We start from the raw sequence: 72089 nt of genomic DNA, 5'->3' as shown, positions 1-72089 counted from the left end.
GCGCCTCTGTTACTACCGTACTATTGTTATCCACTTGGTGGATGGGTGTGCACACCCCTCTTCTTCTTTTTTCCTACTACAGAGAGCGACTTCTTAACCTGAGTGGGGACAGGTCTAATATCCCCATATGTGCATATGGTGGTTGCCTTACCCCGGCAACCCGTGTTTGTGAGTATATCTCTTATTGCTTAATTACGTTTTCTATATCATCAATAATACACTATTGGGGGCTCCCGTTTTTCTACTTTTTTGTCTCCTTACACAGAGGGAACCCTGGCCAGCCCCTCCTGTATATAAGGTGGGCGCCATGATGAGAATCTCGTCCTTGCTTGTGACTGCTCACTGAGAGACATCTCCAGTGCTGTTTGGCTAAGCAAGTGCTGTATTCTGTGCTAAACCTAGCATTATTGCTCCTAAACACCTGTACTACACCAGTATTTTATTGTGTAGTTGGTTGTTAGAGAGAGTACTACTACTGTGTTAGCTTCATTTACTACAGATAGTTACTGCAGTGCTGCTGTTAGAGTCAGTCAGTGTGTGACAGATAGACAGTTAGTGTGTGCTCCTGTCACTCCGTCAGTTGAAGTTCTACTAGTACTACTACCGCTAGACTATTACTACCAGTAATATATAGTTAATTTGTATTGAGTTAGCTTACTTTAATTGCAGTGCTGTTACAGTGGGACAGATAGACAGACAGTTAGTGTGTCAGTGTGTGCTACTGTTCTACTACTGCTACAATCTAGTAGTACTACTGATTTGAATAAAGTACAAGTACCCCACTTCATTTGGACACATATAAAGTTGTACTATGTCTGATGGCACTGGCAGCCGGGGGAGGGGCAGCATGAAAAGCAAGGGCAAGAGGAGAGAGAGCAGCATTGCCGCCACCATCGGCAGTTCTGCCGCGTCAGTGTCCATTCTGCCGCTAGCCACTGGCCGTGGATGCACTGGGCCCCCAGCTGTTAGGGGGAGTCACACTGCAGAGGTGCAGCAGCGTGTAGCGGCCATTTTCCAGCAGGGTCATCGGCGCACATTGGAGGAGAAAGACGCCGAGCCTGTGATGGAGCGCGCACATTGGAGGAGAAAGACGCCGAGCCTGTGATGGAGCTGATGGTGGATCAGCAGGCCACCACCACCTCTACAACTGAGTTCTCTACCCACCGCCAGGGTCCACACAGAACAAATCTCCTGCTGACAGTCTGCCATCTGCTATTACACCACTACAATAGCTGTATTCTGTTGGGGAAAAAAAAAACTGTTTAATTTTTTTTTTTAGATGTCTGGGCTGAAAACTGTGATGTCCCAGTTGTGCATTGGACATAATGTGGGCTGCATGACCACTGTCTGGAATCTCCTGATGTTAATTTACAGCCATTTCTTTCTTTCTTTTTTTTTTTTTTTTGTATTATACCTCCCCACATAAACAATTCCTGTTTTTCTTTAAAAAAAAAATTATGATGCTTCATGCATCATTTACTGTAAAAGTCGTTTAGGTTTTCAATTTAAAGGCCACTTCTGGATTTCAATCTGGATTCTGGATATTAATCCGGATAATGGGTTCAGATATCTGGATAGACTCGGATTTCCAAACGGTTCAAATCCAGATATCTGGATTTATCCATATTTTTTGCTATCCGGAACAATCCAGATATCAAAAAGAGGTATCCGAGCACCATCTTTCTTGAATATTAATCCCAGTCACCAAGTAACCAACTGGGCAAAGTTTGAGAACCCTGCCATTAAGAGTGTAAAAATGGCTGCAGTTTATATTTTCCCTGTGAAATTTGGTTTTGCCCACTTTTTGTAACCTTGACACACAGTCACTCCATGACCAAGTGTGTGAGCTTTCAGGTTCCTGGCATCAAAAATGTGTGAATGGAAGCAGTTTATCCAGCAAAGAAATCTGATTGGCTTTTTTTGGCTCCGCCCCTTTAGTGAATTTGGACCCCAGTCACCCAATGACCGACTGTAGCAAGTTTGAAGCCGCTGCCATTATCAGTGTAAGAATGGCAGCAATTTAAATATTCCCCTTGAAAATCAATAGGTGAATTTTGAATCGCTGTTGTAGGCTCCACCCACTTTCCTGAATATTAATCTCATTCACCCAGTGACCAACTGTGCAAAGTTTGAGACCCCTGCAATTAATAGTCTAAGAATGGCTGCAGTTAACATTTTCCCATTGAAAATGAGTGGCTGAAATTTGATTGGCTCTTTTATGCTCCGCCCACTTTTCCTGGATTTGTAACCTCGATCACCTAGTGACCAACTGTGCCGAGTGTGGGGACTCTGGCTTGATTACTGTGAGAATGGCAGCCTTTTACATTTTTCCCATTGACTTGAATGGATGAAATCTGATTTGCTGTTTTTAGCTCCGCCCAGGTGTGCAGGGGGGTCACGAGACCCCCAGAACATATCATCCCAGGTAGTAAGGGATCTGTATACCAAGTTTCGCTCAAATTGGTCAAGCCGTTTTCTATTGATCGCGGCACATACATACACACACACAAACATACATACACACACACATACATACATCTGATTTTATATATATGTATATATACATACCCTTACCCTACAAGTGCAGTAAACAGGGACGTATATATATGTACCAAGGATCCAGAAGTGGTTAAATCCCTTCATGCTCCTACATAAAATCACCTTTGATGTAGGAGAGCAGGGGTTGCATCCTACCTGGAGCCAGCACCTATGGATGATCCAGAGACTTCTCCACTCTTCCTACAGCCACCCCCACCCCCCCAGTAGTGATATTTTATGTGTGGGGTAATCCCCTCCTGTGACTGAAGGTAAGTACACACATCAAATAATTTTTAAACGAACGATCGTTCTAAACGAGCAATCAAAGATAGACAACAATAAAGTAATGACCGTTCAACGACCAAACAGAATACAGACATAAACGATGTAAAGAACAATATTTTAAGGGAAGTGAGGTAATGTACATCGGAAATGACGTATGTATAACGACATAGACTGACCAATTAATGTACTGATATAAACGATCGTCGGTTAAGTGTTTGTGTGAACAGTGTATGAGTGTGAATGCATGAGAGCGTGTAGGTATGTGAGTGCGGGTAGGTAGTAATGACTGTGTGTTTATTTTAAAATAATAATCAAAAAAAAAAAATTATAAAAAAAAGAACGTTCGTTCATTCAACGCACGCGTACGGATGTGAAGTCCGTGGCTGTATAAGCGGCGCATGCGTTCTGTGTCGAATGATCGTTCTATATTGGTAAATTAGCTGTACACACTTTGGTCGTTCATCATTGGTCGTTACAAAAAATCCAACAGGACGGATCAAAAACGAGTAACGATATTGGTCGTGTACACGCGTCGTTGGAAATAGTTCATTATGTTTGTATGAACGATCGTCGGTCGTGCATGCAAAAATCGATCGTTTTCGTTCATGTACAAACGATTTTTATCTGACATGTGTACGAACCTTTAGGCCATGTTCACGGTGAAGCCTTGCAGTGCAGTGTAATAGACTCTTTGTAACATGATGTACCACACTGCAATGCAATGCCTATGAGATGTTCACAGTGCAGCAGGAGCGTTGAAGTATATACAGTGCTACAGAAGATGTTGGCGCTATATAAATAAAAAATAATAATAATAATAATAAAGGGTTGTGGCATGCGACACGCGGAATGCAGTGCATTACCGCTAAACATGCACATTAACAGTAACAGTGAAGCATACTTTTCCTTGACTGTATGTTTCATTGTACCTGATGCAGTTTGAGCATACGTGCAATTAGAGATGAGCCGAAATTTTCGAAATTTCGAACTGCTTTTATTACGCATGCGAAATTTAACATTACGACCCAAATTCGTAATTAATTTTCAAATCGTAATTTACAATTTCGTAATCGAAATTTCACTCCCGTAATGACGAATTTCGTGTCTCCAACCGAAATTTTACTTTTTCAGGTTTGTAAGGGTTTCTATCCCTCTAGATGCCTAAAATGAATAGCCCAACCAGCCTCCTCCTCCTCCTCTCTCTCTCATTTGTAGTATTTCAAAACCATACTCACATTCATGACATGTCCAGGGATCAAACCCAGGCCAACCACATGGAAGACAGCTATGCTCACCACCATACCACCAAACACACACTAAATAGACTGCTAACCTAAATCTTACTTGTAGACAGTCATATGAGACACATGCTGGGTGCAGGGCTTTGTGATTGGACCATGGACCATGCGATAGAGTGAGGTGCAAAAATGAAATCATGCCTAGCAGAGGATGGTTTCACAATGCTAAATGCTAGGCTGGCTGTGGTGCAATTGGTTAGTGCGTCTGGCTGGTAACAGCAAGGTTACAGGTTCGATTCCATCCATGCATGTCTTTTCCTTTTGCGTTCAACAGTTGTCCAAACAGAGCCAACAGAGCCCCAGATAGCCATGTAGAGTTAGGTCACAGCTAGCCTGGCTGTGGTGCAATCGGTTAGTGTGTCTGGCTGGTAACAGCAAGGTTACAGGTTCGATTCCATCCAGGCATGTCTTTTCCTTTTGAGTTCAACAGTTGTCCAAACACCGAGCACAACGTTTTGCATGCGTAAAGTTTTACGCACGCAAAATACCCCATGGGGTTCAATGGCGCAGCGCGCGCACGCAAAAGGAAAAGACATGCCTGGATGGAATCAAACCTGTAACCTTGCTGTTACCAGCCAGACACACTAACCAATTGCACCACAGCCAGGCTAGCTGTGACCTAACTCTACATGGCTATCTGGGGCTCTGTTGGCTCTGTTTGGACAACTGTTGAACGCAAAAGGAAAAGACATGCCTGGATGGAATCGAACCTGTAACCTTGCTGTTACCAGCCAGACACACTAACCAATTGCACCACAGCCAGGCTAGCTGTGACCTAACTCTACATGGCTATCTGGGGCTCTGTTGGCTCTGTTTGGACAACTGTTGAACGCAAAAGGAAAAGACATGCCTGGATGGAATTGAACCTGTAACCTTGCTGTTACCAGCCAGACACACTAACCAATTGCACCACAGCCAGCCTAGCATTTAGCACTGTGAAACCATCCTCTGCTAGGCATGATTTCATTTTTGCACCTCACTCTATCGCATGGTCCAATCACAAAGCCCTGCACCCAGCATGTGTCTCATATGACTGTCTACAAGTAAGATTTAGGTTAGCAGTCTATTTAGTGTGTGTTTGGTGGTATGGTGGTGAGCATAGCTGTCTTCCATGTGGTTGGCCTGGGTTTGATCCCTGGACATGTCATGAATGTGAGTATGGTTTTGAAATACTACAAATGAGAGAGAGAGAGAGGGAGAGAGAGAGGGAGAGAGGGAGAGAGAGAGGGAGAGAGAGAGGGAGGGGGAGGATTGATTGATTGATTGATTGATTGATTGATTGATTGATTGATTGATTGGTTGGTTATTCATTTTAGGCATCTAGAGGGATAGAAACCTTTGCAAACTTTAAAATACTAAATTTCGTAATCGTAATTACGAAAATTTGCGTAATTTGCGAAAATTACGAAATTTCGATTACTGCTAAAATCGTAATTGTAGTAATTTCGCGAAATTTCGGAAATTCGTAATTAGGTCATTACGCTCATCCCTACGTGCAATGCCGATTTCTCGATCTGTTGCATTCCTGCCGTCACAGGGACTGTGCACCTAGCCTAAGTTACTTACCTGAAACCAGTATGCAGATCAGGGGGCCTGTATCAGCATTACAGCCAGATAAATAAAATTATTATTACAGCAAGTAACAGCAACCGCCATATATCTGACATGACAGGTGCACTTTGAGGCAGATGGAGGGCAGCCGCTGCTGAGCCTCCTGTACAGGGATAGCAGCACAATGTCTATAAAAGATGCTATTTAGTGGCGTAGCAATAGGGGAAACAGAGGTTGCGACCGCATCAGGGCTCCTCCCATTCATTCACCAATAACTTTATTACTACTTATCACACTGAAACAATCTATATCTTGGGTTTTTTTGCCACCAATTAGGCTTTCTTTGGATGGTACATTTTGCTAAGAATTATTTTATTCTAAATACATTTTAATTGAAAAAATAAGATAAAAATGGAAAAAAAATCATTATTTCTCAGTTTTCAGCCATTATATTTTTTAGAATAATACATGCTACCATAATTAAAACCCACACATTTTATTTGCCCATTTTTCCCAGTTATTAAAAAGTTTTAAATAATTCCCTAGTACAATGCATGGCGCCAATATTTTATTTGGGAATCAATGTGCATTTTTTCACTTTTGCGTCCATCACTAGCTACAAGCCCAGAATTTGAGTGAATAAAATTAATATACCCTTTTGTCATTATTATTAACAAAGTTAATTCCCTAAGGTAACTATTTATGTATTTTTTTTTTACTTGTCATTTTTTTAAATTATATTCTTATAATTTATTTACGTAAGTATGGGAGAGGGTGGGATGGAAGGAGTTCATTTTTAATGTAAGTGTAGGTCTTATTTATTAAAATAAATGAATATAGGTGTAATGTTACTATTTGGCCTCAAGATGTCCTCGCGCATTATTTCCTATTAGCGTACTATTAGTACGCTGTAAGTATAAAGAAATACTATAAGTATGCAAAACAGGAAGTAATGCGTGGATGTGATACTTCAGAAGTTACAAATGATCACGGCATCTGATTGATACCAGCGATTATTCACTCGGGGACTTAGATTAATCCTCATCTCCCCTCTAACAGGTGGCAGCGACGGGAGAGACTCTGGGACTGGGAGCAAGTGGCTGCCATCCGCAGCCATTGATGATTATTTATGTTGCTGAGCAGGAACTGAAGTCCTGCGTGACGTAGATATACTGTATTAAACCATGGAAGTGGTTAAACTACTGCAGCGCTGCTTTCAATTCAGTTCAATTCACTTTATTGTCATTGTGTAACACAACGAAATTACTTTTCATGACAACCCCATGGTGCATATAGGGAACATAGTAATAGTAACAAGGGTAGGAAGAGAAGAAATCATACAAGTATGCCAGGTTTTACAGATATTTAAACAATTTGTACACCGTGTTAATTATTTCAGAGAGGATTCAGAGTTCATCAAGTTTATGGCGGATAGGAAAAAGCTATCTTTCAGTCTGTTTGTGTGTGTGCGGATTGATCTAACACGTTTACCTGATGGAAGGAGCTCAAACAAGGCATTTCCAGGGTGAGTGTTGTCCTTGATAATGTTTTTGGCCCTTCTCACGCTGTGAGTATTATACAAGAGTTCCAGTAATGGTAGTTCAGTGCAGATAATGGCTTCTGCTGTTTTAACAACTCGTTGCAGGGCTTCTCGAGTAGCCTTGGTGCAGCTGTTGTACCAGGCCGTCATGCAATTGGTCAGAACGCTTTCTATAGTGCATCTGTAGAAATTAACCAGCAGCTTCTGTGGTAGGTTAGCGCTCCTTAGTTTTCTCAAAAAGTAGAGGCGTTGTTGTGCTTTGCCAGTTAGAGCTAAAGCATTGTCAGCCCAGGACAGGTTTTCAGCAATGGTGTTCCCAAAAATTTGAAGCTGGAAACTTTCTCCACAGCCTCTGCATTGATCATTAGCGGTAGGTGAGTGGTCTTTTTGGTGGTCCTAAAGTCTAGAATAATTTCTTTGGTCTTCTTTGTATTTAATAACAGGTTGTTAATGTCACACCATGCAGTCAGGTTCCTAACTTCTTCTCTGTATGCAGCTTCCTCATTGTCTGATATAAGCCCAATGACAGTCGTGTCATCTGCAAACTTAACAGTTATGTTTGAGGTATAGATAGGCTGGCAGTCATGGGTGAAAAGTGCATAAAGGAGAGGGCTTAATACACAGCCCTGTGGCACGCCAGTGCTCAGGGTAAGGGTGGAGGATGTCTGTTTTCCTATTCTGACAGTTTGAGGGCGATTAGTAAGGAAGTCCAATAACCAAGTACATATGGAGGGAGCAAGACCTAGTGCATGGAATTTGTTGGTCAGCTGGCTAGGTACGATGGTGTTAAATGCTGAGCTGTAGTCAACAAAGAGCATCCTAACATAGGAGTTTGGCTTTTCTAGGTGTGAGAGGGCAGCATGGAGAACTACACAGATGGCGTCCTCAGTCGATCTATTTGTTCGGTAACTGGTGTTGATCTAAATTTGCTGGGATGGAGGCCTTGATGTGTGTGGCTACCAGTCGTTCAAAGCACTTGGCGATGACAGGGGTTAGAGCAACTGGTCGTTAATCATTAAGACAGGTTATCCTAGGATTTTTTTGGAACTGGCACAATGGTTGTGGATTTAAGGCATGATGGGACTACACCCAAGAACAGAGAGAGGTTGAATATTTGTGTAAAAACTTTCGCTAGTTGGCCAGCACAGGCCTGCAGCACACGTCCTTGCACACCATCAGGACCTGCAACTTTCCTGGTGTTGATATTTGTGAGTGCTTGTTGCACTTCATGTATGTGAAGGATTAAAGACTGTGAGTCTGTAGTGGGCCCAAAGTTGACTGGAGGCCGATTGTTGTCTTTTTCAAATCTAGCAAAGAAGTTGTTAAGTTCCTCTGCTAGGCTGGGGTTGTTATTGTCCAGTGTATATTGAGTGCCATTCTTATTTTTGTAATCTGTGAATAGTTGAATGCTTTGCCACATCCTCTTTGGGTTTGAGTCATTGCTTCCTGATAACTAAAAGGGTTTGGTGTAAATAAAATTTACATGAGCAGAATTACTTCTCCTTCCTCTCCTCACAGTTGCACCATCCCAAACAGCTATTTACCAGTTTCAGCTCCCTTCTCTGGCCTCCGCATTTTAGCAGAAGACTTGGGACCTTATTCAATTCATTATTTCTCCTAGTTAATATTTTCTCACCTTATCAATAAAATGCCTTACAATTCGCAACTTCACAACTTTAACGGTTTCGGTCATACAACTTAGCATCCAAATAAATTTTACCTCCTTTTCTTCTCACAAATAGAGCTTTCTTTTGGTGGTTACTGCTGCTGCGATTTGCAGGGTTTTTTTTTGTATAGTAACCTCCTGAGCAGTATGCTGTATGGTACCTGTAACAATGAAGGAACAGAGCCAAAAACAGTGCCCGTACCCTGAGGTACCCTGCAAAGACCCAGGGTCACCCTAGACTGATGGAATATTAAATGGGCCCATGCCTGAGGAGACTGGGTCAGCCCACCAAGTCAGTGGGAGGGCAGGGGGGGGCTTTGGCAGCAGAGAGTGGTCAGGGATCGACCTCTGCGTGGGGAATGAAGAAAGCAGCAAAGGTGAGCTGGCAGGGTAGGGTTAATGAAATGAGCAGGCACACCGTGAGGGATGGGGGAGTGTTCTACAACTGCTGGGGCCTGGAGACTGGCAAGGAGGTGGTTAAAAGAAAGTGCAGGTACATTGAGGAAGAAAGGAGAGAGCCCTGCATTAGCCACTGACTGGGGAGGTGGCAAAGAGAGGGTTAAGGGCTCGAGGAGGATCACTTTGTGGAGAGCCTGCTGCTGGGCAGAGAGGCCTGGAGCTGTCAGCATGGTAAGCCCCGCCCCCTGGTTCCCACTAACTGGACTCACCGCATAATCACCCAGGGCCGCTCCTGTTCCAGCGGCACACTGCACGCCGCTGCCTCTGCCTTGCTGTTGTAATGATGAAGGGGAGAACCTCGTTGTCACTCGTCTCACAAGTTGAGGCCTGCCCTGGACCGGAGGCGACGCAGTCCCAGGAGCTGGTAGGGAGAAGAGACCAGTTATGACCTCACACATCCAGGCTTCACCACTGCGGCCTCCTGAATCCACCGCCAAAGATCCGCTGCCTCCACCGAAGCCATCCTGAAAGTTAAGGTAGGACAGACTGACCTTTCTCTGCTGCCACTGCCCAAAGAGGTCCGTTACCTTGTCCCCCATACTTATAGGCTCCCCCCACTTCCTGGCTCCATATACCTGCTCCTCTCCCTTGCTATGAACTGCCCAATCCCTGCAAGCCTGAGGGCTCACTCCCAGTCATGCTGCCTGAGGATGAAGCCCTAGGCATACCTTTACGCTCTCTTTATGAGCTGCCCTGGTCTTTGTCTTTCTACACACCTTTACTTTTTATCTCTAGAGACCCACTACAGGTGACCATACAAAGTAGGGGACACACTGTGGGGAAATTAGAAATCTGAGACACATTTGGGGCACATTTTGGTGTCTCAAAAAAAGGAATACAAATTAAAACCCAAAGGTGTATTGCAGTATATACATTGCTGAGGAACTGTAGTAAACTGTATTGCAGATCTTTGCCTGCCTGTTATGACTTTTGCAGGAGATGCCCTCCAGAACTGAGCTCTGTCTGTTTTTGGGAATATTTATGATAAAAAGGCAAAATATCTGTAATGAGCGCAGCCGCGGCGGTCTGCATTGCCACCGCGGCTGCCTCTGGGCCCCTGTCCGTCCCTCCGGCGTCTAAGATGCCAGGGACGGAACTACCTTTTTCCTGCAAGGTCGCTGTCTCACGCGGGCGCGCGCATGGACAGGACCTTTATCCTAGGCGAGGGCTCGTCAGCTGACCGGCTGGTCAGCTGACAGCGGAGGAGACTCACGGCGCCCTGGATTGGCTGCAGCTGGGGGCGTGCCAGTTAGGTCTCCTCTGCTTCTTAAGCCTTCAGGCTTTAGTCTGGCGCTGTCTGTTGTCGTGAATACATAGCGTGTTAGCGCTCAGACCTTAGACTAGATCCCAGGTGTGATGCTAAGGATTTCACACCTAGACTAGGATATTGCTATATTGCTTCTGTTATCTGTTAGACTAGATCCCAGGTGTGATGCTAAGGATTTCACACCTAGACTAGGATATTGCTATATTGCTTCTGTTATCTGTTAGACTAGATCCCGGGTGTTGATGCCAAGGACTTCACACCTAGACTAGGATATTGTATTATATGGATTTCTGTGTATGACTCTTAGCTGACTACTCTGACTCTGATCCTGCTTTCTGATCTTGTACTTCCGCCTGTCTGTCTTCTAGTTGCTGAACCTCTGCTTGATTACCGATTACTCTCTTGTCTCACGATTCTGTACCAATACTTGCCTCCCTGTTGCTGAACCTTGCCTGTCAGACCACCCTACTCGCCAGTGGGCCCTCGCCACTGGTGAGGTGCTAACTTCACTAGCTCCTCTGGTGAAGTTATTCATTAATGCAGTACTGTTTGTATCCCCTGCTCCTAGGCTGCAGTACGGTCTAAACCGTCCGCTCCTTGGGAGATTTAATCTCAGTTTCAGTATCCCCAGCTTGCTGGGGTTTGTACTTTATTATACGGACGGCCTGTGTATCTTTAGTACCTCACCAGCATCTCTGGCGAGGTCTTGCCAAACTATACTGTTATCATATCTGTCGTATGTTCTCTGAGGGCCCGGAGGTCTGGTCGTATTAAGCAGGGCTGTGTAGCTGGTGCCAGCCAGCACCTCTGTAGAGGTCTAGCCTTTATTAGGTTCAGCTAGTGCCAGCCTGCTTCTCTGTAGGGGCCTAGTCTGCGTGGTCTGAGGCTCATCAGCTCCACTGATGAGCACCTGTTATGTATTTACTATCCTCACCTGCTCCACTGGTGAGGTATAGCACCCCTGGCAGAGACCAGCTATACTACCTCCGTATTCTCTGTCTGTATTCTTCTGTGAGAAAAAGCAGAAGAGCCGCCTCGGGTGCTCAGAGTAAGGCGGCTGATTCCGCGTCCAACACTACAGCTTGCGCGCGTGGGCCTGAATCCACCAGCATGACGGAGCGCGGAGAAACCGCCACATGGCTTGTGAACATAGCGGCGGATTCCGCGTCCGACGCGGCGGTTTGTGCGCATAGGCCTACAGTCATCAGGACGCCGAACGCGGGGAAACCGCCGCATGCTCGGAGAGTGGTGCGGCTGGTTCCGCGTCCAACACAGCAGATGCATTACAACACATGTCTGGTGTGGCTGGGACTGATAGTCCACACAGGTTCAGAAGGACGCGCACGCACGCTGAGAGGCAGAACTTTTATGATAGTCAGAAGGGTGTCAGCTGACCAAGTCGGTCAGCTGACAAGTCTATCACTTCTCATTGGTCCAGCACTTAGGGGAGGCGCTGAGGAGCGCATTAGTATATATACTGGCTGCTGGTCATTTCTCTGGTGTCTGGCGTTGCGATCACTACGTGGTAGCACTCAGACCTGTTGTCAGAATCTGCGTTATATTCTAGACCAGTTCCAGGGTGTTGATGACCAAGGACCTCACACCTCAGATTAGGAATTCTGTTTATTATCTGTATTATCTTCTAGACCAGTTCCAGGGTGTTGACAACCAAGGACCTCACACCTCAGATTAGGAATTAGCTTTACCATCTAGTTATTCTTAGTCTAGTTCCAGGGTGTTGATGATCATGGAGCTCACACCCAAGTCTAGGCATTGTTGATTATTTGTTATGACCTTCTGCTTCCCTGACTACTCTTCTGTTTTCTGATTTTGTACTCCGCCTTTCTGATACTCTGTTGCCAAACTCTGCTAGCCTTAGGATTCCGCATCTGTCTCTTGTCTCTGTACCTGATCTGTCTGTGTGTTTACGACCCGGTCTGTGTGACCTCGAAAACTATCTCTCCATTGGAGATAGTTCACAGCCTTGGCAGTGACATCCTCCGTTTGGTGTCACTCACGTTCTGTCCTTCCTACCTCCAGCCTGACCCCTCCCACCGGGGAGTTTCAGGCTAGTGGAAGGAATTTGTATTTGTGCAGTACTCCTTACTGCCTTTGCACCTGCTCCTCAGGTGCAGTCCTCAAAGTATTACTGTTGCACTTAAAACACTCTCTTATACTCAGGTGTCCAGAGGTTAGAGATATATCTGATTATCGGTGATACTGCAGATCATCAATAATCGGGTATATATCTGTATTCTCGGTGATACTGCAGATCACCGGTAATCAGACCCTCTCTGTGTTACACCGATCGTTACAGAACGCCAGACCAAAAAATGCAAATGGACGCACCCACTGACCGTCTGGGCACACTTACCACTTTGGTGGATAACATCAACCAAGTGTTGGGTAATCACCGGGCATTAATTGATGCTTTGTCCGGGTCTGTACAAACCCTCCAGATGGCGGTGGATGAGGTGCGATCCCCTCCTAGCACAGACATACGTATGCCTGTACCTGAAAAATTTTCTGGTCACAGATCTGACTTCCGAAATTTTAGGAGTAGAGTGTTATCATACTTTGAGTTGAGACCTAGATCCTCAGGAACTATGGCCCAAAGGGTCACATTTATTAAAACTTTGTTATCAGGTGATTCTCAGACCTGGGCGTACAGTCTGCCCGCCGGAGACTTAGCCTTAACTTCTGTAGAAGAATTTTTTTAAAGCCATGGCTATAATTTACGACAACCCAGACATTGCCTCGACTTCTGAGTGGAAGCTCAAGCTATTACGTCAAGGCAAGAGTCCAGTCGAGGAGTATGCTGCTGAATTTAGGAGGTGGTCAGTTTCAGCCAGGTGGGGAACCTTTGCCCTTTTAGATTGTTTCTTATCAGGGTTGTCAGATGAGGTCTCCGATCTTATGTTAAGCCAGCCTGAACCCAAAACCATCGATGAGGCCATTTCATCGGCCATTAGGATAGATCGGAGGCTGCGCTATCAGAATGAGACCCGTGGTAGAAACCATGTGAGAATGTTATCCTACGCTGCGCCCCCTGTGACTCCACCTCCTCCCATTTTGCCTCCACCCGAGCCAATGCAGATTGGTCAGTCAAAGTTGTCTCAAGTGGAGCGGAGACGCAGGATTTCAGAGCAGCTGTGTCTTTATTGTGCAGAGGGGGGTCATAGGGTACAGAATTGCCCTAAGAGATTGGGAAACGCTACTGCCTAGGAGTAGTTGGGGGTAATACCCTAGGCGCACAATTTTTACCCCTAGACGATAAACGGTTGCTTCTCCCTTGTACGATCTCATGGGAGGATAAACTTGAAGTCACTGAAGCCTTTGTTGACTCGGGCTCAGTGGCTAATTTTATGGATTACGAATTTGCAAAAAAAATTGGGAATTCCGCTTACCCCGGTAAAACCACCTATTCAAGTTACGGCAGTGGATGATTCCCCTCTGCAACATAACAGTCCTCTGTCTCAGACACCAGAGGTGGGAGTCACTATAGGGGTGCTGCATAGGGAGAATTTGCATTTTTTTGTATTACACATGACGACTACCTCCACGATCATCCTTGGCATGCCCTGGTTACACCTTCACTCCCCTCAGATTAATTGGGCCACTGGTCAACTAACAAGCTGGTCATCCCATTGCTTTCATCATTGTTTAGTGAAGGTAACCTTGGGCCAAACCAAGATTCACTAGGAGGGAGTACCGGATCAGTATTCTGAATTTTCAGACGTGTTTTGTCCTAAAGCTGCCGATAAGTTACCTCCACTTCGCCCTTTCGATTGCCCCATCGATCTTCGGTCTGGTTGTATGCCCCCTAGAGGTCATCTCTACAATTTGTCTGGGCCGGAAAAATTGGCCATGCAGGAGTACATCCGTGAAAACTTAGCGAAGGGGTTCATTCGTCCCTCCCGGTCACCTGCTGGAGCAGGTTTCTTTTTTGTAAAGAAAAAAGATGGAGGCCTTCGGCCGTGCATTGATTACCGGGGGTCTAAATAAACTCACGGTAAAAAATCGCTATCCATTACCTTTGATAGACGATTTATTTACTCAGGTCACCAATGCTAAGATTTTTTCAAAATTGGACTTGCGGGGTGCATACAACTTGGTGCGGATCAGAGAGGGTGATGAGTGGAAGACGGCCTTTAACACACCCGATGGGCATTACGAGTATCTAGTGATGCACTTTGGGTTGTGCAACGCCCCGGCCGTCTTTCAGGAACTCATCAATGAGCTGTTCAGAGAGGATCTGGGTAAATTTGTCCTAGTATATCTGGATGATATACTAATCTTCTCAGATAGCCTCTCGAAGCACAGGGCTCATGTCAGATTTGTGTTGCACAAGCTAAGACAGAACATGCTTTATGCTAAATTAGAGAAATGCATTTTTGAGGTAACATCTGTCGCCTTTCTGGGGTACATCATTTCTACCTCGGGCCTTTCTATGGATCCTGCCAAAGTCTCTGCAGTCCTGGAATGGCCTCAACTGGTAGGACTAAAGGCTCTCCAGAGATTTTTAGGGTTCACAAATTACTATAGAAGGTTCATAAAGGAGTCACATAAAGGATCACAGTCGTAGCACCCCTTACCAGTCTCACAAAGAAAGGGACAGATACCAACCACTGGTCCCCCGAAGCTCTGGTAGCTTTCTCCACTTTGAAAGAGTTGTTTTGTTCTGCGCCCATTCTGAGACACGTCGATACCTCTTATCCCTTTATTGTAGAGGTAGATGCCTCAGAGGTCAGGGTGGGGGCTGTGCTGTCTCAGTGTTCTGGGTTGCAGGGAAGATTACACCCGTGTGCCTATTTCTCTCGTAGGTTTTCACCAGCAGAGAAAAACTACGATATAGGCAACAGGGAGCTTCTAGCCATTAAATTGGCCTTTGAAGAATGGCGTCATTGGCTAGAAGGAGCAGAACATACTATTACATTTTACACTGATCACAAAAATGTGGAATACATTGAGGGGGCTAAAAGATTGAGTCCCCGTCAGGCTCGTTGGTCATTGTTTTTCTCAAGATTCAGATTTGTAATTACGTACACTCCGGGTAGTAAAAACATTAAGGCAGATGCCTTGTCCAGATGCTTTGAGCCGGAGACAGCACAGCCCTCAGACCCAGAGACTATTATCCCACAAAAGGTGGTATTGGCAGCCACAGAAACCTGGAAGAACTGGATGGAGACGTTGAGTCCCTTCCAGCAGGACGTTCCTGAGGGGAAGCCTGAGGGGGTCTTGTTTGTGCCTTTGCCGTTCCGTCTCCAGATACTGCAGATGTTCCACTCCCATAAAAATGCTGGACATCCTGGAGCCGCCAGAACACAAGACCTTGTTGCTAGGTGTGCTTGGTGGCCTTCTTTGGCAACGGATTGCAAGGAGTATGTGAGAGAGTGTGCAGTGTGTGCAAAAAGCAAACCCTCCCGTCTGGCACCTGTGGGAACATTGCAGCCTTTGCCCACTCCGAGTGAACCATGGACCCACTTGTCCATGGATTTTGTGGGAGAGCTCCCGAGGTCTGAAGGCATGTCGGTCATTTGGGTGGTAGTCGACAGATTCAGTAAAATGGCCCATTTCGTGCCCCTGAAAGGACTCCCCTCGCCCAGAAATTGGCCGATCTTTTCATCATACACATTTTCCGGCTACATGGCATTCGGAAAATATAGTGTCAGATCGGGGAGTCCAATTTGTTTCTAAATTTTGGAGGGCATTCTGTCATCAAATGGGCATGGAACTGTCATTTTCGTCGGGCTACCACCCACAGACCAATGGTCAGACTGAGAGAATTAATCAGTCATTGGAACAGTTTCTAAGGTGTTATGTTGCGGATGTGCAAAATGATTGGGTCAAGTTCTTGCTGTTTGCAGAATTTGCACACAATAATTTGAAAAGCTCTTCCTCTGGATTCTCTCCGTTTCAGGTGGTAACTGGAAAGTTGCCTAAGTTCTCCCCACTGCCAGTGGCTTTCACTCCGTTTCCAGCTTTGGAGGCTTGGCAAGAGTCATTTAAGAACATTTGGGGGATCGTGAAAAATAATTTGGAGAAGGCCTTTCAAAGTCAGAAGGGTCAAGCTGACAGGAAACGTTCCTTGGAGTGCAAGTTCCGCCCAGGAGATTTGGTCTGGGTATCCACTCGTCAGTTAACTCTAAAACAGCCTTTGGCCAAGTTAGGACCCAGATTTGTGGGCCCTTTTCCAGTAACCAGGAAGATTAACAATGTTACTTATGCCATTGATCTTCCTGCCAGCATGCGTGGTGTTAAAACCTTTTGTGTATCCCTGCTTAAGCCAGCAGTGCATGTGGGTCCCACTCCTCCTCCTGTGATGGTGGATGACCAACCTGAGTACGAAGTAGAAAAGATTTTAGACTCACGTGTGGTACAGAACTCAGTACAGTATTTAGTTCACTGGAAAGGGTATGGTATTGAGGAGAGAACATGGGTACCTGAGTGTCGCATGCATGCAGATGAATTAAAGAAGGAGTTCCACGCTTAGTATCCTGAGAAACCGGGTAGGAGCTGTCCGGAGTCCACTCCTCAGGGGGAGGGAGGTACTGTGAGAAAACGCGGAAGAGCCGCCTCGGGTGCTCAGAGTAAGGCGGCTGATTCCGCGTCCAACACTACAGCTTGCGCGCGTGGGCCTGAATCCACCAGCATGACGGAGCGTGGAGAAACCGCCGCATGTCCTGTGAACATACCGGCGGATTCCGCGTCCGACGAGGCGGTTTGTGCGCATAGGCCTACAGTCATCAGGACGGCCGAACGCGGGGAAACCGCCGCATGCTCGGAGAGCGGTGCGGGTGGTTCCGCGTCCAACACAGCAGATGCATTACAACACATGTCTGGTGTGGCTGTGACTGATAGTCCACACAGGTTCAGAAGGACGCGCGTGCGCGCTGAGAGGCAGAACTTTTATGACAGTCAGAAGGGTGTCAGCTGACCAAGTCTGTCAGCTGACAAGTCTATCAGTTCTCATTGGTCCAGCACTTAGGGCAGGCGCTGAGGAGCGCATTAGTATATATACTGGCTGCTGGTCATTTCTCTGGTGTCTGGCGTTGCGATCACTACGTGGTAGCACTCAGACCTGTTGTCAGAATCTGTGTTATATTCTAGACCAGTTCCAGGGTGTTGACGACCAAGGACCTCACACCTCAGATTAGGAATTAGCTTTTCCATCTAGTTATTCTTAGTCTAGTTCCAGGGTGTTGATGATCAAGGAGCTCACACCCAAGTCTAGGCATTGTTGATTATTTGTTATGACCTTCTGCTTTCCTGACTACTCTTCTGTTTTCTGATTTTGTACTCTGCCTTTCTGATACTCTGTTGCCAAACTCTGCTAGCCTTAGGATTCCGCATCTGTCTCTTGTCTCTGTACCTGATCTGTCTGTGTGTTTACGACCCGGCCTGTCTGACCTCGAGAACTATCTCTCCATTGGAGATAGTTCACAGCCTTGGCAGTAACATCCTCCGTTTGGTGTCACTCACGTTCTGTCCTTCCTACCTCCAGCCTGACCCTTCCACCGGGGAGTTTCAGGCTAGTGGAAGGAATTTGTATTTGTGCAGTACTCCTTACTGCCTTTGCACCTGCTCCTCAGGTGCAGTCCTCAAAGTATTACTGTTGCACCTAAAACACTCTCTTATACTCAGGTGTCCAGAGGTTAGAGATATATCTGATTATCGGTGATACTGCAGATCATCAATAATCAGGTATATATCTGTATTCTCGGTGATACTGCAGATCACCGGTAATCAGACCCTCTCTGTGTTACACCGATCGTTACACCTTCCCAGTCCCACTGGGAAGCCTTTTGTCTAATCTTTCTTGTTTGTATCCAGATTATTCCTTATCAACTCCTCTGGTAAGGTCCTGTAAAACCATTAAAGTTACGGTTGCACCAGACACTACACACTCTGCTATGGTCTTGCTATTCTGGTATTATTGGTGATTCTGCGGACCACACATAATCGGGTATTCTGAATTTTCAGACGTGTTTTGTCCTAAAGCTGCCGATAAGTTACCTCCACTTCGCCCTTTCGATTGCCCCATCGATCTTCGGTCTGGTTGTATGCCCCCTAGAGGTCATCTCTACAATTTGTCTGGGCCGGAAAAATTGGCCATGCAGGAGTACATCCGTGAAAACTAAGCGAAGGGGTTCATTCGTCCCTCCCGGTCACCTGCTGGAGCAGGTTTCTTTTTTGTAAAGAAAAAAGATGGAGGCCTTCGGCCGTGCATTGATTACCGGGGGTCTAAATAAAATCACGGTAAAAAATCGCTATCCATTACCTTTGATAGACGATTTATTTACTATTTACTAAGATTTTTTCAAAATTGGACTTGCGGGGTGCATACAACTTGGTGCGGATCAGAGAGGGTGATGAGTGGAAGACGGCCTTTAACACACCCGATGGGCATTACGAGTACCTAGTGATGCACTTTGGGTTGTGCAACGCCCCGGCCGTCTTTCAGGAACTCATCAATGAGCTGTTCAGAGAGGATCTGGGTAAATTTGTCCTAGTATATCTGGATGATATACTAATCATCTCAGATAGCCTCTCGAAGCACAGGGCTCATGTCAGATTTGTGTTGCACAAGCTAAGACAGAACATGCTTTATGCTAAATTAGAGAAATGCATTTTTGAGGTAACATCTGTCGCCTTTCTGGGGTACATCATTTCTACCTCGGGCCTTTCTATGGATCCTGCCAAAGTCTCTGCAGTCCTGGAATGGCCTCAACTGGTAGGACTAAAGGCTCTCCAGAGATTTTTAGGGTTCACAAATTACTATAGAAGGTTCATAAAGGAGTACTCCACAGTCGTAGCACCCCTTACCAGGTTCACAAAGAAAGGGGCAGATACCAACCACTGGTCCCCCGAAGCTCTGGTAGCTTTCTCCACTTTGAAAGAGTTGTTTTGTTCTGCGCCCATTCTGAGACACGTCGACACCTCTTATCCCTTTATTGTAGAGGTAGATGCCTCAGAGGTCAGGGTGGGGGCTGTGCTGTCTCAGTGTTCTGGGTTGCAGGGAAGATTACACCCGTGTGCCTATTTCTCTCGTAGGTTTTCACCAGCAGAGAAAAACTACGATATAGGCAACAGGGAGCTTCTAGCCATTAAATTGGCCTTTGAAGAATGGCGTCATTGGCTAGAAGGAGCAGAACATACTATTACATTTTACACTGATCACAAAAATGTGGAATACATTGAGGGGGCTAAAAGATTGAGTCCCCGTCAGGCTCGTTGGTCATTGTTTTTCTCAAGATTCAGATTTGTAATTACGTACACTCCGGGTAGTAAAAACATTAAGGCAGATGCCTTGTCCAGATGCTTTGAGCCGGAGACAGCACAGCCCTCAGACCCAGAGACTATTATCCCACAAAAGGTGGTATTGGCAGCCACAGAAACCTGGAAGAACTGGATGGAGACGTTGAGTCCCTTCCAGCAGGACGTTCCTGAGGGGAAGCCTGAGGGGGTCTTGTTTGTGCCTTTGCCGTTCCGTCTCCAGATACTGCAGATGTTCCACTCCCATAAAAATGCTGGACATCCTGGAGCCGCCAGAACACAAGACCTTGTTGCTAGGTGTGCTTGGTGGCCTTCTTTGGCAACGGATTGCAAGGAGTATGTGAGAGAGTGTGCAGTGTGTGCAAAAAGCAAACCCTCCCGTCTGGCACCTGTGGGAACATTGCAGCCTTTGCCCACACCGAGTGAACCATGGACCCACTTGTCCATGGATTTTGTGGGAGAGCTCCCGAGGTCTGAAGGCATGTCGGTCATTTGGGTGATAGTCGACAGATTCAGTAAAATGGCCCATTTCGTGCCCCTGAAAGGACTCCCCTCGGCCCAGAAATTGGCCGATCTTTTCATCATACACATTTTCCGGCTACATGGCATTCGGAAAATATAGTGTCAGATCGGGGAGTCCAATTTGTTTCTAAATTTTGGAGGGCATTCTGTCATCAAATGGGCATGGAACTGTCATTTTCGTCGGGCTACCACCCACAGACCAATGGTCAGACTGAGAGAATTAATCAGTCATTGGAACAGTTTCTAAGGTGTTATGTTGCGGATGTGCAAAATGATTGGGTCAAGTTCTTGCCGTTTGCAGAATTTGCACACAATAATTTGAAAAGCTCTTCCTCTGGATTCTCTCCGTTTCAGGTGGTAACTGGAAAGTTGCCTAAGTTCTCCCCACTGCCAGTGGCTTCCACTCCGTTTCCAGCTTTGGAGGCTTGGCAAGAGTCATTTAAGAACATTTGGGGGATCGTGAAAAATAATTTGGAGAAGGCCTTTCAAAGTCAGAAGGGTCAAGCTGACAGGAAACGTTCCTTGGAGTGAAAGTTCCGCCCAGGAGATTTGGTCTGGGTATCCACTCGTCATTTAACTCTAAAACAGCCTTCGGCCAAGTTAGGACCCAGATTTGTGGGCCCTTTTCCAGTAACCAGGAAGATTAACAATGTTACTTATGCCATTGATCTTCCTGCCAGCATGCGTGGTGTTAAAACCTTTTGTGTATCCCTGCTTAAGCCAGCAGTGCATGTGGGTCCCACTCCTCCTCCTGTGATGGTGGATGACCAACCTGAGTACGAAGTAGAAAAGATTTTAGACTCACATGTGGTACAGAACTCAGTACAGTATTTAGTTCACTGGAAAGGGTATGGTATTGAGGAGAGAACATGGGTACCTGAGTGTCGCATGCATGCAGATGAATTAAAGAAGGAGTTCCACGCTTTGTATCCTGAGAAACCGGGTAGGAGCTGTCCGGAGTCCACTCCTCAGGGGGAGGGAGGTACTGTGAGAAAACGCGGAAGAGCCGCCTCGGGTGCTCAGAGTAAGGCGGCTGATTCCGCGTCCAACACTACAGCTTGCGCGCGTGGGCCTGAATCCACCAGCATGACGGAGCGTGGAGAAACCGCCGCATGTCCTGTGAACATACCGGCGGATTCCGCGTCCGACGAGGCGGTTTGTGCGCATAGGCCTACAGTCATCAGGACGGCCGAACGCGGGGAAACCGCCGCATGCTCGGAGAGCGGTGCGGGTGGTTCCGCGTCCAACACAGCAGATGCATTACAACACATGTCTGGTGTGGCTGTGACTGATAGTCCACACAGGTTCAGAAGGACGCGCGTGCGCGCTGAGAGGCAGAACTTTTATGACAGTCAGAAGGGTGTCAGCTGACCAAGTCTGTCAGCTGACAAGTCTATCAGTTCTCATTGGTCCAGCACTTAGGGGAGGCGCTGAGGAGCGCATTAGTATATATACTGGCTGCTGGTCATTTCTCTGGTGTCTGGCGTTGCGATCACTACGTGGTAGCACTCAGACCTGTTGTCAGAATCTGTGTTATATTCTAGACCAGTTCCAGGGTGTTGATGACCAAGGACCTCACACCTCAGATTAGGAATTCTGTTAATTATCTGTATTATATTCTAGACCAGTTCCAGGGTGTTGACGACCAAGGACCTCACACCTCAGATTAGGAATTAGCTTTTCCATCTAGTTATTCTTAGTCTAGTTCCAGGGTGTTGATGATCAAGGAGCTCACACCCAAGTCTAGGCATTGTTGATTATTTGTTATGACCTTCTGCTTTCCTGACTACTCTTCTGTTTTCTGATTTTGTACTCTGCCTTTCTGATACTCTGTTGCCAAACTCTGCTAGCCTTAGGATTCCGCATCTGTCTCTTGTCTCTGTACCTGATCTGTCTGTGTGTTTACGACCCGGCCTGTCTGACCTCGAGAACTATCTCTCCATTGGAGATAGTTCACAGCCTTGGCAGTAACATCCTCCGTTTGGTGTCACTCACGTTCTGTCCTTCCTACCTCCAGCCTGACCCTTCCACCGGGGAGTTTCAGGCTAGTGGAAGGAATTTGTATTTGTGCAGTACTCCTTACTGCCTTTGCACCTGCTCCTCAGGTGCAGTCCTCAAAGTATTACTGTTGCACCTAAAACACTCTCTTATACTCAGGTGTCCAGAGGTTAGAGATATATCTGATTATCGGTGATACTGCAGATCATCAATAATCAGGTATATATCTGTATTCTCGGTGATACTGCAGATCACCGGTAATCAGACCCTCTCTGTGTTACACCGATCGTTACACCTTCCCAGTCCCACTGGGAAGCCTTTTGTCTAATCTTTCTTGTTTGTATCCAGATTATTCCTTATCAACTCCTCTGGTAAGGTCCTGTAAAACCATTAAAGTTACGGTTGCACCAGACACTACACACTCTGCTATGGTCTTGCTATTCTGGTATTATTGGTGATTCTGCGGACCACACATAATCGAGTATAGCGTCTGCATTATTGGTGATTCAGCAGATCACCAATAACCGGGCATCTGAGTTGTGGCACTAAACCGTCACAATATCATTGGTGCAGTGCTGGTCTTCATAAAGTTTTTCAAAACATCAGCAGGGCACCTCCTGCAGGCATCCTTGCTCCTTTTTTTTCATCTCCTCCACTGTTTCATACTATACTGTTCATACATACTGTAAATATGTATATATAGTTTAAGTAACATGAGAAAAGTTAGCAGCAAAGATTTTCTGAGAAAAAATATTTTCACCCCGTGAAAAGAATTATGCAATTGGGTGTGCGGAATTTCAAGAACAAGACTTTCACTTTCATTTCCTCTTCTCTACTGCAGCAATGACATCTGCTGATCTGAGCCAGGAGCTGGAGTGTGTCTGAGCATTTATACAGATCCTGTAATCCTGAGATGTGGCCACAACTTCTGCCAGGACTGTATTGATCGTGTGCTGGATACACAGGAGGGGTCTGGAGGCTATTTCTGTCCTCACTGTAGAGAGGAGTTTATGGAGCGGCCGACACTGCAGAGGAACATTGCTCTGAGGAAGATAGCAGAGAGTTTCCTGTCTACTCAGCCCAGATCAGGAGGAGGCCGGAGTCCGCTGTACTTACTGCATTCACTCTGCTGTACCGGCTGTTATGTCCTGTCTGCTGTGTGACGCTTCTCTGTGTGATATTCACCTGAGAGTCCACAGCAAGGCACCAGAACATGTCTTATGTGACCCCAACACTTCCCTGCAGAACAGGAAATGTTCCGTCCATAAGAAGATCCTGGAGTATTACTGCACTGAGGATGCTGCCTATATCTGTGTTTACTGTTTAGCAAGGGAACATGGAGGACATCAAGTGGAGATTTTGGAATATGCCTCTGATAAGAAGAAGAAGAAGCTGAGACATGATCTGCAGGAACTGATGGCAGAGACAAAGAAGGCTGAGAAAAGAGTCCAGAGTCTGGAGGAACACAGGAGAAAAGCACAAGAAACAGCAGTGAGTGAAACAAAGGAACTAATTACCTTGTTTAGAGATGTGAAAACATGGCTGGAAGACCTGGAGATTAGAGCCCTTAATGAAATCACCAGGTGGGCTCAGCAGGTGTCACTTTTATATGATGATGTAATCAGACTGATGGAAACAAAGAAGGAGGAGCTGTCCAGGAAGATGCGTCACATTGAGGAGCTGTGTAACATGACTGATCCACTGACTGTCTTACAGGAATCAGATACAGGTGACTTGTGTGACACGGAGGACAGTGAGAGACATGAAAAACAGCTCCATGATGGAGGGGATCTGGATGTGGCCGGCATCTCACACACATTACACACAGGACTATCTGATATCATGTCTGGGGTAATTGTGCAGAAACATACAGACACACAGGTCTATCCACATTCTAGTACAGAGGACAAAGTTCCCATCACTGCTGAGCTATCCAGGCCACGCCCCCAACCCACCCCCACCACACAACACACACAGGCCTATCCACATTCTATTACAGGGGACAAAGTTCCCATCACTGCTAAACTATCCAGGCCACGCCCCCAACCCATCCCCACTGCACAACACACACAGCGCCTGGCTGGGGGGAAAATGTTTCGGAGTGGCATCTTATACACATTATACACAAGACTATATGATATGGTGACTGTACAGCAAACATCTGGGGTAATTGTGCAGAAACATACAGACACACGGACCTCTCTTCATTCTTCTACAGAGAGCAAAATTCCCATCACTGCTAAACTATCCAGGCCACGCCCCCAACCCACCCCCACCGCACAACACCAGGCTGGGGGGACAAATATTGGGGCTGCACAGCAAACATCAGGGCTGCCAGTGTACGCAGACATATTACTGGATGTAAACACAGCTGCTAATACTCTACGTATATCAGATGACAGGAAATCTGCATCCAGGGCAGACAGAAGCCAGAATCACCCTGAAACACCAGAGAGATTTCAGGATTGGCCTCAGGTGTTGAGCAGCCAGAGATTCTCCTCAGGGCGACATTACTGGGAAGTGCATGTTTCTGGATCAGTATGGTGGAGAGTCGGGATGTGTTACCCCAGTATAGACAGGAGAGATCAATCAGTGATTGGATATAATAACAAGTCCTGGTGTTTGGAGAGGTTTTATAATCAGTACTCAGTGATACATGACAGGAAAGTGATCCGGGTACCTGACATGATCCCCAGTGATAGAGTCCGGATATGTCTGGATTATGAGGCCGGGCAGATCTCCTTTTATGCCCTGTGTGACCCGATCAGACAGCTCCACACCTTCACTGCTGCCTTCACTGAACCCCTCCATGCTGGGTTATGTGTACAGGGAGGTGCTATAAGAATTTCTGGGGAAATCAGGAGAGATCCTCCACACTGGTTATGCCGAATACATAGATAGAATTGTGACTGTATCATCCAGTCAGTGCTAGCTGTCCAAAATCCTGCTGTTAAAGGACAACTGAAGTGAGAGGGATATGGAGGCTGCGATATTTATTTCCATCTAAGCAATGCCAGTTGCCAGGCCCTCCTGCTGATCCTCTGCCTCTAATACTATTAGCCATAGCCCCTGAACAAGCATGCAGCAGATCAGGTGTTTCTGACATTAATGTCAGATCTGACAAGACTAGCTGCATGCTTGTTTCTGGTGTGATTCAGATACTACTGCAGAGAAATAGGCCAGCAGGGCTGCCAGGCAACTGGTATTGATTAAAAGGAAATAAATATGGCAGCCTCCGTATGCGTATATTGAAAAAGGGCGCATGGAAAAAAGGGCGCGGGATGTAGCCGAATTTATAAGTTATAATGTAAAACAATGTTTTCCCTTAGTTGCGTTGTAAACGAAAATATAGTGCTGTATCGCTGTAATGAACGTATATTAAACGGCAAAATACCGTCTAAAACAACAACCGTATTCTGTTGTAAAATGTCAAATTGCGTGTATAACATAAACGTGTTGTTGAATGAAACGTGAAATGGCGTGTATAATAACAAACGGATAGTGTATTAAAACTTCAAATAGCGTCTATAATAAAAACGATATTTACACTGCTATTAAGCATAGTAATAGAATAGTAGATTTTAAAGGTATTTCACAGCAATTATACCTAACTGTAAGCTCACACAGATCTCTCCTTCTCCATATCCCTAACACCTAGACCACCCCTTTGTATTAATACACATAATGTAATAAATTGTATATATTACACATATTGTGCTGTAACTATATCTAACCTTACTCTCATACACAGCCCTCCCTGTACCTATCCCTAACCCCTAGACCCCCCCCCCCCCTGGTGGTGCCTAACCCTAACCACCCCCCTGGTGGTGCCTAAACCTAAGACCCCCCTGGTGGTGCCTAAACCTAAAACCCCCCTGGTGGTGCCTAAACCTAAGACCCCCCTGGTGGTGCCTAAACCTAAGACCCCCCTGCTGGTGCCTAAAACTAACCAGCCCCCTGGTGGTGCCTAAAACTAACCAACCCCCTGGTGGTGCCTAAAACTAACCAACCCCCCTGATGGTGCCTAAACCTAAGACCCCCCCTGCTGGTGCCTAAAACTAACCAACCCCCTGCTGGTGCCTAAAACTAACCAACCCCCTGCTGGTGCCTAAAACTAACCAACCCCTTGGTGGTGCCTAAACCTAAGACTACCCTGGTGGTGTCTAAACCTAAGACCCCCCTGATGGTGCCTAAAACTAACCACCCCCCTGGTGGCGCCTAACCCTAATCACCCCATGGTGCTGTATATTGCACTGTAACTATACATAACCCTCCCTATACCTATCCCTAACCCCTAGACCCCCCTGATAGTGCCTAACCCTAACCAATAATTTGTATATTTGTAATACATTAAATAGTCTTAAAATGACATATACAATATTAATATTATAAATACATAAAATTATATATCACGTAAGCATTAAAAAAAATCTTAAAATAACAGTAATATTAAAAACGATATTTTACTAACTATAATCAACGCATTATAAGTGTAAAAAACAAAGTTAATACCAAGTATGATGTATTTCTAATACAATAAGGTTCAAAACAGTATTTACACATTGGTATAAGGTTGAAAACGGTATATACATTGGTATTTAAGCAGTATGCGTATGTAAACGACTTTTAAATGTTAAAAGTAGTGTAAACGAACATTTACTTGTTACAGTCCTGTAAGCGTTCCTATAAACTAATTTTAAAAATGAAAAAATAAGTATAACACAACATCAAAATGAACTTGTAAACGAACTTGTAAACGCTATTTCTTATAAACCTTAATCTGTTAATAGTACTGTAAACGAACATTTACTTGTAACAGTCCTGCAATCAAAATGTAAAAACGGAAAAATAAGTTATAGCTCCTATAAGCGAGATTTAAAAAACGAAAAAATAAGTATAACACACAGTCAAAACGATCTTGTAAATGATGTTTGTTATAACCCTTTTTGTATAAACGGAAACTTTTGTTAACACGATCCCTGTAACCGCTATTTCTCGGACGCCCTTGTTTCCTGTCGGGCGCCCAATAGCCAATATTTTGTATTGCAGTCTATGGCGGCGCCCTTTTAGTCCACTAGAGCTGTGCGCCCTTTTTTCCCTGCCACGCCTCCGTATACCTCTTACTTCAGTTCCCCTTTACCATTTTTTTTTTCTATAAAATTGTATGAAAGCAAATCTGAAGTTAAAATAAACATATGAGATAAGTAATTTGTAGCAGTAAGTCTAAATTGGACTTTCTTGGAGTCCTGGATGCTTAATTTGAGTTTTAAAAGACTTAAGAGGCGAATGAGAGAAAAAAAGTTAATTACCTTACTGCAATAGCAGACCTCAAGGCAGACGATCTGCAGCTCCCTTGTATTTTCCACCTGCTCTGTTCTCTAAATCCAGTTATCATGTGTTCAGCGCTGGTATTCTCTGCTGAGGGGGCATGGCTGGCTTGACGTGCAGTCAGTCATGTGGGCGGTCATGTGGTGACGCCCACATGACGTATAACAGAGTATACAGAGCGGCAATGTGCCGTGGGCAGAGCTGTAATCCTGCGCAGCCGCAGTAGCAGCTATGCAAATTGCGCAGGCAGAGGATTTTTTTAAAGCGGCGATTGTAATTGCCCTGAGATAAGGCGACCCTGGGCTGGGTTGGGGCCTCTAATGATAACTAGATTTAGAAAACAGAGCAGCTAGAAAGTACAAGGGAGCCGCAGATGGTCTGCCCTGAGGTCTGCTATTGCAGTAAGGTAATTAACTTTTTTTCTGTCATTTGCCTCGTAAGTCTTTCAAGGGTTGAAATCTGTGTTATGTTTAACGTCACACTTGTGAAAAACTGAATTCTGTCAAGCTCTTAGTAGGATTAGTACTATTTGTTCACTTGTTTTCTTATCTTGTAACTTCAGGCATACACTCTCAGGGCCCTTTCACACTGGCGTGGTGCGTAGCAGCACTTTATCGCACTGCTCCTGCAAGGCAATGAAAATCTATGGGTGCTTTCATGTTATCTGCGGTGCAGTGCCCTGAAAGTGCTTAATCTGATGCGCTTCCATAACTACGTTGCCGTGCATATCTGCATAGACATGCGGCAGACCAGAAGTCATGAAAGTCTATGGCAATGCAGGTATTTAAAAAATGTTGGCGGTGGCGGTGCGGTGAAGTTGCGACACTCATGCGCTTCCGTGCACGTCCGTATACCCAAAACAGGAAGTGACCACAAGCATGAGTCACTTCCTGTTTGGCCGGATGCCAGAAGGGGAGTACTGCATAGTAACCCAGTATTCCCCGAAGGCCGAGGCGCTAGACCTATGGAAGCTGCTTCGTTCTGACCTTGAACAAGCATGCAGATGAGATGTTTCTGACAAAATTAGCTGCATGATTGTTTCAGATGTGTGATTCAGACACTACTGCAGCTAAAGAGCTCTGCAGGGTTGCCAGGCAACTGGAATTGTTTAAAAGGAAATCCATATGGCAGCCTCCATATCCCATTCCCTCCCTATCTCTAGCTCATCAGCCTAATTTACCAAACTTAGGGCCTCTGAGGGACCCTATTTTTTGTCATTTCTGAACTGTGTGATGCGGTAGATTACTTAAATTATGTTTTTGGGTTTTTGAAACTATCATTGTTTGCATCAAATCTTAAATCTTTATGTGTGGATAAAATGGACCATACCAAGGAGGGATTCCAGTGGGACCCCAGGTGTTTTTTTAAAGAGTACCAGAAATGAAAAAAAGGAAAGATTTTATACTTATCCAGGGCTTCCTCCAGCCCCATAAGCTCGTCTGAGTCCCACACCGTCCTTCCGCGGTCCGCGGTTCAGCCACGATCAGCCCCGGTAACTGGCTCAGTCGGGCTCAGTCTGGGTATACTGCGCATACGTGGGAGGTACGCGCATGTGCAGAAGACCCAGACTGGATGAGACTGAGCCTGTTACCAGGGCTGATCCCGGCTGAAGGGCAGACCGCAGGAGGACGGCGAGGGACTCAGACGAGCTTATGGGGCTGGAGGAAGCCCTGGATAAGTATCAAATCTTTCCTTTTTTTCATCTCTGGGTCACTTTAAAGAGCATTTTATTTATTTAAGTCTAATTCCATAATATTTATCATGCACTGATGATAACACAGACAAAAAAATCAGGAGTACAAGTTAAGTACAAGTATGAGGTACCCTATTGATATTACACTAGCCTACCCGCGGCGTAGCATACTCGTAGCAAGCTCATGGTGAACCAGAACTCATTGGAGTGTGTAAGGGGCTACAATGGTCCTAAAAGCCCCCTTACTAAAATGCTATGGAAAACAACAGTTTGCTTTCTTAGAACAGAAAGAATTTGCGATAATTCAGGTTGGAGTGAGCTTGAGATGTCTCTCTGTGCATCACTGCTGAATATATGCAAATTAACCATTGTTGCCCTTAGAAGCTAAACACACCTCCAGAACCTCTGGAATGCAATGTTTAGCTTTTAAGGACAACAATGGTTAAATTGCATATATTCAGCAGTGATGCACTGGGAGACACCTCAAGCTCACTCCAACCTGAATTATCGCAAATTCTTTCTGTTCCAAGAAAGCAAACTTTTGTTTTCCATAGAACTGAAGCTAAAGGAGAAACGCAGATGGCGGACCTAGGTGAGGGAGGGGGGGGGGGGTCCGACCCCCCTCCCTGCCGCTGTGCCCAATACCCCCTTCCTGCCCGCTACCCCCTCCAGCTCGGCGGCAAGTGTAGGACCGCCCCTGGGGGTAGGGCGCTACTTCTTCTTCTTGCTTGGCCCAGCCCCTTCTTCTTGCTTGGACCGCTCCTGGGGGCAGGGCGATACTTCTTCTTGCTTGAATGTTGAGGCACTTAGCCTATTAAATATATATAGATAGAAGATATATTAACCACTTCCCTACCACTGTTTTTTTCCCCTTCAAAACCTGAGCAATTTTCACATCATGCTCCTCCCATTCATTCACCAATAACTTTATTGCTACTTATCACCCTGAAATGATCTATACATTATATTTTGTAGGACAAATTGGGCTCTCTTTGGGCAGTACTTTTTGCTAAGAAATATTTTATTTTATATACATTTTACAGGGAATAAAAACATTGTAAAAATTCATAAATTCTCAGCTTTCAGCCATTGTAGTTTAGAAAAAAAAAGTGCTATTGTAGATTTGTCCCAGTTATTACAACATTTAATTTGTGTTTCTAGTACAATGCATGGTGATAATATTTTATTTGGATATAAAGGTGTATTTTCTTTTTTAGTGTTTTTTTTATATCATGACAATAATTACAAGCCTTTATTTACAAAAGCAACAGTAATATACCCTCATGACATACATATTAACCTCCTTAGCATTAGCCACGAGCTATACTCGAGGTGGAAAACCACAGCTCCGAGCGGTAACCCCGAGCTACACTTGTGGTAGCCGCTGGGAGGTCCATGCAGAGCATTACACGCAGCGGGCAATTTCACTCTCCTCCTGGGCGATCCATTCCTCTTCCTGTGCACGGAGGCTCTGTATCCCCCTGGTGTGAACGCTGACTGTCATCATGACGACAGCCAGCAATCTCACTATAGGGTTACAGCACCACCAGGAGGAGGACCAGGGCCGGTTCTAGCTACACTGAGGCCCTGGGGCAAAAGTAACTTGAGGGGGCCCCATTAGCACAACCCCATCTCATACATTCAAATTCACCACACTGGGCCCCCGAGCTGGCTTCCAGGCCCAATCCCACCCCCTTCAGTTACACAATATTATTAGGTGTCCATCATATGTCCTAAAGCATTGTTGGGGTCCTCATTATTCTCCTTCTCTTTTACCGTACACATAGCAGAGTCTTCTCTAATCCAGGCAGGACACAGGAGGCAGCACCGTGCTCTATGCTCTTTACTTCTTTTCTTCCTCATTCCCTGCAGGCATGAATAGGGTCACCAATCACCATCGCTGGAGAAGGGGGGAGACACCTTGGGGGCCCCTACAGCTTTTTGGGGCCCTGGGGCAATTGCCCCCTTTGCCTCTGTGGAAGCGCCGGCCCTGCGGAGGACAGAGGGAGAACTGCAGCGTTGCATCCCAGGGAGGTGAGGGGCTGCTCCGGGCTCTCTCCTGATGACATGATTATCTCTTGCTTTTAGGGTCTAAAAGTACATGAAAAAATTGTACCGTTTTTAGACCCTAAAATCAGGAAGGAATCATACCACCAGGGAGGTTAAAAAAAGTTCCTAAGGTAACTATGTAGGGTTATTTTTAAATTATGCATTTTTTTTATTTTATCTTATTTTTTTTATTTTTTTATAAGTGTTTTATTTTGCTAACTATGGGGTAAAGGTAAAGAGGTTAAAAAATAATAATTTATTCAATTTTTTTTTCTATGTAAAAATGTATAATGATGTATTTGGCCACAAGATGGCACTACACTTAGTTCCTGTCTGTTGTTAACAGTAGACAGGAACTAGTGCATGTATGAGTATGCTTTCGGTTTTGAATGAGAGCTGCGTCTCACTGCCCCAAGCTCCCATTCATCACAGGCACAGTGATCGGGGTTGGGTAGAGGTGTTTCTCATACCCCGATCCTGGAAAGGCACAATTGCGGTGATTGCGAATGAAAATGGTGTGGCGATTGGGAATGGTGGTAGTAAGTAAACAGTGCGTATATATACACACCAGATCCGCAAGTGAAGTAAACAGAGACGTATATATATATGTACCAAGGATCCGGAAGTGGTCAAATCCCTTCATGCGCCTACATTAAATCACCTTTGATGTAGGAGAGCAGGGGCTGCTTCCTACCTGGAGCCAGCACCTGTTTGGAAAGTATTTTTTTTTCTTAGCAAGGCTCCGCAGTGCTTCAGGGAGATTTACTGCGTACCTTGTGTGGCTTACCCATACCGATGTCTGTACTTATCACCAATGTAACTTGTCCTACATCCTGTGCAATGCACACAAATCTCCAAGTTATAGTTATAGCAGCATCACTAAAAATTATCCTCTGAGGTCCTAATGATGACCCCCTTGATATATTAAGGGCTTATTCACATTGCGTTTCATTCGCTTTCGCGTTTGGCGTTTTTTGAGGAGTTTTTTTCTCCTCCCGGCGCTCGGGTGGGCGCCGCGGTTTTTGTAAAGCTCTTCAATAAGTGAATGCGTGACGTGGTCGCCAAGTGGTTAAATGCTAACCACTTGAGAAGCACTGAAATACAGGGCTTGCAAGGTAGAGTTGTTACCAATTTATTGGGCTAAGGAGACCCAGAAGGCTCCTCTACTGAAAAATCGATGCCAAATAAAAATGTGCTTCTGAAAGCAGAAGGCAGAGCTAATAATAATAATAATCTGAACATTTGTGTAGCGACTTTCTCCTGTTGGACTCAAAGCACTCAAGAGCTGCAGCCACTAAGGGTAGCTCAAGGGGCTACCCTGCAGTGTTAGGAAGTCTTGCCTGGGGCAAACAGTTAAAGCAAAGGGGCAATAAGCCCAGGGTCTCCAAGCATTTCTTGGACCCTTCTGTGTAACCGCACCCCCAGGTTTCCCTCCGACTGCTCTCCTAGGCCCCTGCACTGTTTTTGGCTAGATTGCAACTCACCTGTCTCGATATGCTGGTCTGTCCATGCTTCCCATCTTCATCCTCACTGGCTGACTCTTCTCTGTGACCTGTCACATGTCATTAAAGGGGCATTATGTCTAATATTGCTGATTATAGTTAATAATATACAGTAGGTTGCAAAAGTATTCGGCCCCCTTGAAGTTTTCCACATTTTGTCATATTACTGCCACAAACATGAATCAATTTTATTGGAATTCCACGTGAAAGACCAATACAGAGTGGTGTACACGTGAGAAGTGGAACGTAAATCATACATGATTCCAAACATATTTTACAAATAAATAACTGCAAAGTGGTGCGTGCATAATTATTCAGCCCCCTTTGGTCTGAGTGCAGTCAGTTGCCTATAGACATTGCCTGATGAGTGCTAATGACTAAATAGAATGCACCTGTGTGTAATCTAATGTCAGTACAAATACAGCTGCTCTGTGATGGCCTCAGAGGTTGTCTAAGAGAATATTGGGAGCAACAACACCATGAAGTCCAAAGAACACACCAGACAGGTCAGGGATCAAGTTATTGATACATTTAAAGCAGGCTTAGGCTACAAAAAGATTTCCAAAGCCTTGAACATCCCACGGAGCACTGTTCAAGTGATCATTCAGAAATGGAAGGAGTATGGCACAACTGTAAACCTACCAAGACAGGGCCGTCCACCTAAACTCACAGGCCGAACAAGGAGAGCGCTGATCAGAAATGCAGTCAAGAGGCCCATGGTGACTCTGGACGAGCTGCAGAGATCTACAGCTCAGGTGGGAGACTCTGTCCATAGGACAACTATTAGTCATGCACTGTACAAAGTTGGCCTTTATGGAAGAGTGGCAAGAAGAAAGCCATTGTTAACAGAAAAGCATAAGAAGTCCCGTTTGCAGTTTGCCACAAGCCATGTGGGGTACACAGCAAACAAGTGGAAGAAGGTGCTCTGGTCAGATGAGACCAAAATGGAACTTTTTGGCCAAAATGCAAAACGCTATGTGTGGCGGAAAACTAACATTGCACATCACTCTGAACACACCATCCCCACTGTCAAATATGGTGGTGGCAGCATAATGCTCTGGGGGTGCTTCTCTTCAGCAGGGACAGGGAAGGTGGTCAGAGTTGATGGGAAGATAGATGGAGCCAAATACAGGGCAAACTTGGAAGAAAACCTCTTGGAGTCTGCAAAAGACTTGAGACTGGGGCGGAGGTTCACCTTCCATCAGGACAACAACCCTAAACATAAAGCCAGGGCAACAATGGAATGGTTTAAAACAAAACATATCTATGTGTTACAATGGCCCAGTCAAAGTCTAGATCTAAATCCAATCAAGAATCTGTGGCAAGATCTGAAAACTGCTGTTCACAAACGTTGTCCATCTAATCTGACTGAGCTGGAGCTGCATTGAAAAGAAGAATGGGCAAGGATTTCAGTCTCTAGATGTGCAAAGCTGGTAGAGACATACCCTAAAAGACTGGCAGCTGTAATTGCAGCAAAAGGTGGTTCTAAAAAGTATTGAGTCAGGGGGCCGAATAATTACCCACACACCACTTTGCAGTCATTTATTTGTAAAAAATGTTTGGAATGATGTATGATTTTCGTTCCACTTCTCACGTGTACACCACTTTGTATTGGTCTTTCATGTGGAATTCCAATAAAATTGATTCATGTTTGTGGCAGTAATATGACAAAATGTGGAAAACTTCAAGGGGGCCGAATACTTTTGCAAGCCACTGTAAATAATGTGCACAAGTTATAAAAAAATGTAAATGGCTGGTGAAAATGTAACCACTTCAGGACCACAGTGCTAAACCCCCCTAAAGACCAGGCTATTTCTGTCAAAATAGGCCACTGCAGCTTTAAGGCCAAGCTGCAGGGCCGCACGCCACAGCACACTAGTGACACCCCGACCCCCCTCCTTTTCACCCCACCAACAGAGCTCTCCACATGTGTTTATTTTTTTTTTCAAAATATTTATCTTATTTTATTTTTATTAAATTTGGCTATTTATTTATTTATTTCCCCTCCCTCCCTCTCCTCCAGCCGGCCGATCGCTCTCTTGATCCCCATGGGGGACCACGGTGTCACAAGGCTGTCCCCAGTACAATCCAGCCACAAATGTGCAGAGGCCCCGGGGAGCATGGTAGAGTTTAGGTGGGAGACATAATTATGTATCAGAGCCAGGGACGGATTTACCATAAGGCACTGTAGGCGGGCGCCTAGAGGCGCCTGATGATGGAGGGGCATCTCACTCCCCTCCCCTAGTGTCTCCCTTCATTCCTATGCAGAGTCCTGAGCAGAGCTTAAATGAGAGTTTAGTCACCCTGCTCTCAGCATTGCACTGACAAGATCTCCCTTCATGTAAGGAGACAAAAAAACAGAAACGGGAGCCCCCAATAGTGTATTATTGATGATATTAGATGGCAGTATGATAAGCAAATAGAGATATACTCACAAACACGGGTTGCCGGTATACAGGCAACCACTATATGCACATATGGGGATATTAGACCTGTCCCCACTCAGGTTAAGAAGTCGCTCTCTGTAGCAGGAAAAAGAAGGGGGGTGTTCCACCAAGTGGATAACAATGTACAATAATTACAGAGGCGCCAGCAGAAAAAAAACAAGAACTGTTTTAAAAACGATAAAAAAACAAGGGGGTAAGGGTGGACTTACTTCCCCAAATTCCAAACACAACCACTGTGGTCAGTATGCAAAAAACATTTAATCTGTACTCCAAGTAAAACAAATGCAACGCGTTTCACGGGTCTCAAGCCCGCTTCTTCAGGCAAAATACCAAAAGGAGCAGCTGCATGATTTTCTGCACAGACAAGTGTCATCTCAGCTTAACCTGGTTTGAGAAACACTGCTTTAAGCTGAGATGACACTTGTCTGTGCAGAAAATCATGCATTTTAAGCTGCTCCTTTTTGTATTTTGCCTGAAGAAGTGGGCTTGAGACCCGCGAAACGCGTTGCAGTTGTTTTACTTGGAGTACAGATTATAGCGTAGGTAGCTTAAATGTTTTTTGCATACTGACCACAGTGGTTGTGTTTGGAATTTGGGGAGGTAAGTCCACCCTTACCCCCTTGTTTTTTTATTGTTTTTAAAACAGTTCTTGTTTTTATTCTGCTGGCGCCTCTGTAATTATTGTACAAGATCTCCCTTCAGTCAGGGCACCACTAGCTCTACCTATGACTGATAAGGTAGAAATCACAGCTGGGTCAGCCAGCACACTTGCGTTGCGGTTCAGCTGGGGGTTTGTGGAGAGCGAAGTCTAGGGTGCCAGGATATGTGTGCCTATAGGCTCCTGTGATGTGAATCCAGGCCTGATCAGAGGTATGTGGAGTCTTGCTCCACATACATATGGCATGTCGAGTTAGACTCCTGACAATTCCCATCAAGTTTTTTTTCGTGAATTTTTTTTCAATGCTTATATAGTTAGTGGTTTTTATTGCTGTCTGAGTCACCGCTAAGTGGAGGAATGGTGCACACTTGTAGTAGCTGGCTTTATCATTTAATGCATCAATTTGTTTATGTCATATGAAGTGTATATTCTTCAACTCCAATTTGCCAATCTTTTGCACATTTGCATTTTTTTACATACATATATTTTCACATGCATTCTTGTGTGCCTGTATTTCCTGCATCTACCCACTCAACCTTCTTCCTTGTGTTTGCATTTTTACCAAAATGTCATTTAATGACTTTTCTCTTCCTCTTCTTCCTCTCTCTTCTTCCCTCCTCACTATTCACCACTTGGGTTTCTCCCTCCCTCTGTCACCTTAGTCTCTTCTCTCTGTACTACTTTAGTCTCTCTCTTTGAGCTGCCCTGGTCTCGGTCACTTAGTGCATAGTGATGGCCTGAACCGTTCACCGGCGGACAGTTCTTGGTGATCATTGGCAGTGCGCCCGTTTGCCTACCGGTGAATAGATCATGATCATCAATCCCCCCCCCCCCCCCCTAATTAATTTGCATGGAGCCGAAAATTGACCCCTCATCCCAGAGTCAGCAGACACATGGCAGCCAATGAAGTATCTCTCCCTCCTGGACCTTCCCCCCGTTTAAAAGTGCAAGCACAGCAGCTATTTTACATTCTGCCTGTGACTGCTGTACTTGGTAGAATAGGGAGAGCTCTGCTGAGTGAGTGATAGCGTAGGTAGCTTGCTGTTCTGTGTGTCCAATGCACTTTAGCGGTTGGAGAAGTGCGCTGCTCCTTGTAGTGTTTGTGGTGTTTGCATAAACCTAACTGTCTGAGTTAAAGCGGAATATAACCCTGCATTTCAACTTTGCTCTAAAACATTATTTACAGTATATTATATGCAACCAGCATTTTTTTTTTTACTAGACCAGCAATGGAAGGGTTACACAGAGCTTTAAAGTTCCTGGAGATTTCTGCAGACGCATCTGAAGCTGACCCAGATACATTTTGTTTACATAAATGTATCTAAGATCTAAGTGTTGAATGTGACTCACTCTCTCTGACTGAGAAGGAGCTGGAGGACAGCCAAAGAGTGTGTAACATTTCTCAATAGATACATTTAACTAAATAGAATGTAACAATCTGAACTTCTGCATATCTCTCCACGGAACTTTAAAGCCCTGTGTAACCCTTCCAATGCTGGTCTAGTAAAAAAAAATGCTGGTTGCATATAATATGCTGTAAATAATGTTTTAGAGCAAAGTTGAAATGCAGGGTTATATTCCGCTTTAAGTGACTATCTGAGTTAAGTGACATTCAGTTGAAAAAAAAAACACCTGAGTGTCCACCACTGCTGTTACCTCACTGGCACCGCAGTTCATCATTAAATGTCATTTTTCAAAAATGTAAATCTATATGTCAAATTCTTCTGGCCTTTGATTCAGTGGATGCAACAAAAAATTATTTTTAAAAAATGTTGATGTATATGCCAAATTCTTCTGGCCTCTGCCACAGTGGCTGCAACAAATACATTTTTTTTTAAATGTATATGCCAAATTTTTCTGGCCTCTGCCTTAGTGGATATAACAAAAAATATGTTTTCAAAAATGGCAAGGTATATGTCAAATTCTTCTGGCCTCTGCTACAATGGAAACTAAAAAATAATTTTCCAAATGTATATTCCAAATTCTTCCGGCCTCTTCTACAGTGGATACAACAAACTAATTTTTCAAAAAATGTAAATCTATATGCCAAATTCTTCTGGCCTCTGCTACAGTGCATGCCAAAAAAATAATTTTCCAAATGTATATGCCAAATTCTTCCAGCCTCTGCTGCAACAAAACATAATTTTTCAAACATGTGTGTGGCAGGGGTTGGAAAACCGCAATCATGTGCACTCCCGAGTCTCATAACGTGCATACAAGTCAACACTATACAAATATTGGCACAAGAGAGGACTAACTTTTACATCCAGGAGGTGTCAACTAGTAAAAACAATTATTCCCTCTTCTGATGTTATCAATAAAGCTCTTTGCAGTTGTCTACAGTGTGGTAAACACAGTGTGTTGTTTGTCAGTGTGAACCAGGCCTAACCCTTACACTACCTGATCGACGTGTACACGTCCGATGTTTCAAAGCACTTTTTTTTCCCACAAATTTAGAAATGTTATGTGATTTCTGCCCTTTACATATTATAACACAACTGCGTAAAATATGTATTTTTTAGTGGAAATTTTGCCATGTATCCCCCTTCGGCATGCCACTGTCCAGGTGTTAGGACTTTTAAACAACTTTACAACAGTTTTGTGGCCAGAAATAGGTCAGGCCCAGATTTTCCTTACAGGAGCCTTTAGGTACAGATGTCTTGGCACCTTAGACTCCGCCCTCCATGAACCTACAAACCCCCAAACTGCACCGCATGTGTTCTTCCCTTGCCCATCATAGGTAGCTACAGGTGCCCCTTAGTATTAGGTAGCTAGAAGGACTGTCAATATTAAGTAGCTAGATAGCTAGAGGTGCCTCTGAGTGATGGGTGATCTGGTCAGTGGAAAGCCAAGAGCTGGGTGAGTAACCTCTCATTTACACTCTCAGCTGGACTCTGCATAGGGAAGTAGGGAGTTAATCAGAGAGGAAAGAGAGCCGCCTTTCCATGATCAAGCGCGTGTAGGCACGTGCCTACCGTGCCTTATGGTAAAGCCGGTCCTGCTATAGGTGTTAGCGTTCGCCTGCCCATTGAGGTCTATGGCAGTTCACTCATTTGCGAACGGTCGCATAACTGTTCCTGGACCATCGGCAAACAGATTTTTGGGAAGTTTGCCCACCACTATTTCTGCACACCTTTTTTTATTTCTCTCTAGATACTCATTACTGGGGGCCCTATAATGCAGGGGGCTCACTATGGGGGTACAAGAAAGCCAACACACATTTCAGGGCATTATTAAAGTGGATGAACTTTTACACATTTCATAATTGTGCCCCTTTAGTTTATAGGGCATTCCTGAAGCCTAATACTTTTTTTTTTTATTATTGTTTTAATGCCCTAATTCCCTATAAACTAAACAAACCATGCCCACAGCTCCTCCAGCGCCTAGGCATTCTGTAGCAATTGCTCATGGGTGCTCAGCCTGGGGAGGAGGAGGCGTTTCCCGTAGGAGGAGGCATTACCAGCCAGAGATTTCAGTGGAAAGGGGGCGGAGAGGAGAGGGGAGGGGAGTTTTCACAGGCGGAGGGGTGGAGATGCAGAGCAGCTTGACTGTGTAATGATGACAAGCAGAATATAGTTGCTCTCATTTGATTACAGGGATAAATAATCATATACTGTTGAAGCTGTTTGCAGATAGATTTGCTGTGTAAATTATCTAAACTTTAGATAAGATATATAGACAAGTTACTTGCAATAGTTAGTTTTCCACCTCGGATCCGCTTTAAGCTGGGAAACGCTGGGCATTAGCAAACTGGTTCAAACGTTGGGAAGCAATGGAAAGATTAGACACACAACTATAATATGAAGAAAGGGGATCTATGTTCCTACCATGGGGTCCAGCAAAGCCAGAATCCACTTTCTGAGCCATGCTACCCCCTCTCCTAATAGTGGTGAGTCAGAGACTAGCTGTGTGCACTGCGGTGCTCAGAGCGGAGAAAACAAAATAATGTAATTGTTTTCTTCTGTACACAAAAAAATGCATTAAAGGACATCCGAGGTGACATGTGACATGATGAGATAGACATGTGTATATACAGCGCTGAGCACACAAATAACTAGGCTGTGTTCCTTTTTTTCTTTCTCTGTCACAGAGACAGTTTCTGTCCGGGTCGGGACTGGGTCTGACTATAGCATAACCCTCACTGATGAGGAATTACAGGCATAAAACAATTTCCTGTCATTAAAGGGCTTCTAAGAGCAGGAAAGAGATAAAAAGGATCAATAGCTCATTCATTTTAGCTCTGACATACTTCAATGAAGGTGTCACTGAGCAGAGACAGTGAAACCGTAATAACGTAAGAAGTTGATTTTAATTTAAAATAAAACTGTGGGATGTCTTAAAAAGTCATTTTTAAGAGGAGGAGAATAGGTACTATTGTAATTTTCATCAGTTTAATTTTCACCTTGGATTTCCTTTAAGTTTGAACCAGCCCATTGATTAACATCAGTTCTCTGTTTAAATCAGTGTTTCTGTGCAGAAAACACGCACAAAAATAGACAAGTGTGACCCCTGCCTAAATAGTGGGGTTAGTTTGTCAGTGTCAGTGTCCCCGTTCTCAGTCAATAGGTTCACCAAATATGTAAAAACAATACGGAACTCCAATAGTTTATTATCATATAAAACTTAGCTCCACCAACACTACATGCTGAGTTACCTACCACACACTCAGACCTGGGTTCTATTCTCAGCCAATGTGAGTTGGCTTTTGACATGCTACAAATCCTTAAGCAAGCTAATTTTTCTCTTGGATATATCATAATGGTACATGCTAGGCTGGCTTAAGCATGTAGTGTTGGTGATGGTATAGTGGTTAAGTGAGTTACCTACCACACACTGAGACCTGGGTTCAATTCCCAGCCACGGTATGTAAGTTGGCTTTTGCAATACTACAATTCCCTGGAAGATGAGACCCTCCTCCCTGAGGAGGACTAAGGGATCAGTTAATAGGGTCTATGGGCTATCATATAGGATAAACAAGGTTACTTTAGTGATTTTTTTCAATTTTTCCGATGGAATCCGGAATTCCGCGGAATTTCGTACAAATCCGCCGGAATTTTCATAGTGATGGAATTTATCACTGACGGAATCCGTGATTTCCGGCGGAACGGAATTTGCTCTTTCCAATCATCCCTACTTCCGAATGCCTGAGTTCCACATAACGGGTGTTTCACTGTATACCGGATGCTTCTTCTTACTCGCCACTCGCCACTTGGCTTGTTCACAAAGTCACTCTAGGTTAAAGACTTTACCGCGCACCAAAATCTCTTGATGCCCTTCTTGTATGCAAGGTCTCTTTTTTTATTGTTTGGGGTTTTTCTCAAGACCTCATGTGAGACTGTTGTAAGTAGTGCTTTTAGTCATGTAATTTTAGGATACCTAAAAACCTTACAAAAAATATTTAGTTGTACTGGTTTTTAGTAATGCAACTTTTCGAAAAGTTAGTAGCAAAGAATCTGAAGAATCTCAGCCTCACCCTGTAAAAAAAAAAAAAAAAGTGATGTAACTGGTTATTCTGGGTTACAAGAACATAAGAACATTAATTTCCTTCTACTACTGCCAGTGGTGAAGTCTGCTGATCTAAAGAAGGAGCTGGAGTGTCCTGTCTGTCTGAGTGTTTATACCAATCCTAAAGATCCTGAGACTTCTGCCAGGTCTGTATTAATCATGTCAGGGCCAAAGATAGACCATCAGTGGAGGGAGGGACCTATGGGGCATGGAGAATTCTAGGGCCCCGACAAGGGGTTTTTACCATGAAGCACATGAAGGCACTTATCAGACACTTGCCCAGAGCTACAAGCTCTGAGGGGATGCTTGCTGGTATAATTGTGTCATTCAATAGCAGCACCAGCTTTCCGTTTCTCACAGAGACCACTTGACCCCCCTCCTTGTGAATGCATCTTCTCATCATTATTCACTTCAATCCCCACCACTCCCCAAGTGGAGACAGTACTGACTGCATGAGTAAGTTATCATCTTGGAACTCCTGTTCATAAGTTTACCTTAGTATGGAGGTTTTTTGGTCTCTTTCAGCCCCTTACACACAGGCCCGGCCCTAGACTTTTTGCCGCCTGAGGCAATTTTCAAAGGAATTGCCGCCACCGCCCCCCCCCAAGCCCCCCCCCCAAGCCGTTGTTGTGGGGGGCCGCCCGGGCTGGAGAGGATAGCGGGCAGGAAGGGGGTATTGGGCCTAGCGGCGGGGCCGGGGGTCGGACCCCCCCTCCCTCGCCTGGGTCCCCCATCCTCCGCTCCCCTCCAGCTTTAAAAAGGTCTGTGCTGGCTGCAGCTATTTGTAAGAGGCAACGGGCGGGGATTACTCACCTCTTCCTCGTTCCAGGCCAGCGTGCGCTCCACTGACGTCACTTCCTGCGGCGTAGCAGGAAGTGACGTCAGTGGATGTATGGACTGAACGCAAGCTACTTTGAACTTTTATCTGTAAAAATGCATCCTGTCATGTGGTTTATATGAAAGTTTCATATGTCCATGCACATCACAGAGCATGTGAAGTACATGAAAGTTAGTTGGTGTGTATGTAATATACATATATGCACACACACACACACACACACACACACCCTATTTCCAGTGCATGGACACGCCCATTCTCCACGCACCGCAGGTCATGTGCTACAGTAGAAGTTGGTCTGGCACCTGCATAGTACCCTCAATAGAAAAATCCTGGAGCCGCCCCTGGTGTAACACTTTGTATTTGATTGCAGCTGCATTTTCCAGTGATTACAAATGCTCACAAAATGCAATTACAATTTCCAAAACCGCAATCGCTCTCACCATAGCCTGGCATTAGCAAAGCTTTTTTACAAGTGCCAGCGATTCGCAAAACTCTAAAATCTTTCAAAAAGGCTCTCTAGTGTGCCCCAGACCTTACAGATGAAAGATGAAAGGCGGGCACAAGAGCGCCCGTGTGTTCAGGCATTTAAAGAGCAGTTTTCTGCAGATTGTGATCTGGCATGAGGGGGGCCAGTAAGTTTTCCCAGTATGGAGCCCAGAAGCTTCTGCAGGCGACCCTGGATCATGTGCTTCTCAATGGGTGGACCGAGTCTAGCACTAGCTGTCTGGAGTTGTAAGACCTTGTGCTTGGTGTCCATGAGAGTCAATCATTTGTGGATTTTTAGCAGTAGATACAGAAGTGGAATCTTAGGACGTATCGATGCCCAGAGCCAGATTTAAAGAAAAGCCACAAAGGTTCGGGCCTTGGGTGGCTGCAGCCCACGGGGGGTAGCTGGACATGAAAAAGGGGTTGCTGCATAAGAAAGAGAAGGCTGCAAATGGGGAGCTGAATCCCAAGCAAGTTATATATCAAAGAGATGGGCTGCACTACATGGAAGTTACACCTGGAAGAGGGGGCTGCACATGGAATGAGAGTATTAACATATTTGGCCTAAGGTCAGAAAAAGTATAAATCCAAATTTCACCATGGCGAAAAATTGTAAAATTTAAAGAGAGTCTGAAGCGAGAATAAATCTCGCTTCAGACCTCATAGATAGCAGGGGCACGTGTGTCCCTGCTAAACCGCTGCTATCCCGCGGCTTAACGGGGGTCCCTGATCCCCCAAATTCCCTCCGTAATGCGGGGGAGCGCTTCCTGGTTGGGGCAGGGCTGACCGCCGCAGCCCTGCCCCACGCGCGTCTGTCAGCGCGTATCTCCGCCTCTCCCCCGCCCCTCTCAGGCTTCCTTCACTGAGAGGGGCAGGGGAGAGGCGGCGATGCGCCGCTGATAGACGCGACTGGAGGCAGGGCTGCAGCCGTTAGCCCTGCCTCCAGGAGCGACCAAGTCTGCGACCAAGTGTCACAGTGGGGGGTTTGGGGGTCAAGGGACCCCCGTTTAGCGGCGCTATTGCAGCGGTTTAGCAGGGGCACACATGCCCCTGCTAACTATGAGCTCTGAAGTGAGATTTATTCTCGCTTCAGAGTCTCTTTAAAATATGTGCAAACATAAATAAATAAGAAGTACATTTTTTCCAGAGTAAAATGAGTCATAAATGACTTTTCTCCTATGTTGCTGTCACTTACAGTGGGTAGTAGAAATCTGACAGAAGCGACAGGCTTTGGACTAGTCCATCTCTTCATAGGGGATTCTCAGCAAGGCTTTTATTCTTCATAAAGATATTCCCTAAAAAGGATTTAAAGAGAAACTCCAACCAAGAATTGAACTTTTTCCCAATCAGTAGCTGATACCCCATTTTACATGAGAAAGACAATGATTTTCACAAACAGACCATCAGGGGGCGCTGTGTGACTGATTTTGTGCTGAAACCCCTCCCACAAGAGGCTCTGAATACCGCGGTACTGCTGGCAAACTGCCACAATGTAACAATGTTCAGAGACAGGAAATAGCTGTTATTAGCTATCTGTAACAGACAGAGCAGCTAGAAACAGCTAAATAACCTGCCCACAGTAACAATGTCACCATGTAATAAATGTCAGAATGTGAATCTGGGAGAGGAAAGATTTTACAATGAGCAAACACTGACTAAATCATTTATACATAATTATGGTAAAAAATGAAGCACTTTTTTTACTACATTATTTTCACTGGAGTTCCTCTTTAAACAATTATGCTGTCCAGCTTCCCTGCTCCCTACACAGTTTTTGGCAGTTGGATAGAGCAACTGCCATTCGCTAAGTGCTTTTGAAAATAAATAAATCCCTGAGTATCCTCCATGAAGAGATGGACTAGTACAAAACCTAATGGTTCTGTCAGATTTCTGCTACCTACTGTAAGTGCCAGCAACATAGGAGAAAAGTCATTTATGGCTCATTTTACTCTGGAAAAAAATGTGTACTTCTTATTTGTATGTTTGCACATTCAAATTTTACAATTTTTCACCATAGTGCCCCTTTAAGTAGTTCATTTACATATTGCAAACAAAAAAGTTTACTATATGGTTAATCAGTAAAGCTGTTATTATTTTGTTAGCATTGCATTATACTATTCATTATATTAGGTTATTGGATACTTATTCATACCTCTCCACCTTCCCAATTGGCCTGGGTCTCTCCCAGGTTTTGGGAGGTATGGTCATGCAGCAGCCCCCCCCCCCATATCCTATTTATTGTGCTCTCCATGTACATCTATACACAGTATGGGCGCAGCAGAAGCAGTGCACCTTCTCTGCCAGGGACCAGCGATGTGAGCTCTGCACTCCTGTCTTCACTCACCTTTCCTTCTAGCGCCCAGCATGTCAATCACCTCACGTTGTGTGAAATTACACAATGTAAAAGGGGAAGCCAGCACTAGAGTGAGAGGTGCGCGGTGGCAGCCACTTGCGCAGTGTGGACTTCAGAGGTGAGAGAAGCAATGCTTCCGCTGCACCCATACTCTGCATAGACTGACGTGGGGAAGCATAGGATGGGGGCCACTAACACTACCAGGGAAACTATATTGTGGATGAAGGGGGGAAAACTACAAGACACCAGGGAAGAGTTATTGGGGAAGAAAGGGAACCACTAGACACCAGGGAAGCTATGGTAATGAGGGAGGGAGAAACTACAAGACACCAGGGAAGAGTTATTGGGGAAGAAGGGGGAACCACTAGACACCAGAGAAGCTATGGTAATGAGGTTGGGGGGAAACTACAAGATACCAAGGAAGCTTTATTGGGGAAGAAGGAAGGAAACTACGAAACACCAGGGAACCTTTAATGGGGGAGAGAGGGGAAACCATTAGACACCAGGGAAGATATAGTGGGGAGGGGGTAAGACACAAGAAATCAGGAAGGATATGTTGGGGAAGGGAAAGCACTAGACACTGTGGAAGATATATTGGGGGAGTGAGTAAGCACTAGACACCAGGGAAGCCATATGAGGGAAAAAGGGGGGAACCATTGGACACGAGTGATTATTGGTGGTGGAGGGGGGGACACTAGACACCAGGTAAGCTATATGTGGGAGGAAGGGGGAACCACTAGATACCAGGGAAGCAATATAGGGTAGAAAGGGGGAACCACTACACACCAGGGAAATGTATATAGCTGGTTGGACCACTGGACACCACTGTAAAGGGGTGGGAGAGGGGACCACTAGGAAACAAGGAACTTTAGAGGGGGGAGCATCATATCTAAGATTTAGGCAAGGCTGAAGGTGTGGTAGGATTTGGTCTTACATCCCTTTTTCCTGTCTTCAGAGGTTGGGAGGTATGCTTTACATGCACATACTGTATGTATACGCCGCCAGTGAGTTGGGCACAGGGTGAAAGGAATGATGGCTCACCCTGCTGCTGCTCAAATTCCCAACAGTGTAAAATGCTATTCCCCATCCGAGTCATATAAAAATCAGAGGGAGAAGTAATTAGGGGTCCGGTGATCGGCGGAACCCCAAACTACCTGTGCTCGGGGTACACACTACAGCACTAGTGCTACAGCACCGCACATGTCAGGCGCTAGCCTACACAGCCAGCACTGAAAGCACCTGCTTCATGATTTACTGGGGGCAATGCGTCCTCTATTAGAGGAAGAATGGCTAGAAAATGAATTATAGATATGAATTATATATTACTAGCTGATGGCCCAGCATTGCCTAGATATGTATTTGGCTGGTGTTGGCTCCACCCACTTTTTTTGACCCTAAAACACAATTACTCAATGACCCAGTTTGTGCGATTTGCGGTCTTTGGCATCAATAGTTTGCATTGAAATGAAACAATTCTGATTGGCTGTTTGTGGCTCCACCCCCTTTTCTGAATTTGAACCCCAGTCACCTAATGACCAACTGTACCAGGTTTGGGGCTTGTGCCATTAACAGTGCAATATAGAATAGCAGCATTTAAATATTCCCCTTGGAAATCCATAGGTGAATTTTGAGTGGCTTTTGGAGGCTCCACCCACTTTTCTAAATATTAATCCCAGTCACCCAGTGACAAACTGTGCAAAGTTTGAGAACCCTACTGTTAACAGTGTAAAAATGGCTGCAGTTTACATTTTCCCAGTGAAATTTGTATTTGTCTCCGCCCACTTTTTGGTTATGGGGATATAAAGTATCCTATATGTTATTCCAGGTAATGCCCTATATGTGTGCCAAATTTCATTCAAATCCGTTCAGCCATTGTTGTGTGATCGAGTAACAAACATCCAAAAATCCAAACATCCAAACATCCAAACTTTCGCATTTGTAATATTAGTAAGATGTACCTTCTGTTTGTTGGTCCTCACCTACTTTACTTTTTTCTTTTTCAGAAAACTTAGCAGAAAAGTTCTCGGCCTTGCCCTGTGAAAATGTACGTATGCAACTACTAGATTCCGAGAACAAGACATTCACTTTTGTTTCCTCCCTTTCTACTGCCAACAATGGCGTCTGATCTGAGCCAGGAGCTGGAGTGTCCCGTCTGTCTGAGCATTTATACCGATCCTGTAATCCTGAGATGTGGTCACAACTTCTGCCGGGTCTGTATTGATCGTCTCCTGGATACACAGGAGGGGTCTGGAGGCTATTCCTGTCCTGAATGTAGAGATGAATTTATGGAGCGGCCGGCACTGCAGAGGAACATTGCCCTGAGGAACATAGGAGAGAGTTTCCTGTCTACTCAGCCAGATCAGGAGGAGGCCGGAGTCCGATGTACTTACTGTATTCACTCTGCTATACCGGCTATTATGTCCTGTCTACTGTGTGATGCTTCTCTGTGTGACAATCACCTGAGAGTCCACAGCAAGGCACCAGAACACGTCTTATGTGACCCCAACACTGACCTGGAGAACAGGAAATGCTCCGTCCATAAGAAGTTCCTGGAGTATTACTGCACTGAGGATGCTGCCTGTATCTGTGTTTACTGTTCAGCAGAGGGACACCGTGTACATCAAGTGGAGACACTGGCTGTGGCTTCTGAGAAAAAGAAGATGAAGCTGACAAATGATCTGCAGAAACTGATAGCAGACACAGAGGAGGCTGAGAAAGGAGTCCAGAGTCTGGAGGAACGCAAGAGAAAAGCACAAGAAAAAGCAGATGGTGAAACAGAGAGACTTACTGCCTTGTTTATAGACCTCAGGAGACAGCTGGACGATCTTGAGAAGAGAGTCCTGAGTGACATCATCAGGCAGGCACAGCAGGTGTCACAATCGTATAATGATGTAATTTGCCAGCTGGAAATAAAGAAGGAGGAGCTGTCCAGGAAGATGCGTCACATTGAGGAGCTGTGTAACATGACTGATCCACTGACTGTCTTACAGGAATCAGACACAGGTGACTTGTGTGACACGGAGGACAGAGAGAGACATGATAAACAGCTCCATGATGGAGGGGATCTGGATGTGGCCGGCATCTCACACACATTACACACAGGGCTATCTGATATCATATCTGGGGTAATTGTGCAGAAACATACAGACACACAGGCCTCACCCCTCACCACACAACACACAGAGCACCAGGCTGGGGAGCCAATAAGTCCGACAAGCGTCATGCACAAATTACAAACATTTGTATCTGATATCATGTCTGGGGTAATTGTGCAGAAACATACAGACAGACAGGCCTATCCACATTCTAGTACAGAGGACAAAGTTCCCATCACTGCTAAACTATCCAGGCCACGCCCCCAACCCACCCCCGCCGCAAGAAACACACAGCACCAGGCTGGAGGGACAGATATTGGGGCTGTACTCCTAACATCAGGGCTGTCAGTGTATGCAGACATACTACTGGATGTAAACACAGCTAATAATAATTTACATATATCAGCTGATGGGAAAACTGCATCCAAGACAGAGAGAAGCCAGAATCACCCATATACACCAGAGAGATTCCAGTATTCCCCTCAGGTGTTGAGCAGCCAGAGATTCTTCTCAGGGCGACATTACTGGGAAGTGGATGTTGGGGGATCAGAATACTGGATAGTCGGGATGTGTTACCCCAGTATAGCCAGGAGAGGAGATCAGATAGATGTTGGAAGTAATAACAAGTCCTGGTGTTTGCAGAGTTGGTGTAATCAGTACAAGGTGATCCATGACAGGGAAGCGATCCAGTTATCTGATACGATCACCAGTGATAAAGTTGGGGTAGATCTGGATTATGAGGCAGGGCAGATCTCCTTTTATGCCCTGTGTGACCCGATCAGACACATCCACACCTTCACTGCTGCCTTCACTGAGCCCCTCCATGCTGTGTTATGTGTATGGGTAGGCTCTATAAAGATATCTGGGGGGACACCAAGTGAGGTGAGAGATCCGGCAACTGGTGACATCACAGGGAAAGAATTATAACTGAATCAATGTCCAATCAATGCTAGTGGTCTGAATTTCTAGTGTATTCAAATTTCTATAACAATTTCTATAAAATTGAATCAAAGCTAACTCAAATTATACTTTTAAAGAGACTCTGAAGTCTCCAAAAATGCAGGTTTTTATTGCAAAAAGCTGTTCAACATGACGGCTGAAATCTAACTAAATCCCCCCAAACTCTCCGGGGCTCACTGAGGGGAGCGCTTCCGTGAGAGGCAGAGCTTTCAGCTACAGCTCTGCCTCTACAGGGGTCTATCAGTGCGTATCTCCGCCTCCGCCCGCCCCTCTCAGTCTTCCTTCACTGAGAGGGGCGGGGGAGAGGCGGAGATAAGCGCTGATAGACGCATGTAGAGGAAGAGCTGCAGCTGAAAGCTCTGCCTCTCACGGAAGCGCATGGGGCAGCAAAATCCACGACCAAGAAAGTCGTGGATTTTGCGAGGGGAGTTTGGGGGGATTTAGTTAGATTTCAGCTGCGGGGATGCAGCGTTTTCGTTAGGACAATAATGTTGAACAGCTTTTTGCAATAAAAAGCTGTATTTTAGGAGACTTCAGTGTTTCTTTAAGTAATAATATCTGTAGATGTAAATTAAACATAACTTTCCTGGGGTCCCATATTCTTATTTTCGGTTTAAAAGATACCCAAGGTGACATGTGACATGATGAGATAGATATGTGTATGTACAGTGCCAAGCACACAAATAACTATGCTGTGTTCCTTTTTTCTTTCTCTGCCTGAAAGAGTTAAACATTAAGCCCCATCTACATGATACGATTCTTTGTACGATTCGATTACAATTCTATTTACGATCCAATTAAATCCGACATGTCCGATCGGATTTCGATTCGATTGAATTCGATTTGCCATTTTAAAACAATGGCAAATCGAATTGAATCGAATCGAATTCCGATCGGACATGTCGGATTTAATCGGATCGTAAATAGAATCGTACAAAGAATCGTATCGTGTAGATGGAGCTTTAGGTATGTAAGTGGCAGGACTGGGTCCGAATACAGTGTGACCCTCACTGAAAAGAAATTACAACTATAAAACACTTTCTAATGGCCCGTACTCACGGGCTGCAGAAGTGGCCTGTCGCCAGCACACGTGAGCGTGTGGGCGACAGGCCGGCGACAGCTCCTCGCCAGGTCCCTCCGCGTACACACGCGGAAGAGGGACCAGCGGCGAGACGGAAGCTGTCGCCGACGTTCCTCCTCCCCCCGCCGGAAGCTCCATTTACCACAATTGAGGTTGCTGTCGCTAGTCCGTGTACTCACGCGGACGAGCGACAGTTGCGGGGGAGGTGCGGCGGCGACTGTCGCCATGCGATTGAAACTTTCAATCGCATGGCGACATGAGCGACGGGCGACAGTTCGGGGTGCGCGCGCGCGCGACGGCCCATACTCACGGGCGACCTGTCGCCGCAACACGCGCGCGCCGCGTGTTGAGGTGACAAAAGTCCCTCGTGAGTATGGGCCATTAGAAGAAAATTGCTTCTGAAGGCAGGAAAGAGATAAAAAGATTTTAGCTCTGGCATACTTCAATGCATGTGTCATTGAGCAAAAAACAATAAAACAGTAAAAACTTAAAAAGTAAATATAAATATAACATAAGACTGTGAAATATATTAAAAAATCCTTTTTAGGAGAAGGAGGATAGATACAATTGTTTATTTCTCTAGTTTATTTTCACTTCGGGTGTTCGACTGAAAATGTAATTTTGAAATCTGAACCATGTTTAATATCACACTTACATTGCTGTTGGTTATTTAGCTCCCACACATAGAAATGATAACCTATTGAATTTACAATCACTGTCCTGCTTTAAACACATAACGACTGCGTCATGCCAATTGGCATCAAGTCCTGGGGCCAGCTATTGCAGGAGACCGCGCACCGGCTGCGTTTGCCCCATTCCATGTTTGGGTTTATAAAGCATTCATTTGACATACCATTTATTAACTACTTAATCAAAGGGTACATACAGAATATATAACACTTATAGGAGGTGGCATTCGTTTGACTCATTTGACACATTGTTTCAATCCCTTTGAAATTATCATATCAATGTATTTGCTTGTTTACTCGTTAATCTAAAGCTGGCCACTAACGGTCCAATTTCTAGCGAAAAATCGTTCGAGCGATCAGAAATTCTGATCGGATTGGTTGTAAATAATCTCCATTGGTGGACACAATCGATTATGAATGAGTGAAAAAAATGTCGCCCGAATGAATTTTCGTCGAACGAAAATTTGGATTTTCTTGGTGGTCGTGATAGATAGGAAGCAATGATTGGTTAGTTGATGGTGTAGTGAACGATTTTTCATCCAATCAGAATTTCTGATCGCTCGAATGATTTTTCGCTAGAAATTGGACCGTTAGTGGCCAGCTTAACAAATCACCATGAAACTATGGGATCATACAGTTTTGGCTGACTGCATGGCAGCTCAAAGTCCACTTGGCACCTCTTATTCTTACTGTCTCAAGCATTTCTTTAAAAATCACTAAAGTTAAAAAGCAATTCTGTATTATAGGTCTTTTCTGAGATTGGTTCTTCAGCATATTATTGCAAGAATATAACTGATTCTTAAAGCGAAACTTCAGCCTAAACAAACATACTGTCATTAAGTTACATTAGTTATGTTAATTAAAATAGATAGGTAATATAATCTCTTACCCACCCTGTTTTAAAAGAACAGGCAAATGTTTGTGATTTCATGGGGGCAGCCATCTTTTTGGTTGAAAGGAGGTGACAGTGAGCATGAGACACAGTTCCAACTGTCCTCTGTCCTGATCACTCCTCCCAGCTGCTAGGCAACGAGAACAACATCAGAAATCCCATCATGCTTTGCACAGCATCAGGGGAAAATGCCCGGGCAGTTTTCTTTGATGGGGTGGAGCTTAGCTTCTGTGCAGCCAAAAATGAGGCTTGGATAAGAAAAACAAAGTTCTGTTGCTGTGAAACTGTTAAAGAAACATCAAGCCTTTTTAGTGCTGCTGAGTAGATTATTAGTCCGGAGGTTCACTTAATATGTAATATGCTGGCGCTTTATAAATACAATAAATAAATAAATAAATAAAGGTGGCCACTTACCAAACCTATGTAGTAGAAGGATAAACAGAGAGAATATATTGAATGGATACTGTAGGTCGTCCCTTATGTTACATAGAAATGGTAAAATTGGGCAAAAAAAGATTGGATCAATCATTAGTGGCCACCTTTACACTGACCACTGAACAACTGACAACAACTGCGCCCCTCCATCCCTCCCACTCCAGTAATCACACAGTGATTGCTATTTGACTAAGAGGCGCCTCAGGGCATACGAGAGATAACGGCGCAGGATGGAGCCGGTATATGGCTGATCCTGCTTCTGCACAAGTCCCGGCCGTGTTTATAATTACTATTCCACCTCCAGGCCGGATAGTGGGGGAATGAAATAATTCCAGCAATTGCGGGAAGCCGAATTATTGTTTTAAAAGCAACTTCAGCTTCAGCTCCGTCTTCTGATGGCGCTGAAGTTACTCCCTGTGCGCTGCTATAGCTGTAATTCCTATTACGGCCTATGGTGGCGCCGGCTGCGCCCAAGTCTCCTGCGCTGCTGGGCCCAAGTCTCCAGCGCTGTATTCAGCGTGTTCGGCCTCAGGACCCCCAACACCTTAATATCTAGTTATCTGGCTTGCAGTCACTGCTATGTATCCCCTTTTCTTATTTCTTTCTGCTTCAAGCACAATAGGGGAATGATAGCTGAGTGAGTTGTGCGCTCCCTCCTACACTGCGCCCCCTCCTACACTGTGCCCTGAGGCTGGAGCCTCTCTGCCTCGGCCCGGCCCTGCCTGGATCCATCTGCATATAGCTCTCTTCCTACATCGGCTGTTGGATCTCCCTTTCCCGGTGAAATGTAAAAACTCTCTGCTTTCAGGGACTTCAGAGAATTGCGTTCCACTTCCCCTTCTCTCTTCTGGTTCCGGATCTGGGCTCAGTGTAGCACATCCCTGAAGGGTTATCTCTCCTAAACACAGCAGGGTGGTGGCTACATGTTTACTTACAGTGGTGCTCAGCAGAGCTCGAATATTCGAGTAGCTCGAATATTCGAGCTCTTTTTCAGCTATCCGAGCTCGGTATTCGAGCTCCGAATAGCTGTAGCTATTCGAATGGGCTATCCGAGTACACTCGAATAGCCCATTCACTATTCGAGCTATTCGAGCAACTCGGCGCTATTCGAGCTCGGTACCGAGCTCGAATAGCGTCATAGCCCAGATTGATGTCCTTAGAGCCAATCAGAGGGCTCCCAGGCCCTCTGACGGCAGCCAATCACAGAGGGGGACCCTGGCCAGCCCCTACCCTATAAATAGCGGCCGCCATGTTCCGTTTCTCCATGCTTGCCTGAGACTTGTACAGAGAGAGAGTTGCTCCTTTGTGCTTTGGCTTAGCAAGTGCTCTATTGTGATCATTTACCTAGCGTTTTTGCTCACCTACACCTGCCATATACACCTATATTGTTGTTAGTTAGATAGACATTGTATTTTAGTTAGTAGCTTGTGTGTTACATTAGAGACAGGCAGCTGCTGCAAGCTTACAGGTTTAGGCCTCAGGGGGGCCTTGCCTCTGTGGGCAGCTGTCCTCTGTTTATTTCTCTCATCTATACCAGTATTTCTGCTGTCCTTTACTAATAGTATTGTAGTTATACTGTACTAGGAGTAGGACACTCACTGACTGTCACTGTTTATAGGCTACTAGCTAGCTCCTGCGTGTGTGCACTCACTCACTGTCTGTGTGTACACACACTCTATTTCCTTCTGATTACTGATAGATTATTGTTAGTTAGTTGTACTTACTGTTACTACTTACTCTTACTGTACTAGGAGTCTAGGACACTCAGTCAGACAGTCACTGTGTTCCTAGGCTACTAGCTCCTGCGTGCGGTCACTCACTGTCTGAGTGTACACACACCACCCACACTCCATTTCCTTCTGATCGCTGATTGATTATTGTAATTAGTTAGTTCTACTTACTGTTACTACTTACTCTTACTGTACTAGGAGTCTAGGACACTCAGTCACTGTGTTCATAGGCTACTAGCTCCTGCGTGCGGTCACTCACTGTCTGAGTGTACACACACCACCCACACTCCATTTCCTTCTGATCGCTGATTGATTATTAGTTAGTTCTACTTACTGTTACTACTTACTCTTACTGTACTAGGAGTCTAGGACACTCAGTCACTGTGTTCATAGGCTACTAGCTCCTGCGTGCGGTCACTCACTGTCTGAGTGTACACACACCACCCACACTCCATTTCCTTCTGATCGCTGATTGATTATTGTAATTAGTTAGTTCTACTTACTGTTACTACTTACTCTTACTGTACTAGGAGTCTAGGACACTCAGTCACTGTGTTCATAGGCTACTAGCTCCTGCGTGCGGTCACTCACTGTCTGAGTGTATACACACCACCCACACTCCATTTCCTTCTGATCGCTGATTGATTATTAGTTAGTTCTACTTACTGTTACTACTTACTCTTACTGTACTAGGAGTCTAGGACACTCAGTCACTGTGTTCATAGGCTACTAGCTCCTGCGTGCGGTCACTCACTGTCTGAGTGTACACACACCACCCACACTCCATTTCCTTCTGATCGCTGATTGATTATTGTAATTAGTTAGTTCTACTTACTGTTACTACTTACTCTTACTGTACTAGGAGTCTAGGACACTCAGTCACTGTGTTCATAGGCTACTAGCTCCTGCGTGCGGTCACTCACTGTCTGAGTGTACACACACCACCCACACTCCATTTCCTTCTGATCGCTGATTGATTATTAGTTAGTTCTACTTACTGTTACTACTTACTCTTACTGTACTAGGAGTCTAGGACACTCAGTCACTGTGTTCATAGGCTACTAGCTCCTGCGTGCGGTCACTCACTGTCTGAGTGTACACACACCACCCACACTCCATTTCCTTCTGATCGCTAATTGATTATTGTAATTAGTTAGTTCTACTTACTGTTACTACTTACTCTTACTGTACTAGGAGTCTAGGACACTCAGTCACTGTGTTCATAGGCTACTAGCTCCTGCGTGCGGTCACTCACTGTCTGAGTGTACACACACCACCCACACTCCATTACCTTCTGATCGCTGATTGATTATTGTAATTAGTTAGTTCTACTTACTGTTACTACTTACTCTTACTGTACTAGGAGTCTAGGACACTCAGTCACTGTGTTCATAGGCTACTAGCTCCTGCGTGCGGTCACTCACTGTCTGAGTGTACACACACCACCCACACTCCATTACCTTCTGATCGCTGATTGATTATTAGTTAGTTCTACTTACTGTTACTACTTACTCTTACTGTACTAGGAGTCTAGGACACTCAGTCACTGTGTTCATAGGCTACTAGCTCCTGCGTGCGGTCACTCACTGTCTGAGTGTACACACACTAAATTTACTTGTGATTACTACTGATTATTGTAACTGCTAGTTGTACTTCCTGACTGTTACTACTTACTTACTGTACTAGGGGACACTCACTCAGTCACCTCACCAACCAACCCACTCCATTAAAGTACCCCACTTTTCACCCGCCCTTTTACAAAACTTTTGTCTATACGCCCAAAACATTGAAGATGTCTGGAAGTGGCAGCCAGCACGGTTTGGGCAAGGGGAAGGGCAGCAAGGGAATCAGGAGGAGAGGGAGCAGCATTGTGGCAAGCCGCGGCCGCGGGCGCGCCACCATGCACAGTTCCGCAGCAGCAGCAGCAGCGTCAGTGGCTAACATTCCTCCCATAGCCACTGGCCGTGGACGCCTTGGGCGCCGCCCAGCAGGAGCATCTGCAACTCACGCTGCAGAGACACAGCAGCAGCAGCGTGTAGCACCTGCTCCCATTTTCCTCCAGCCGGGTCGGAAACGTCCCATTGAGGAAAAGGATGCAGACACTGTGGTGCAACTCATGACGGAGGATGAGCAGCCCGCCATCAGCTCTGCATCCGAGGCCTCCACCCTCACCACCACCACCACCCCTGTTCGCAGCAGCCGCCCAGCAGGGTCTGGGGAGGAGGCCAGTTCACCGTCACTCGCCGACCTGTCATTCAGCAGTCTTTTGACCCCAGGCATCATGAGTAAATTGTCTGCTGTTGTTGGCGATCTTGAGGAGGAGATGCTGATGGGCACTTTGGGGGATGAGGGATTGGACAGCAAGACTGTGGCGACAGTCAAGCAGCCCATCCATGCATCAGGAGAGGAGTTTGGGGGGTCCTCATCCCAGCAGGACATGTTTCAGGAGGGGGAGGATGATGATGACCCGGTGACAGACAGAGACTGGGTGCCACCACCTCCAGGGGATGTCGTCCTCAGCAGCTCTGAGGAGGAGGAGGAGGATGCGCTTGTGGGCCTTGCAAGGAGGCGCATCATTGCAAGCATTGGCAGCGTCCCACAGCCTGCTGGTGTCTCAGGCTCAGCAGCAGCAGCAGCAGCATCAGCCAGTACCACCCCCAGCCGCACCCAAGCCCCCCCCCCCAACCACCACAGGGAGACAGGCAGCAGCGCTTCCATGCCGTAGGGGGAAGTTTCTGTCACCAATCTGGCGGTTTTTCACCATGCCCACTGTGTACAGCAAGTACGCCACTTGCAACCACTGTCAGCGGAAGTTGAGCAGAGGTGCAGACCCCTTAAAGTTCAGCACCAGCTCGCTCATCAACCACCTTGCGGCTAAACATTTCCACCAGCATGAGGAGTTCCAGAGGCTGAAGGCATCTGCTGCTGGCAGTGGCACCACACCCATCACTGCACAGCCTTCAGCAGCAGCAGCAGCAACAGCAGCCACCCGCCCTCCTGCTCCTCCAGCAGCACCAGCAGGAGTGCGGAAACGCACTGCTCCTCCCCCCTCTGCAACTCCTGCCGCCGACACTGAGGCCTGTTCTGGCAGCCAGTCCTCAGTGGCCTCCTCTGCTGTGTCTGCTGATTCCCGTGTCAGCAAAAGGCCACGCCAGAGCCTTTTGAGCGAGTCCTTCCAGGGGGTGGTTAGGGCTCTGCCTCCCAGCAGCCGTCGCGTGCGGCAGCTGAACGGCTTGCTGGCACGGGCCATGTGCTCCCAACTCCTGCCGTACACGCTCGTGCAGGAGGGGAGCGACATTCGTGCGCTGCTTGCTTGCGCAGCCCCAGACTGGCAGCTCCCCAGCAGACACTTCTTTGCCCGCAAGGCCATTCCTGCACTGCACCGCTTTGTGATGGCCAATGTGGAGCGAGGGCTGGAGCACGCGGTTGGTGAAAGGGTCCACGTCACCATGGACTCCTGGAGCAGCCGCTTCGGGACAGGCCGCTACCTGTCCTTCACTGTCCACTGGGTCAGCTTGGTGGAAGGGGGTGAGGATGGGAGAGCAGCAGCGGGCACAGCAGCAGCAGCAACACAGTGGGTGGTGCCACCCCGCAGGCTCAGGGGAACTGCAGCAGGTTCCTCCGATCCTCTGCCATCCTCCGGCACACCTGGCCAAACCCCCCGCCTCAGCAGCAGCGTGAAGGCCCGCCACTGCCAAGCGCTGCTGCACTTGGTCAGCCTTGGGAAGACCAAGCTGACGGCAACCCATGTGTTGGCCAAACTCCAGGAGCAGGAGAGGATTTGGCTGACCCCCAGAGGCCTCAGAGTCGGAGAGGTGGTGGCCGACAATGGGGCCAATCTGGTTGCCGCAATAGACAGGGGAAACCTGACCCACATCCCCTGTCTTGCCCACGTGCTGAACCTGGTGGTGCAGAAGTTCCTGCGCACCTACCAGGGGATGGGCGAACTGCTGGAAACGGCAAGGAATGTTGTGCGTCACTTCCGGCGCTCGGCTGCAGCCTGTGCGAGCCTGGAAGACGTGCAAAAGGAGCTGGATCTGCCACGCCATCGGCTGATCCTTGACGTTCCGACTCGCTGGAACTCCACCCTGGCGATGTTGGAGCGTCTGGTTGAACAGAGGCGCGCTGTCAAACAGTACCTTGCCCTGGCCACTGTTTCCGCAGCTCTGAGAAGGGACAAGACCAGCAACTTCCCGTCCATCGTCCCCGATGATGACTGGAGGCACATGCAGCAGGTGTGCTTAGTGCTGGCTCCCTTCCTGCAGGCCACAAACATGGTGAGCAGGGACCATGCTATGGTCTGCGAGTGGGTGCCCCTGGTTTCTCTGCTGAACAGGGCCCTCGATGCTTTGCTGGAACAGGGAGCGGCAGCCTTGGACCAGCAGGAGCGGCAACCAGCTGCGCAGTCCACCTCTGAGGGGGAGGAGGAGGAGGACTTGGTGGAGGTCCCTGACCTGGCTGCTGATGAGGGGGATCAGCACAGCGCAGCTGAGTTGGTGCGGGGGTGGAGAGAGGATGAGGCGGCAGAGGAGGAGGATGAGGACAGCACTGACGTCGATGTGCCAGCAGACGTGGCCCGCCTCTTCCCAATGGCAGCGCACATGCTGACGTGCCTGCGCAGGGACCCCAGGGTGATCCAGATGAAGCAGAGGGAGGACATCTGGATCAGCATGATGTTGGACCCACGCCTCAAGGGGAAGTTGAGCCAGTTCCTGCCGCCTGCAGGAGGAGACCCAGCGCAACAAATAAGGAGCTTGCAGCAGGCCCTTGTTGAGCGCTTGGAGGAAGCCTTCCCCCAGCCTTCCACCCCCACTGTCCAGCAGCCAGCACAGAGGCAGCAGCAGGTGCCTGCATCCAGCAGCAGCAAGCGCCCCACAGACCTGCTGTCTCTCAGCCACGAGCTCTACAGGACTGTAGAGGCTCCGGCAGCAGTGACTAGAGAGGAGATGCATGCAGCAGCATCCTCCTCCGGTCACAGCCAGCGCCTGACCCACATGGTGGCTGACTACATGGGGTCGTACAGCGGGCTTGACAGCGATGCCCCTGTTGATCCCATGGAGTATTGGGTCAAGCGCATGGAGATCTGGAGCGAGCTGGCGCAGTACGCCCTGGAAGTGCTGTCCTGCCCCCCTTCCAGCGTGCTGTCCGAGCGCTGCTTCAGTGCAGCTGGTGGCGTGGTCACCGAGAAACGCTCACGTCTGTCTCACAAGTCTGTGGACAGACTGACGTTTCTCAAGATGAACCAGGCGTGGGTGGAAGGCGAGTTCCTGGCCCCTGTTGTCGGCGAGAGGGGGACATGAACTGGCTGCCGGAACCATCGTTAATGTGCCTTACCACCCTTTACCACCTCCTGGCTCCTGCTCACTAAGCCAGCCTGGTTCACTTTGACTATTACGTCGCCTGCAGCCACACATTTTACACCTACAGTGGGCTGCTGTGTACTGCCCTTCTGCTGTCTGTCTGTGTTTCCCACTGCCAGGGTACACAGAATTACCTTCTTCTGCTGCCACTCTGCCACCAGCTATTACGTCAAACAATAGCTATATTGGTTGCAAAACCAAAAACCAAAAAACCATAAAAAAAAAAAAAAGGTTTAATTTTTCTGAGGTGCCCGGGTTGAAAACTGTGTTGTCCCAGTTGTGTATTGGACACAATGTGGGCTGCACGACCGCTGTCTGGGACCTCCTGTTGTGTTTATTTACAGCCCTGGTATCACCGCTAGGTACCAGGGCTATTATGTCACGCTGCCTACCTGCTGCCACACTCACACTGCTCCTCCATACCTCCTCCTGCTGCTGCTGCTGCTGTCTGTCTGTGTTTCCCACTGCCAGGGTACACAGATGATTTACCTTCTGCTGCCACTCTGCCACCAGCTATTACGTCAAACAATAGCTGCTCGCCTACTCCTCCATTCCTCCTCCTGCTGCTGCTTCCTGTCTGTGTTTCCCACTGCCAGGGTACACAGATGATTTACCTTCTGCTGCCACTCTGCCACCAGCTATTACGTCAAACAATAGCTGCTCGCCTACTCCTCCATTCCTCCTCCTGCTGCTGCTGTCTGTCTGTGTTTCCCACTGCCAGGGTACACAGAATTACCTTCTTCTGCTGCCACTCTGCCACCAGCTATTACGTCAAACAATAGCTATATTGGTTGCAAAACCAAAAACCAAAAAACCATAAAAAAAAAAAAAGGTTTAATTTTTCTGAGGTGCCCGGGTTGAAAACTGTGTTGTCCCAGTTGTGTATTGGACACAATGTGGGCTGCACGACCGCTGTCTGGGACCTCCTGTTGTGTTTATTTACAGCCCTGGTATCACCGCTAGGTACCAGGGCTATTATGTCACGCTGCCTACCTGCTGCCACACTCACACTGCTCCTCCATACCTCCTCCTGCTGCTGTCTGTCTGTGTTTCCCACTGCCAGGGTACACAGATGATTTACCTTCTGCTGCCACTCTGCCACCAGCTATTACGTCAAACAATAGCTGCTCGCCTACTCCTCCATTCCTCCTCCTGCTGCTGCTGTCTGTCTGTGTTTCCCACTGCCAGGGTACACAGATGATTTACCTTCTGCTGCCACTCTGCCACCAGCTATTACGTCAAACAATAGCTATATTGGTTGCAAAACCAAAACCAAACAAACCATTAAAAAAAAAAAAAAAGGTTTAATTTTTCTGAGGTGCCCGGGTTGAAAACTGTGTTGTCCCAGTTGTGTATTGGACACAATGTGGGCTGCACGACCGCTGTCTGGGACCTCCTGTTGTGTTTATTTACAGCCCTGGTATCACCGCTAGGTACCAGGGCTATTATGTCACGCTGCCTACCTGCTGCCACACTCACACTGCTCCTCCATACCTCCTCCTGCTGCTGCTGCTGCTGTCTGTCTGTGTTTCCCACTGCCAGGGTACACAGATGATTTACCTTCTGCTGCCACTCTGCCACCAGCTATTACGTCAAACAATAGCTGCTCGCCTACTCCTCCATTCCTCCTCCTGCTGCTGCTTCCTGTCTGTGTTTCCCACTGCCAGGGTACACAGATGATTTACCTTCTGCTGCCACTCTGCCACCAGCTATTACGTCAAACAATAGCTGCTCGCCTACTCCTCCATTCCTCCTCCTGCTGCTGCTGTCTGTCTGTGTTTCCCACTGCCAGGGTACACAGAATTACCTTCTTCTGCTGCCACTCTGCCACCAGCTATTACGTCAAACAATAGCTATATTGGTTGCAAAACCAAAAACCAAAAAACCATAAAAAAAAAAAAAGGTTTAATTTTTCTGAGGTGCCCGGGTTGAAAACTGTGTTGTCCCAGTTGTGTATTGGACACAATGTGGGCTGCACGACCGCTGTCTGGGACCTCCTGTTGTGTTTATTTACAGCCCTGGTATCACCGCTAGGTACCAGGGCTATTATGTCACGCTGCCTACCTGCTGCCACACTCACACTGCTCCTCCATACCTCCTCCTGCTGCTGTCTGTCTGTGTTTCCCACTGCCAGGGTACACAGATGATTTACCTTCTGCTGCCACTCTGCCACCAGCTATTACGTCAAACAATAGCTGCTCGCTTACTCCTCCATTCCTCCTCCTGCTGCTGCTGTCTGTCTGTGTTTCCCACTGCCAGGGTACACAGATGATTTACCTTCTGCTGCCACTCTGCCACCAGCTATTACGTCAAACAATAGCTATATTGGTTGCAAAACCAAAACCAAACAAACCATTAAAAAAAAAAAAAAAGGTTTAATTTTTCTGAGGTGCCCGGGTTGAAAACTGTGTTGTCCCAGTTGTGTATTGGACACAATGTGGGCTGCACGACCGCTGTCTGGGACCTCCTGTTGTGTTTATTTACAGCCCTGGTATCACCGCTAGGTACCAGGGCTATTATGTCACGCTGCCTACCTGCTGCCACACTCACACTGCTCCTCCATACCTCCTCCTGCTGCTGCTGCTGCTGTCTGTCTGTGTTTCCCACTGCCAGGGTACACAGATGATTTACCTTCTGCTGCCACTCTGCCACCAGCTATTACGTCAAACAATAGCTGCTCGCCTACTCCTCCATTCCTCCTCCTGCTGCTGCTGTCTGTCTGTGTTTCCCACTGCCAGGGTACACAGATGATTTACCTTCTGCTGCCACTCTGCCACCAGCTATTACGTCAAACAATAGCTATATTGGTTGCAAAACCAAAACCAAACAAACCATTAAAAAAAAAAAAAAAGGTTTAATTTTTCTGAGGTGCCCGGGTTGAAAACTGTGTTGTCCCAGTTGTGTATTGGACACAATGTGGGCTGCACGACCGCTGTCTGGGACCTCCTGTTGTGTTTATTTACAGCCCTGGTATCACCGCTAGGTACCAGGGCTATTATGTCACGGCGAGCTGCCTGCCTCATTGACTGCCTGCTGCCACACACTCATCCTCCTCCTCCTGCTGCTGAATTTACCTCCTGCTGTCTTTGTGTTTCCACTGCCAGGGAGCACATACAATGGCGCTTCCAACATGCGTGCGCCCACCAGCTATTTGTTACGCTCAAAAATAGCTGCATTTCTTTAAAAAAAAAATTGAAAAGAGAAATACGTGAAGAAGAAGAAGACGATATTGAAAAGGAAGGAGAAGATGAAGATGAAGAAGAAGAAGAAGATGAAGATGAAGAAGAAGAAGAAGATGAAGAAGAAGATGAAAAAGAAGAAGAAGATGAAGAAGATGAAGAAGATGAAGAAGATGAAGAAGAAGAAGATGAAGAAGAAGAAGAAGAAGATGAAGAAGAAGAAGAAGAAGAAGAAGATGAAGAAGAAGAAGAAGAAGAAGAAGAAGAAGAAGAAGAAGAAGAAGAAGAAGAAGAAGAAGAAGACAATATAGAAGAAGAAGAAGAAGATATAGAAGAAGAAGATCGAGAAGAAGAAGAAGAAAGATAAAGAAGAAGAAGAACAAGTATATACAGTAACACTACTGAACAAAATTAAGGACACAACTTCTCTTTCCACATTTTTTTTTAAAGGAACATCCCCACATAATCACTTGCTGTTGTTACTTGGAAAAAAAGAGGTTTCTTGCATCATTCACCCTCAAAACAAGTGTTGGAAGCTATTTAAAGCCAATTCGAATAGTCAGCTCGAATAGTTAGCTCGAATACCGACTCGAATAGTGAGCTCGAAGTCCGAGGTCGAATCGAATAGTAAAAATTATTCGACTCGAATATTCGACTGACCTCGAATAATTTACTATTCGAATTCGACCAAACTCGAATTTTAAAAAGGGGTATTTGAGCATCACTATTTACTTAGCCTTGCAGCAGAGAAATGTTTAGCTCTGTCCAGAATCTGTCACAGAATAAGGTACATGCACAATTAAGTGCTGTCTGAAGAGCACATCGGCAACTTTCTCTGTTAGCAGTGCTGCTGAAGTGCTGAATACATCTGCAATTTCCTCTGTTAGCAATGCAGCTTGGAGGTCCAGCTGAGTGGATACATACAGGGGCCGATATTGTGCTCCTTTCATCTAAGCAACTTCTCCATTTGCTGTAGTTCCCATCACATTGCAGAACACACTGAAAGGTAAGTCCATGTGAGGCACCTGCTAAGCTGGGGCTGAGGCCACTGCTTCCTTTCAAGCTTTAAATAATTCATACATTTTATCAATCCATTTAAAAGCTTTGCTTGTGGCTTCATACAATTACTTTGAAGTGAACCTGAGACGAAAGGGTTGAAAAGCTTTATACATACCTGAGGCTTCCTCCAGCCACCTCCACACAGAATGCTTCCTCACCGCCATCATCCCACTTTTGGATGCTCCGATAGATGCTCTGTTATCTTTGGGCAGTGGGGGCCAGTAGGCGCAGTACGCCTGGAGGCGCAGTATGCGCACACTGGGCACTGGGGTTCCAGTAGGCGCAGTACACCTGGAGGCGCAGTATGCGCACACTCCTGTGGCTGCGCAGTAGTACATGTGCAGCATGCCCAACTGGCCGAAGATAATGGGGGATCTACCGGAGCATCCAGGAAGCGGAGGGCGGCGGTGAGGGAGCGAATGATCTCTGTGGAGGGGGCTGGAGGAAGCCCCAGGTATGTAAACAACTTTTGAACCCTTTCGTCTCAGGTTTCGTCTCTCATAGTGCCCCAAATGAGTACCACCTTAAAAGACAGAAGCCTCTTGATCCTCCAAAGTCTTCCCCATCCTCCTTCACCCACCAGCACTGTCCCCTACACAAAACCATAGCACCCAACTGTCCCTCTTTTGGAGGGACAGTCCCTCTTTGGGAACCAAATCCCTCTGCCCCTCTTTCTTCCTAATTTGTCCCTATTTCAGAACTGTTGAACGGATCTATGTAAATATATGTATTTTTAAACTGAAAAATGTGTTTCAGGGCACATTCTCACTTGGGCAATTAGCAGGGGATTCCCATTAATCGCTGAATACAGGTACAAACCCAGGATTTTCAAGGGGGTGATTCCTCAAAGGTCTCCCTCAGCCACGCACAATACTGTATAATAATATGGTAGGACATCATGCTGGGTACACATAAAACAATTCCCCCCCCCCCCCCCCCGACTGACAGGATCGGACAATTATTTCCTAAATGTCTGTTTTGCTCCCAATCGACAACGAGATCGATCAGGATTAAGGAGCAGTTTGGATGCAGATAATAATGAGGACAGCTGACATTGGTAATGAAGGGGAAAGTGAAGCATTCACCCAGCAGGGCACAGGGCTGTGCTCATACCTGGCTCTGTTAAGCTCTCCAGAGCTGTTCCATGCTCTGTACACACACTGCTGATCCATGCTCTGTACACACGCTGCTGATTCATGCTCTGTACACACGCTGCTGCTTCATGCTCTGTACACACGCTGCTGCTCCATGCTCTGTACACACACTGCTGCTCCATGCTCTGTACACACACTGCTGCTCCATGCTCTGTACACACACTGCTGTTCCATGCTCTGTACACACGCTGCTGTTCCATGCTCTGTACACACACTGCTGCTCCATGCTCTGTACACACACTGCTGCTCCATGCTCTGTACACACACTGCTGCTCAGGGCCGGATTACCGACCAGGCAACAAAAGCAGTCACTTGGGGCCCCCATTCAGAGTCAAAGGGGCCCCATCAGCACATAAACCAGCCCTTGCTATCCTGTCAGCAGTGGCTGGATGGTATAATGGTTAAAGGGACTCTGAGCAGTGCAGTAACTATGGGAAGATGCATATCATTTTAAAGCTCTATTTCTGCTCTTTCCAATGATATATAAACCGCCGCCCTATGCCTTTTAGTTTTCGCTATTTTCGCGATCAAAATCACCGCCACTGAAATTTTGATCGCGAAAATAGTGAAAACTAAAAGGCGTAGGGTGGCAGTTTATCTATCATTGGAAAGAGGAGAAAGAGAGCTTCAAAATGATATGCATCTTTCCATAGTTACATTGTATTACACAGGACGACTTTTCTCCAAAGTCGGCAGCCGATTCAGCACAATGCAATGAAATATAAGGAACCCAGGGGGATATAATTACAAACATCGTGCTGGTAGGTGTGAGGATATAATTAATTAGTTGTGTATGCTTAAAGGCATACCCACAGGCACTGCTCGGAGTCCCTTTAAGGGCTCTGCCTCTGACACAGGAGACCAGGGTTTGAATCTCGGCTCTGCCTGTTCAGTAAGCCAGCACCTATTCAGTAGGAGACCTTAGGCAAGTCTCTATAACACTGCTACTGCCTATAGGGCGCGTCCTAGTGGCTGCAGCTCTGGCGCTTTGAGTCCGCCAGGAGAAAAGCGCGATATAAATGTTATTTGTCTTGTCTTGTCTTGTCAAATGATGCGGTGCGCTGCTGATTGTCTTCAGTGCCAGGCTCTCCTCCTAGGTCCCCCTCCTGCTACTGTGCGCTCTGCCACTGCCCACTCCTCCCTCCCTTCCCACAGAGAACCACAGCTGCAGCAAGAATGATAGCAGCAGATGGCAAACGCTCACTCACCTATCCATGATCCAAGCGATAGAGATCCCGTCATCTGAAACCTATCTGTAACGGCTTGCTGGTACGTGAGGTTCGCACTGATGACAGCAGGAAGGGGTTAACAGAGAGGAACAAGTTTATTCAGGAGTGTATAGGCAATGGTGTTTATGCAGACTGTAATCTAGCTCCCGGGGTCCGCCTGAGCCAGACCGTGCGTGGCGAGAGGCCGAGGCACAGGTGGTCAGGCCTCAGGAATCCCCCACACAGTACTGGAGATGATCAAGCGGTAATCGGGTCGGTGCCCTGGTGTCGACACGGGTACGGGGATCAGGCAAGTGGGTAGTCAGGTGGAAATCAGATCGGTACACGGAAGGTAATATGGATACAGGGATCAGGCAAGCGGATAGTCAGGTGGAAATCAGGTCGGTACACGGAAGGCAATACAGGTACAGGGATCAGGCACACGGATAGTCAGGCGGAAATCAGGTCAGTACACGGAAGGCAATACAGGTACAGGGATCAGGCAAATGGATAGTCAGGCGGAAATCAGGTTGGTACACAGAAGGCAATACGGATACAGGGATCAGGCAAGCGGATAGTCGGACGGTAATCAGGTCGGTACACAAAAGGCAATACAGATACACAGGCTACCACCACTAACTCGCTCAGCTTCACGAACAGCTACCTAGCTAGCCTAGCAGACGCTATAACTGGCGTGGCGCGGCGTTCCCGGAAGGCTTAAGATGACCTGGTGACGTCACCTTCGGAACGCGCGCCGCCCCCTGGCGTACGGCGTGCGCCCCTTGGGACGCACGCTAGCAGAGGAGGAAGAGTCCGTGGAGCGCAAGCCGGAAGAGGATGCGTCTCCGCAGGAGCGAGGAGCAGGTAGTATCGTTACAGTACCCCCCCCTCCCCTGAGGAGTGACCTCCGGGCACTCTAACCCCGGTTTGTCTGGGAAGTTAGCGTGAAATTCCTGGATTAATTCAGGAGCATGTACCCGTCGAGCCGGGACCCAACACCTCTCCTCTGGCCCGTAACCTTTCCATTCGAGAAGATATTGCAATGAATTCCTGAATTTCCTGGAATCTAAAATCCTATCCACCTCGTATTCGGTTTCCCCCTGAACCGTGACTGGAGGACGGGGGGCAGCAGAAAGCTGGGAGGGATCAGCCGGTTTCAGAAGCGACACGTGGAAAGAATTCCCGATTTTCATGGACCCTGGCAATTTCACCTTATATGCCACCCTATTCAACCTCTTTAGAACCGGAAAGGGACCTATAAATCTGGGGCCCAGTTTCGGCATTGGTTGACGCACGGGAATATGCCTCGTCGATACCCAAACTAGGTCCCCTGGTGAGAACACCGGTTCCGGTGCTCTACGCCTGTCAAAGGCAGATTTCTGTTTCTGCGTGGCGACCTGCAAATTCCTCTCGGTTTCTTTCCATATGTCCATCATATGCTGCAATCTTTCTTCTAAGACAGGTAAGTTGGAGGGTGGACCTACCAGAAGCGAGAACCTGGGGTCGAGGCCATTGACCACCTTGAAAGGGGATCTGCCCGTGGATGAACTCACCCCGTTATTGTGGGCAAACTCTGCAAATGGGAGGTATTCGGCCCACTGTTCCTGGTTGTTGGAGACAAAGCAACGCAGGTATTGCTCCAGGGATTGGTTTACCCTCTCGGTCTGGCCGTTGGATTCAGGATGGAATCCTGATGAAAACGCCAGCTCCATTCCCAGACGAGAGCAGAATGACCTCCAAAACTTGGACACGAATTGCACCCCTCGATCTGAGACCACCCTTTCTGGGATACCATGGAGCCTGAACACGTGAGTGACGAAGAGGTTTGCCAACTCCTTGGCTGAAGGCAATTTGGTCAGCAGGATAAAGTGAGACATTTTGCTGAAGCGGTCCACAACCACCCAAATCACCGTGTATCCCTCTGACGGGGGTAAATCTACAATAAAATCCATGGACACATCGGTCCGTGGTTTGGATGGTATGGGCAGAGGAAGGAGAGAACCTCTGGGGGCTGTCCTAGGAGTCTTGTTGCGGGCGCAGACTGGGCATGCTCTGACGAAGGCCCGCGTATCTCGCGGTAAAGAAGGCCACCAAACCAGGCGCGTCAACAGTTCCCGAGTCCTGGCTTGACCCGGATGTCCTGCCGTCTTACTTTCATGAAAGTGTTGCAGAACCTGCAACCTCCACTGCGGAGGAACATACAGAAGCCCTGGTGCTTTCCCTGAGGGAACCTCATCCTGGTGATGAGACAAATTCTCCACTAGGTCCCCAGTGGAGCTGAGCATTGTCGTGGCGGCGACAAAGCAGCGGGCGGGCAGAATGGGTTCGGGGGTTTGAGCGCGAGGCGGATTCGGACAGAAATAGCGGGACAGAGCGTCCGCCTTCACGTTCTTCGGGCCGGGCTTGTAAGTGATGGTAAACTTAAATCTGGTGAAGAACAGGGCCCACCGGGCATGTCTGGGGTTTAATCTTTTGGCAGACTCAAGGTATTCTAAGTTTTTGTGGTCTGTGAAAACGGTAACCGGAAGATCGGCGCCCTCCAGCCAGTGCCTCCATTCCTCGAAAGCCCATTTAATGCCCAGCAACTCGCGATTGCCAATGTCGTAATTTTGCTCCGCTGGTGAGAATTTCCTAGAGAAGTAGGCACAGGGATGCAACTTTTCCGGGGAGCCTGAATATTGGGAGAGGACCGCCCCTACCCCCAGTTCAGATGCGTCAACCTCTACCACAAATGGGCGTGCGGTATCCGGATGTACCAGAAGCGGGGCCGAACAGAAGGCCTCCTTCAAAACCCTGAAGGCCTGACAAGCCTGGGGAGTCCACTGAGTGGGATCTGCCCCCCTTTTAGTTAGGTCAGTGAGAGGGGCCACCTGGATGGAGAATCCCTTAATAAATCTCCTATAAAAATTGGCGAACCCCAAAAATCGCTGCAGAGATTTTAAGTTGGTGGGTTGTGGCCAATTCAAAACTGCGGAGACTTTGGCTGGATCCATAGTCAGGCCTGCGCTGGAAATAATGTAGCCTAGGAAGGGCACTTGATTGGCCTCAAAGGTGCACTTCTCTAACTTGGCATATAAGTGGTGCTCCCTCAACTTGCGAAGAACTGCCCGGACCTGTTCCCGGTGGACTGACAAAGATGGAGAGAACACTAGGATGTCGTCAAGATAGACGATGACGAACTTCCCCAAGAAGTCTCGCAAGACGTCATTGACGAACTCCTGGAAGACGGCCGGGGCGTTACAGAGCCCGAAGGGCATGACCAAATACTCGTAATGCCCCTCATGAGTATTAAAGGCCGTCTTCCACTCATCCCCCTGGCGAATCCGGATGAGGTTGTATGCCCCCCGCAGGTCCAATTTGGTGAAAATTCGCGCCCCAGCGATTTGTCCGAACAGGTCGTCAATCAACGGCAGAGGGTACCGATTTTTTATGGTTATTTTATTCAGTCCCCTAATCAATACAGGGCCTGAGGCCCCCATCTTTTTTTTCTACGAAGAAAAATCTGGCCCCTGCAGGGGAATTAGAGGGCCTGATGAACCCCTTCTGCAAGTTCTCCCTGATGTAAGTCCTCATCGCTGTCCTCTCAGGGGCAGAGAGGTTGAACAAGCGACCACGAGGAGGCATAGTCCCGGGGAGGAGATCTATGGGGCAATCGTATGAGCGGTGCGGGGGCAGCTCATCCGCCGCGCATGGAGAGAATACATCGGAAAACATGCCATACGGCTCTGGGATAGACAATGTCTGTACCTGTGTGCTGCGGACCGGTAGGGCAGCAATACAGCTACTTTGACAGAAGCCCGACCACTTTACCAGTTGACCTGTTTGCCAATTCAGTACCGGATTGTGTTGTCTTAACCATGGCAACCCTAATGGGGGTGGATGGCATGTTCAATAGGTAAAAGGTAATCCCCTCTGAGTGCAGTGCTCCAATCGTGAGGTGCAACTCCGGAGTTACTGCCATGGGCTGTCCCAGTTGTATCGGAGAGTCGTCAATGGCAGTGACTTGAACCCGCTTATCTAGCGGGACGGCAGGGATATTCAGACGTTTGGCTACTGCAAGGTCCAGGAAACTCCCGGCGGCTCCGCTGTCAATGAACGCCTGCCCAGAGAATACCTGCCTCTTCCAGTCCAGGCAGACAGGAACCAGAAAATGTTGGGTATTAAGAGGAACATCCTTCCTGCCCAAGAAAGCTCCCTCTGACTCCCCCAGGCATTGGCATTTCCCGACTTCTTTTCTGGACAATTTCGCACAAAATGTCCCGTTCCCCCACAATAAAGGCAAAGTCCCTGGGACCGCCTCCTGGTTCTCTCCGCTACCGTGAGCTTAGAAGCCCCGATTTGCATGGGTTCCTCCTCCGTTGCAGCAGCAGCAGGAGGGGATACAGTGAACGAAGGAGTGGCACCGGCCGATCTCTCCTGGAGACGCTGCCGGAGGCGACGATTCCCCCTGATGGCCAGGGTTATCGCTTCATCTAAAGAAGCTGGGGGTGAAAAGTTGACCAGGAGATCCTTCACCGGGTCCGCCAGCCCGTGGATGAACTGGTCCAATAAGGCTGGGTCGTTCCAGCGGGTGTCCACGGACCACCGCCTAAACTCTGCGGCGTAAACCTCCGCAGTATTCCTTCCCTGCCTCAACCCACGCAATTTCTGAGAAGCGGTGGAGGTGGCGTCAGGGTCAGAATATAGGACTCCCATGGCCTCAAAGAACCCTTCCACAGATGAGAGTGCAGGATGTCCCTGGGGAAGACTAAAGGCCCACGCCTGTGAGTCCCCCTGCAACAGAGAGATCACTAGTGCAACTTTCTGGATCTCTGAGCCAGAGGATCTAGGTCTTACAAAGAAGTACATCAAACAGGAGTTCTTAAAGTGACTCTGTAACAAAAATTACAATGTTTTTTCTAAAATCCTACACGTTCCTAAACCTATTCTAATGTGTTGTGGCTTACTGCAGCTCTTTCTACTATAACCATCTCTGTAATAAATCAATGTATCTTTCCCCTGTCAGACTTGTCCGCCTGTGTCTGGAAGGCTGCCAAGTTCTTCAGTGTTGAACTGTTCCTCTATGCACACTCCAGTGTGTGTTTTATTTACATAAGCCAGCAGCTTCTCTGCTATCTTATCAGTGATAGAAGAGAGCTGGATAAAAATCCTCCTCTGGAGGCTGTGAAAGGAGCTGGTCTGTCACATACTAAGGAATTAACGACATAGGCAGAGCTGTCTGCAGGAAGCCTGTAATGTTCAGTGCATGAGAGAAGCTGGGGACAGAAGGTAAACACACACAAGTGATCTCTTGAGATTCAGAAGTAAGGCTGTATACAGCCTGCTTGTGTATGGATGTATTTTCTATGTGTGGACATGCTGTACATCAACCTACTTCCTGTTTTGGTGGCCATTTTGTTTGTTTATAAACAAACTTTTTAAAACTGTTTTTGACTACTTTTAATGCGGCGGGGAGCGGTGAAATTGTGACAGAGGGTAATAGGAGATGTCCCCTAACACACTGGTATGTTTACTTTTGTGCGATTTTAACAATACAGATTCTCTTTAAAGTTACTGAAGGTATTGCGATTGCCAGAAAACTTTCCTGGGAGAGGAAGTTTTGGTTCCGTTACTGCACCCACAGGAGGGGGAGGTGCAGCCGGATCTACCGGGGGATCGGGCGCCCCTACACCCAGTGGAAGGGCATCAGCAGGAGCAACTGCGACCTGCGCCTGTGCTTGGGCCTGCGCCTGTGCTTGGGCCTGCGCCTGGGCCTGTGCTTGAACCTGTGCTTGAACTAGTGGAGTGACCATATCCACAAGGCCTTTCATAGCCTCGGACAAGGCGTCAATCTGACGTTGAAGGTCCTCCATAATTTTTTGGGCCAGTTATAATGTAACGGCTTGCCGGTACGTGAGGTTCGCACTGATGACAGCGGGAAGGGGTTAACAGAGAGGAACAAGTTTATTCAGGAGTGTATAGGCAATGGTGTTTATGCAGACTGTA

The 72089-nt window shown here is 46.7% G+C and overlaps 2 protein-coding genes across 5 annotated transcripts; both read left to right on the top strand.

Moving 5' to 3' along the window:
• The first annotated feature begins 23543 nt into the window (after positions 1-23543).
• Positions 23544-25301, top strand: LOC137544691 (E3 ubiquitin/ISG15 ligase TRIM25-like). The gene has a single exon (XM_068265787.1). The coding sequence runs from the start codon at positions 23544-23546 to the stop codon at positions 25299-25301; it is 1758 nt and encodes a 585-aa protein (XP_068121888.1).
• On the top strand, positions 23897-49418 carry LOC137542840 (E3 ubiquitin/ISG15 ligase TRIM25-like). 4 transcript variants are annotated; one of them, XM_068264639.1, is made up of 2 exons: positions 23897-23983; positions 47266-49418. In XM_068264639.1, the coding sequence occupies exon 2, from the start codon at positions 47377-47379 to the stop codon at positions 49282-49284; it is 1908 nt and encodes a 635-aa protein (XP_068120740.1). In that variant the 5' UTR covers positions 23897-23983; positions 47266-47376; the 3' UTR covers positions 49285-49418. The 4 variants fall into 4 exon arrangements, with proteins under 4 accessions (XP_068120740.1, XP_068120738.1, XP_068120739.1 ...); XM_068264637.1 differs by lacking the exon at positions 23897-23983 and adding an exon at positions 24053-24129; XM_068264638.1 differs by lacking the exon at positions 23897-23983 and adding an exon at positions 41642-41728.
• The last annotated feature ends 22671 nt before the right edge of the window (positions 49419-72089 follow it).

Source organism: Hyperolius riggenbachi, chromosome 2 (genome assembly GCF_040937935.1).
Source record: "Hyperolius riggenbachi isolate aHypRig1 chromosome 2, aHypRig1.pri, whole genome shotgun sequence".
Classification (NCBI taxonomy): Eukaryota; Metazoa; Chordata; class Amphibia; order Anura; family Hyperoliidae; genus Hyperolius; species Hyperolius riggenbachi.
This window is presented reverse-complemented; position numbering and strand designations above follow the sequence as displayed.

What these genes read in the sequence shown, in the direction of transcription:
- LOC137542840 (XM_068264639.1), top strand. Translation starts at nt 47,377, where the DNA reads ATGGCGTCTGATCTGAGCCAGGAGCTGGAGTGTCCCGTCTGTCTGAGC.
- LOC137544691 (XM_068265787.1), top strand. Translation starts at nt 23,544, where the DNA reads ATGTCCTGTCTGCTGTGTGACGCTTCTCTGTGTGATATTCACCTGAGA.